Genomic DNA, 71155 nt, shown 5'->3' with positions numbered 1-71155 from the left:
TGCAGCTGAACCTGCCTTTGTGCTGTACTTTTATGACAACATGTACATCATAAAACATATACAAAATATAGACTGTGAAAAGGGTGATATTTTTAAACAAACTTTTTATTTTAGAAAACTTTAGATTTACAGAGAATTTGTAAAGATAGTTTAGAGAATTTGCACACCCAGTTTCCTCTATTATTAACATCTTAATTGACTATGGTGCATTTGTCACAATTAATGAACCAAATACCGATACATTATTATTAAAAAGCCTCTGGTCTATAGTGGTAGCTTTAAACAAGTAGAAGTTTACCACTTTCATCCTAATCCCGTGTGTCTCATGTACCCTCTGTGGGTGTGTACCTGGGGAGACCATTGCTTTAGACGGTTCCCTGCCAGTTCCCTTGCTAGTTGCATTGCCCACAAACAAGACACTGAGAAGGGAGAAGGCACTAGGAAGGGAGGCCAAGGAGGCTGAGTACTAAGAAATGGAAGTATCAGTATCACCAAGGATGAGTCCAGAAAGCTTGGAACTCAGACTTTGCCAGGAGAGAGAGGGACTGCTGGCATGAAGGGTCTGGCATCTCCAAGGTGAAGATGACCAAGTGCAGACCCCGAGAGTGGGCGGCAGAAAGGTGAGGTGAGAGCAGGCGGGGAAGTGAGGTGGGGTCTGGTCTGCATCAGGCATATGCCCTTGGAGGCAGCACAGAGCAAGGCTGAGTCAGGGCGGTGGCGGCAGATTCTTGCCCTAGGTCTTGGGTACTTTCCTTGTTGCAGAGCTTGTTTGAATTTTTTATTTTTTGTGTGTTCTGCTAGGATCTGTGTGTCCTGGCTCCTCACTGAAACAGTGGGATTTTCCTTGACCCTGGGGAGCCTATGTATCTGGAAGGCAGCCATGATCTTGGAGAAAATTCACAGCAAGACTCCCTCTTTCAGAACAGGCCAGGAGATAAGTGCTATCAGGAACATCAAGGCCTTTTCTGTCACATATATGGAATATACTGCACACCCCTTACTGACCCACTTTAATTCTGATTCCCTGCGAGGGGCAAGGACCAGGTTTTACATGGCTGGGCAGGAAAGACGCCTGTGGATTGAAGAAGTTCTGGAAGCAGGACGCCTGGGGTCACCTGCGTCTTTTCTTAGCTGGAGAGAAGTGAGTCCAGGGAGTTGTGCCCGATGCCCCAGCACCCTGGCAGTAACCTAGGTCTGGCTTACAGAAACAGAGGCTCGGAGGAAGGGGGTCCCAGACAGTCACGGGTGGAAAGAATGTAAGGACACTTACAACATGCTATGGAAGCAACCGGTGTATTTGTTTAAGCTGTGAGTATCCCAGAGGATGGGAGTGGGTTTCATTCCTTTTGAATTTCCATGTCTTGCTCAGTGCCTGGCCTGCAATATGTGCTCAGTGAATGTTTGTTGAATGAGATGTCCACCTAAACATACTTACCTCGTTTGTGACGGGACCAAATGGGCCCGGGATCCTGAGCCCTGGGGCCTACTGTTCTTTTCACTACACCACATCACCACCTGCTTCAGAGGAACCTGGGCCTGGCCCAGCAGAAGTCCAGGCTGCTGTTTGGTTCTGCCTGCCAGCTTACTCCTCCAGCCCAAGTATGTCCACTCCCGCTTCTCAGCTGAGCTAATTAGAACAGTAGGCTAAGGAAGACACTTGTAGTCTTCAGGTCATTGCTTACCCGGGCTGGTTAGCGTTGACCAGGCTGAGCACCTGGGTCCTGGCAGTCTGTTTGTGGTTGGGAAGGTGCAAACAAGTGCAGAGAGTTTCTTATTCGGGTAAACTGGGCCTCCACACTCGGGCCGGAACCCCCTGCAGCTCCAACAATGTCTTTCACACTCTTCCTCAAATCCCACCCTCATCACCCATTTCCCCCAAACGTGGATGGCTCATTCACATTTAATATTTACTGTTCCTTACATTTCTCGTTCCCAAGCCTTTGCTTAGATCTTCCTATGCCCAGTAGTGCCACCTCCTTCTCTCCCTACGCAAATCTCACTGCCCTCCAAGTTCTGAATTAAAATCCCACCTACACTAAGCGTCCTGTTCCCCTGGCCACCTGTCTGTTGGCAGGTGATGAAAATCTCACATCCTCTATATTCTCAGAGCCACATTTACTTCCCAGTACTATGGTTAGTTTTACATACTTCTGTGTCTGGCTGTGCAGAGCATGGAGACTGGCCCCTTGTTTCCTGCTATCTTACCCTCATCTCCAGCATTGATCCCAGGAAAGCGTCCCGGTATACCCCACACTGAGGGTGAGGGGGAGCGGTCAGTGGCATTTCTTCTGGTTGCAGGAACAGAGCTTTGTTATTTGTCCACACTCTGAAGCAGACCCTCCCGAATGGACCATCCTTCCTTAAGCTAAGTGAGGCCATTACTGTGTGAGGAGGTGATGTTAGATTTTGGGAACCATGAGATTAAGCAGGGATCGTGTGAATTAGCCTGTCCACTGGCAGGGGGAGGAGCTAGGCTGGGCCTAGTCCTTGGGAAAGGTCACCCAGATCCCCAAATGGGCAGGAGGACTGGGTTATGGATTCCCAGGAGGCTCAGTGGACCCGGAGAGTAGAGAGAGCAAGTGCAGTCATGGCCATGAACCCACGCAGCCCCTCTTCCTGCTCTCCCCTCCTCCCATATCGCATTGCTCTGCTTTCCCTGCCTCTAGGAAGAAGAGACAGGCAGGAGCAACGGCATATGGGAGAGATCATGTCACGAGGGTCTTCTCTTTTTGGAATCTTCTTCAATACCCTTGTCAAGAGGGGCTCCAAATTTACAACGTGAAGTTTTATTTTCAATCCAGAACAAAATATATAAAGTTAGTATTCTATGTAAACCAACCCCCATGCCTGCAACCCAGCACAAACAAATGGTTTGTTAAAATGAATGTTTAAAACTGTTTCCTCCATGGAAGGGTCTCCCATTGCAGGCCGTAGGGATGCCTGTTAGGTTGGCCGTCCTGCTGGGCAGCGTCCCTCCTCCAAAGGGCTCCAGAGAAACACCCAGTAGCCCCAGGAATTCACTAGCCCAGAGCTTCAGCAGAGTTCCCATCATCTTCCCCAATATCTTCCATGCACCCTTCCCCCTTCCCTGTGCCTTTTCCTTCCAAAGGCCACTGGGATCTTTGGATGGAAGGCACTTGGCAGCTCCAGGGGTTTCCCAGGCAGCTGCTGCCGCCCCTCAACTCCGAGTGCTGGTGACCTTCGCCCTGATGCAGCCATGACCCTTGGGCTCAGAATCAGAATCATTAAATTCACCTCCCTCGTACTTTCCAAAAAGTGTGGGGCTGGCTTCTGGGAAGCAACTGGACTCCCCACTCCCCTGAGCTCTGCTCAACTTCTGACTCCGAGAAAGAACAAGAAAACAGCCTGGGGTTCACACGTCCCCAGGACAGCTCCACGCGTCCTCGAGGAGGGCCAGCTCACCTGCTTGTGAACGCAACCAGCTTTTCCTCCAGGACCTGTCGGGTCTCCCACGTCCCCAGGTAAAGCTTGGGGTGTCCCCAGGTAAAGCATACTGTGGTGAGGGAGAACTGGCTGGGATGATACAAAATCAACCAATTCTGTTTGGCTTTGGAGAACTTTATGATTTTTTTCTTTTCCTACAGGTGACTTTTCTGACTCTATGTGGACAGGAATGGGGAAAGCTGGTTCCTGATGAGACCTGGCCACAGGTCTGTCTCAAAAGGGACAATCCACATGGAACTGCCTGAGAGGCTATTTTCCGAGAACTTCGGAAAAGGCACCGGAATCGAAAAGTGTCTGAGTGCTGTATATGTTCAGTATTTTCTCTGCTTTGAAAACAAAGTCCGAGTCACAAAGTATCGATGTGGGAAGGGGACTTTGAGACTACTGCATCTAACCTCCACTTTATGTAGGTGGGGAACTGGAGCCCACGTGGTAGCCAGGCTGCAGCTTCCTGCAGCGGCCGGTCTCCTGCTCTTCACCAGAACTCATATTCCCTTCTACCCAGAGCCAACCTACTTAACCAGCCCCTCTCAGCCCATAGCTCCTCCGCTCCAGAGATTTCTGTCCAATTGCTGGATGTGTCCTCTTTGTATGTGTCATTATGTGCATCTTAATGACTTATTTCACCTATTAACCTATAACATAGAAAGAAACTGAGTCCTTGGGATTCTTCTTCAGTGACTCACTACCGAGTGACAGCCAAGTGAGCGCCTCCTGGCAGCCATATCGGGGTACCTCCAGCACGTATCCAGGGCTCCCATCCCGACGCTGCTGCTGTCCACACATGTGATCCTGGGCAAAGGACTTCACTTCCCTCTAGAAGTGGCACCGAGGGAGGGCTTCAGTCCTCACAATTGCCATTTCCACCCCCAAACCACACAACGGGAAAGCACAATGCATAGCAAAGCCCAGCATTAGGACAGCTCTCTTGGTACCCTCATACCTGATTATAGCCCATAAACTAAGTTGATTAAGGTTCTGGAGCTTCCACTGCCCCCTCCCTCTCAATGTCCTAATATGGAAAAGGGGTGAAATGATATCCTACAGAGTTATGGGGAAAGTTAAATAAGTCATCTGTGTGAGTACCTGGCACTTTGGAAAACTACCCAGTGCATGTCAGACCCAGGCACTGTCACGGGGGCTAGGGCACCAGTGACAGATAAAACCTGGCCCCGGCCCTGAAATGCTCACAGGCCCATGGAGGAGACAGACAGGCCCTTCAGTTGGGACTCTACAGGACGGCTGATGGGATAACAGCAGGATGAAAAAGACGGTGTGCACCAGAGGAGGGAACAACTATCTCAAGCTATTTAGGGAGGGAGGTCTGGGAAGAGTTCACAAAGGAAAAAGTGCTTGAGTAATAATCTGGAGCATGAGTAGGAGTTTCCTGGGCAGGCATGTGAGTATAACACTAGCCAGAAGGAACACCCCATTAAAAAACAAAAAACAAAAAACCCAGAGGCTTTAAATATCATAGCACCTTCAAGGTTCGTAAGAAATTAAGAAAAGTGAGAAATAGTAGCCAACGAGATCAGAGAAAGAGAATGTGGAATGGAAGAAAGGGCATGAGCTTTGGAGTCAGCGAGACTTGGCCTCCAGATGCGGCTCCATCACTGACCAGCTGTATCAGCGAGTCCCTTTATCTCTCTGAGCCTCAGTTTTCTCATCTGCAAAAAGAGCAGGATCCCAGAACAGCTACAGCAGTCCCCCTTACCCCAGGGGGTCACGTGGATGTCTGAAACCATGGATCGTACTGAACCATATACAGTATATACTATGTTTTCCAATACATACCTATGATAAAATGCAATTTATACATTAGGCACAGTTAGAGACAAACAACAATAACTAATAAAAAGTAGAACAATTATAACAGGATACTGAATAATGTGAATGTGGTCTTTCTCTCAAAATCTCTTACTGTCCTGGATTCCCCCTTCCTCCGGTGATAACGTGAGATGATTCAGTGGCAGCAAGGCGATGAGACGTAGTGAGTGGGTGGCAGGGGCACTGTGACACGGCGCCAGACCACCGCTGACCATGTAACTCCACATGAGAAGGACAGTCCCCAAGACAGGACGATGGCACATCTTCTGCCCGTACATTTCATGCTCCTTCCACCTCACTAAGCCCTTACAGTGCACTGGGCTTGGGATTTCTGCATTTTGAGGTATAACAGTGGAACTGGCATGAATTTCTTTTTTCTTCTTCACAATTTCATGGATAGAAGATTCTTTCTTATTGTAGATCTTAGCAAACTCAGTACACATTTTTTTTCTCTTTCCTCACTGAGTTGAAAACTTTTACCTTTTCACTTAAAGGAAGGCTTTACCACCCTTCTTTCGCATACCCAAATTGCCAGCATCACTACTCTAGTGCTTTGGGGCCATTATTAAGTGAAAGAAGGGCCACTTGAACACAAGCACTGGGATACTGCAGTAGTCTGTCTGACGGGTGACGAACAGAGGGATTCTTCAGCGTGGGCATGCGGGACAAAGGGACAATTCACGTCCTGGGCGTGACGGAGCAGGACAGTGTGAGATTTCTTCATGCCACTCAGAATGGTACACAATTTAAAACTTGTAATTGTTAATGTCTGGAATTTCCCTTTTAGTATTTTTGGACCAAGGCCGACCACAGGTGACTGAAACCGAAGAAAGCCAAGCCACAGGTGGGGACTACCGGACTACCAGTACCGAGCAGCTGCCAGTCGGCGGGCGACTTCTCCCGGTGGCACTCCCAGGCGCCCCCAGCAGCCCGGGCTTTGTCTGGAAGGCTTTGGGGTTTCAGCCTGGGAGAGCATGTGTCTCAGAAAGAACCATTTGGGTGGAGGTCACCACAGTGGAGGAGGCATCTTTTGTCTGCTTCAGTATTCCAGAAAAACGCTGTGGAGGGGCTGAAGCACTCGTGGCCATGATGGGAATGCTCGTGGAAGGGGACGGTCAAGATTCTGTGGGCTCGGAGGCAAAATCGACAGTTTGGAGAAGCTTAAATGAGGTCAGTGATAGAGAAGAGAAATTGAGAGTAAAGCCCTCACCAACTAGAATGATATGGTTGCGTGTGTGTAGGAGGATTAAAGGGGAAAAAATAGAGGGTATAAAGTAAGTACACAATCAAAGTTAGCATAATTACTCCTCTTATTACTGAGTTTTCTTTCTGGGGGGAAATCTGGCCATACCCCTCCTTTCCAAGATGGAAAAGCTGAGGCCCAAAGAGGCAACGTCACTCTCCCAAGACCGTGGGGGAGGCTGGGGCTGGGGCTGGGGCTGGGGCTGGGGCTGGGGCTGGGGCTGGGTCTGGGCTGGGAGTGGGGCTGAGGCCGGGCTGGGAGTGGCCAGCAGTGGGACTGGAGTGGAAGGGGGCTGGAAAGAAGCAAAGGGGACTTCTTGGGCCAGGAAGCCAATGACATTGGTTCAATAGCCTCATGTAGAAATAACTGTACATTTTAGTGTTTAAAACCAGGTTATGTGCTATTTAAATTAATCTTAAAATGTTGTGCCCCGCAGTAGGGGACATAGACTCTTTTATGAGAGGCCAGTTGATGCCAGGGGCCAGACACCCAGTGTCTCACAGGATGCAAATGTGGCCTTGACAGCCCAGGGCATCGAGCGGCAGCAGTCACACCTCAGGCCAACTTTTCTGTCAACTCCATGTCACTGTTCCTGCACTGGGAGCCATCCTGCTCAGCTAGGTGGCCAGATGGGAGAACTGAGCAAGAGCAGGCAGGCACATGTGCAAACAGGAGCAAACTGGAAAGCCCTCTCCCTTTGGGTGCCCCCCCCACCACAGGCTGGGACTGTGTGTGTATGGGGGTGGGGGCTGTCTTTTTGGGAGCGAGAAGTCAGAGTGAGGGAAAGGGATGCGGGCGCTCTTTGCACACCAGGAGCAGCAGGTGAGTCCACGGTCTCTCACGTGATTCTAGCCAAGCAAGAAGCCTCCTTTACTGGAGGGAGAGCCAGCCAGGGACTGCCAGGCCGGACCCAATCCCCCTTCTCATCTCAATAGGCAGTGTGCACCTTATGTCCTGCCTGCTGGCCCCCTACCTCTCCAGCATCCCACACACAGGCTTCCCAAGCCTCACCCTGCCAGAGCCACCCACACTTGGCCTACGGTGACTGCAGGCGGCAGTCCCCAGGCCCAGCACAGGCTGGCAGGAAAAGGGCTCCAACTCCCTCCAGCTCAGTACCCGCCAGCTGTCGCTTCCCTCCAGGCCCACCATTTGGCAGCATGCGGCCCCACCCCCACCCAGTCTGGTCCAGCAGGCACAGCTTAAGTTTCCACAGAAACTCCAACTTTCCTGGGGTTTGGAGGGCCAGGCTGGGAGGGAGGCCGGGTGGTTTGGGCCGGCTACAGCCCCACTGCTGCTGGTTTCTGGAGCCCCTCTCCTTCCACAGCTTCTGGGAGGGAACGGTCACTGCCACCAGAGAGGCTTGGCAAATTCTAGAAGAAGAGGGTGGGGCATGCTAGAGTTGGTTCCTATTCCTCTGCTTTTTGAAATCCAGAATAATAACAATCATAGTTAAATGCCATTTTTAACCTCTCAAAGAACTTTCCAAATTTCACTTCATGACTCAACCCTTACGATTTCCCTATAAGGAAAAAAGGATAATTAGGATTAACCCCTCTTGGACGAAGGAGAAACAGCCCAGAGGCCGTGAAATGACTCGTCGGTCCCATGGATAGCTAGCTGCTATGACCCCGCGAACCTTCCTCACGCCATATTGTCACCACCACACCCTCTTCAGGTGGTACAACACACTCCCAGAGGTCACTGCAAAACTGTCCTTACCGCCCTGGCTGGGTGGCTAAGCTGGATGCAGAGCGCTGCCCTGTCCTGACAGGCCGGGCTTGTGGGTCGGACCCCGTCAGGGCACACGCGAGAAGCGACTGCTGAGCGCACGGACGAGTGGGGCAGCAAATCCACGTTTCTTTATCTCCCAGTTCCTCTCTCTCTCAAAAAAAAATAAAAAATAAAAAGTTAAGAAATTATCTTTACAATCTTCATAGCCCCCTTTGCACACTAGAACCTGCAGGTACCCCATTCAGGGATCGCGTGGGGCAGACCCCACTGCGTCTGGGCAGCAGAGCCGGCCCTCCCTTCTCCCCAAAGAAGGACGCCCCTCCCAGACTTGCTGGAAACATGTGCCTTGTGATCAACTGTGTCCTGAGAAAGCCTTTTTTCTTTATCAACACAAAAACTCCTGAAGGAAAAGTACTTTGTGCATTTCTAGAGGGGTAATGGGAAGCTTCAAAGGGTAAAGGAAATTAGAAAAGACTGGGAAGTATGAGGGCAGAAGAGGACAAGGTGTGCAACACGTGTGCGGCTGGAGGCAGGCGTTTCTGGAGCTTGCTCACGCTCGCCGACCTCTTGGCAGCTTCTCGTGTGGACACTGACTTGACCCCGGCCTGGCTTGAGAAGAGAATGTCTCCAAGGGTGGCCCATGACCCCTCATTCTAAACCTACAGGACCAAAGTCACTGGATCCATGCTTCTGCCTCTGTGCTGGTCCAGGGATGACTCTGAACCCTGGTCGTAAGCATTTCCAGACAAGGAGATGTCTTGATGATCTCTTCCTGGGCCTCTAGGCTCCAGTGATTTTGACGTGCTGACTTAAGTCTAGCCTCAATCATTCCTGCTGCATTTTTAAAAGACCTCTTTTTCTGTTCTCTGTGAAGGAGAGTGGGCATGGTGCCAACAGGCAGGAAATGAAATCACACTGCTGGTCATTTCCCCCTCTTCTTCCCTCTTCTCTCCTCCCTCCTCCTCCCATCACCCGCCTTGCACCCTCCCCCCCACTTTGAGGCTGCTTGTCAGATGTTTTCGCCTGTGTGTGCAGTGCCTTTATGTGTTGGAGATTTTTGCCGTAAGCCTTCAGGCTTCTCCTTGCAGCTCCGACAAGGGAAATCCCATAATGAAGGATTTCACGGAGCTCCACAGGCTGGGAGAGGCTTTTCTCTCCATCTGTCATTTCACTTCAAGCCTTGACCTTTCTGTTCCCATGTAAGGCAGGACAAGGAAGAAGCTTGAACTGGGGAGCAAGTGTCTGAGTAGGGACCATGGACTGGGCAGGGAATGAACTAAAGCCAGAGGTCTGAGTGCTTTTAAAACGGGGCATTAAGGACGATGGTGCACATCTCAGCGGGTGTGGGTGAAAGGCAGGGTGGGGGGTGAGGAGAAGAAAGGAGAGTCCCTGGGGCTAGCAGTAGGTCCTGCCTGCACGTGGGATGCAGAACAGCTTAGGAGCTCCTGAAGCGCCATCCCTCGCCAGACACGAAGGGATGCGATTTTTGCCCAGGAAAACAGAGACTCTGGATTCCCCAAAATATAGGTTTAAATACTGGCTCCACCTCCTTGCTCCATATGACCTTGGGCCAATCGCTTAACTGCCTTAAGCCTCAGTTTCCTCATTTGGAAGTTAGGGGTGGTGATGCAGACTGCACGGGATTACTCTGCAGATGGAATAGGATACTATCTGGTGCTCAGCATCACGCCTGCCAACAGAATCAAGGGTGGCTGCCAGCACTCTCAGATGAGGAGAGAACCTCAACACCACCTGGAAGATAACAGGAACCAGAAAGCCCTGCGTGGCCTCTCCTGCTGCAACCCTTGGAAAGGGCTTCACCCCAGGACAAACAGCCGGTGGGAATGCGAGCTCGGGGCTTTGATGCCAGCGAAGGGCCATCTTCTCACCAACTTTCCCATGTCAGGTCGATAGGGAGACTGAAAAAAACATCCCAGTCTCCAAGGCTCCACGACCAAATACCCGCCCCGCTCAGCTCTGAAAGGGCAAAGCCTCCAAGATGCACAAGGATTGTAATTGTTTGAAATGTTGGTAACATTTCATCTTCCCAGAGACCTTGTTCATTTATCAGGGTTCTTAAAACCCTTTTGTTCATAAGCTTGTGGTGAGCACAGAAAACATTCTATCTAATATCAGAGCACAGCTGTTCTGCGACAGAGAGACTTAGGGAGAAAGCCCCTAAAACAAGGAAGGGGGGAGCTTCACCAGGGATACAAACATGGGAAAGGGAACCGTGGGAGGGGGGCGGGGAGGCAGGGGCAGAAAGAGGGCCCCTGGAGCAACAGCTGCCTAACAAGAATATGCTGTTCGGAGAAGTGTGAGAAACAGCACTGCCACACTGACAGTGGGCCTCCGAGCTCTCGGTAAACACTGTGACCACGGCAAGCCCCAGAGCTGGGCTCCTCCTCTCTGTGGGGTTCCTGGCAATCACGCAGGAGGACCAACCAGGGCCCCTAAAAATGTTTGAAGTAGGTGTGGAGCCCTGAGTAATATCTTCTTAAGGGCCAGTGTGGCTGGAGGGGGAAAAAAGCCTAGTGGAAAACTCTGCCCATCCAAGGCCACAGAAGACCAGGAAATGTTTTCTAAAAGGGCTTTGATTGCTCCTGAAAGCACAAGACAGAGCGGGCAGGGCCAGGCCAAGGCGGGCACTGCGTGACGCTAGCCCCTGGCTGTGTGAGGTGGGGGCAGACAGGTCCGGTGTGGAGTGTTTATTGGCAGCTCTTAATGATTGTGTTGGGAGCTGTATAGAAGAGGAAGGAAAATCACGTCAACTTTAGGACATGTGTGGATAGAAGAAGACCATATCCACGTTTATGAAATGTCTGAAGAGTAGAAATTGTTTAAATGTAATCCTATTTCATATCTAAAACCAAATGCCAGAAGGGGAAAATAGGTAAGCTGATGGAGGTAAATTTGCAACCTCAAAAATTATCAGTGCCTTGTATATTCCAGAGGTTATGAGCCTGAGCTCTGGAATCAGAAAGACCTGGATTTAAATGCTGGTGCTGGTGACCCTGAGAAAATATTTCAATGCCCTCATATCTGGGTTTCCTAACCAGTGAAATGAGAATAAAGGCAGCTGCTTCACAGGGTTTCTCTGAAGGTTCTGTGAGTTACTGTATAAAAGTGTTTAGAAGACAGGGGACCTATTGAGCCCCCCTCAAAGTAAAAGCTATGATTGTAATGAGATGGGGGTTTACAACATTTTGTTGCAGTGATAAGAAGAAACCTAATTGGATCTTGTAACACCTCCAGGCCTCAACTTCCTCTGTCTGAGACATGTGATACCTGGGCGCCCTCTCTGACATGAATGTAGTGGGTTAAAGGAACATAGGAGCCCTGACTGGTGTGGCTCAGCGGTTTGGGCATAGTTTCATAGACCAAAAGGTTCCTGGTTCAGTTCCTGGTCAGGGCACATGCCTGGGTTGATGGCCAGGTCCAGGGTTAAGGGCGAGTGAGAGGCAGCCAATCCAGGTTTGCCTCCCTCCCTTGCTTTCTTTCTTTAAGTAAGTAAATAAGTAAATAAATAAATAAATAAATAAATAAAATCTTTAAAAAAGAAGCATTGGAAATGTAAAGGCATATACAAACATGATCTATGATTACTATAAAGAATTCTTATTATGCAATTTATTTCCCTGTGTTCAGCAAGCATTCTGATTAAGCAAGAACCATGAATAATCAGCTAATTATCCCACCTTACACCAGAGACCTGATCTCTAGCTTTGTTTGGATCCTGATTCTAACAAATCAATTGCAAAAGAGAGAGAGACAGACAGACACAATTGGGGAAATTTAATGATCTCAAGGAATTATTAGCTCTTGTTAGTTGTGATAATCATATTATATATATATATATATATATATATATATATATGAGAAGGTTCTTGCATAGTTACACATGGAGTATTTGTAGATGAAATTACATTATGTTTAGATTTGCTTTAAAATCATCTGCGGGGGCGGGGGTGTGCTAGGGGTAGGTGTGGATAAAAGAAGATGGCCATATGTTAATAATTGTAGAAGCTGAGTGAGGAGCACATGGGAGTTATTTAGATTATATTCTCTACCTTTATGTTTGAAAATTTTCCATAATAAAAGGAAAAAATAATACCAAAAATATCCAAAAGGAGACTGATAATTAATTCTCTGTGATGGCTGCTGAGGACCTGGTAGGGGGCCCTAGCGAGGGACAGGGACCACGCGGAGGGAGCGCAGGGAGGGAGACAGCGGGCCACTGGGCAGCTCCCCTCGGGCGGGCGGACGGACGAAGCCTCGGGTGTGGCCACGGCGCGTCACCTCTGCAGCTTCTGTCTCCTCGCTTCTAAAGCGAGCGGGTGCCACTCAAATGCCTCTTTCAATCTTAACACGTGATTTTTAAGGATTTCAAAATCAAATGTGCTTCAAGTATTTTCTGAATGGAACATACAAAGCTCACTTTGAAGTGAATGAAACCATTTAAAACACACCAGACATGCTCTCAGTTTGAAGAAGCGCTGTGGGAGAGCGTCTGGCTCTAGCAACTAATCTTTTGGTGAGGTCAATACTTTCTTCCCCAATTTTTTTTTTTTGTGGCTTCTGATTTGCTTGTCACAGTAAGAGGTCAATTGACCAAAACACAGAGTTTGCGGAAGCTTTTCCAAAGTCCATATTTATGAGCTGAATGATAACTTGAAAAAAAAAATAAACCTTTATGTTTCAGTTCTGTTACAATGAAAATCTCTCAGAAACAGGAGTCTACTTTCCTATCTTAGCAAGCAGAGAAACAGAGGCAACCTGCTGGGTGATCTGGGTTAGAGGCTTCTTCTGGCACCAAGTCTTACTGTCCCCAAGCCGGGGGATGGAGACAGGGACTTGGAGACTGAATCGAGCCCGTACCAATGCAGTGGCATCTTCTGCAAGGTACACTGTCAACATTAATCCTTGTAAGAATCAGTTTTATCTTATATTCTCCTACACGTGGAGTACAGAAGAAGGAAGAGCAGACAATGGAGTGCTTTTTTTATTGGCTGAGTCAATTAATCAAAGTTTTACTGAAATGGTTGTCTCTCCGAACCCCTCATTCCCAACTACTTCTTGTGCTTCCCTTTGCTTCTATGAATTCAATCTTCTCACAACACTTCTGACACCAGTTGTGTGGGCTGTTTCTCCACACCAACCAATTCTCCAGTCCTCTGGACACCAACTGGGTGTCCTGCAGTTCCATTAAATTCTGACACTAACTACCTGCAGTTAGCACAGAACCCACGGATTAAGGGCTCAGGCCCCGAGGCTGCACCCACTTAGGACACAGTCACAAGCTCACATTGCCGACCATAGTCCTGACTGACCCGACTATGAATTCAGGGGTTCCCACACATCCGCCTCAGATTTGATGGTTTGCGAGAGGGGCTCACAGAACTCAGCAGCAACAGTTTCCTGACTGTTACCAGTTAATTTTAAAAGATATTATTAAGGATGCAAGTAAACAAATGAAGTAGAACAAATGAAATGGGTGAGATCTGGAAGGATCCGGAGCATAGGAGCTTCTGTCCTTGTGGAGTTAGCATGCAGCGCGCTCCCGGGAATGACTGATTACCTCATTGGCCAGTGGTGATTAATTAAATCCATCTCCAGCCCCTCTCCTCTCCCAGAGGATGGGGTGGGGGGTGGGGGGAAGTGGGAACCTCAAAGTTCACACCCCCCACTCATGCCTGGCCTTTTTTGGTGACCAGCCCTTATCCTGAAGCTCCATAGAGACCCACCAAGAGTGGCCGCATTAGAACAAAAGACCCTCTTATCACTTCTATCACCTAGGAAATTCCAAGGGATTTAGGAGCTCTGGGTCAAAAATTGAGGACAAAAACCAAATATGTATTTCTTATTATATCACAGCTACCCTGAGGACTTCGGATAAATTAAACAAAAAAAAACACTGCCTGCAAATCTCACTTCTTCCAAAAAGTACATAATTTTGTCTAGCAAGGATTCAACACTAGTGTGTCTTCTCAAAAGCACCCTAACTCACTGGTCACTGAAAAAGCAGACCATAGATGTCTTTGGACAGTCAATAAGCCAGCACTTACTGAACAACTATTGTGCACAGGCACTTGCTAGGAGCTCTAGGAGATGCAGAGGAGGCAGATGGTCCTTGACTTCTTTATGTTGAGGATAAGTCAGAGACAAACCCCAGAATTTGATGCCTGGGTTTCAACATCATGTTCAAGTTCCAGCTTTCTCCTTCGCTGCTGAGGACTTCGGCCTCTTGCCTTCTATGTAATATGGTGATAATATTAACATTGACTCAGGACTGTTGGGAGAATAATATGAGATAATCCCGGAACAGCAGTTACAATAGTGCCTGGTATATGGTAAGTGCTCAATAAGTGTTATCTGAGCATCTGGGAAATGCATTCATGCAAGAAGCTGCTAACACCAGGAGGCATCACACCAGAGAGCAAGTGAACACTCAAGACCAAATGAACAGCAGAAAAGGGTGACTGGCGGGAAGGCAACCTGGAACAGACCAGGCTGGCTTCCAGAGTGCCTGAGGCTTCTACAAACTGAGCGACTGGACTGAGCCTCAGCCTACTGGGAGCTCCTGCCTTGAAAGAATGTGGGCTGGCGACCTCAGACAACCTAGGCTTTCTGTCCCCTAAATGGGACTGTGAGTTCTATGGGTGCGTGTGGAGTTGGGGGAGGGAAAGTAGGGCAGGAAGGGCTTCACGGAGGAGGTGGCATTGGAGACAAGGCTTCAAAGATAGATAGGGTTTCATAAGGTTAGGGACAGAGATAACAAACAGGTCAGCTTCAGGATGGCCCATCTCCTGTCTCTAGAAGCACAGCTCTGTAGCCACCTCTCCCCCGGGCTGAGCGTTGTACACTGTTGGGAATGTGTCCTTCCTTCTTCTTGAAGTGCCCCTGTTGCTGCTCAGATAGAAACCTACTTTTTCTTACCTGGCTGTTGGGACAGCTGCTACCTACACCCCCTATTCCACAGAACAGCTCTCCTCAGATCTGAAGGCTGAGCTCATGCCAGCCCTTCTCCCAGTTTTCTCCCCTCCCCAGGACCCAGTTCTGCTGGGCTCGTCGCTGTGCGCTGCCCAGCAGAGGGGGGCCAGTCCACAAGAGCGCTTTGAGGCCTCCACTGGCGAGACCTCAGGCTTGTGGCTGCTGTCTCATCACCCTGCCCCCCCTCCTTCTCCAAAGTTACAGGGACGTGGTCACTGGCAGTCCTTTCCCATTCAGCTCAGAGACTGTCTTCCCAGTACCCTGGCCTCACCCACTCCAGGCCAGCCCAGAAGATTCCAAGTAAAAAACAAGATGAAAACTGAGAAGTGTCTTCCTATTTTATTGCAACATATAAGCAGCAAAAGAAAACCCCAGCTGTGCCACTTACCAACTGGGCAAGCTTGAGCAAATTATGCCACCTTTTTGTGCCTCAGTTTCCCCATCTGTTAAACAGGGATGATGGTAGTCCCCATCGCAGTGTTGTTGTGAGGATTGAATGGGTCGCCGTAAAGGAGAATTTAGAACAGGGGCAGAGTGGGGTACTGCTTGTACCATGTTGTTTTTTTTCTGTGCCTAAGAGGGCACTGGATGAGCAGACACAATCAACCTCTCTGATCTTCAGTTTCGGCATCTTCTTAAAATGGACATAAAAATACCACCTCCCTCATTCAATTGTTGGAGAACCAAAGAGATGCTACACATTCATAGTGTTAATGGTTTACCACAAGACTCGACAAATTAAGTCAGAAAAGGTTTACACACACACAAAAAAAAACCTTGAAACAAATAAATAAGTAGATAGATAGATAAATGCATGCCCTGGCTAGAATAGTAAGGGGCAAACTCATTGGAGATCTCAGACCTGCACCCAGCTTCTCTGTGCTGGCGGCTGCAACCCTGCCAGTGGTCTGCAGCCCCTCCAGAGAGCTCCACCTCTGGGGCATCCTCGTCATCCTCCACTGTGCCTAGCCAGGGCTCTTGCACAGCACAATCACTGAGGTCAACAGCGTGTTTAAACATGCCTACCTGACCCCCAGAAAACCAGGAGAGTAAAAAGAATCCCTTTTAGAATTTTTCTGTACTTGATCAACTCACAGAGTTCCCCCAACCGGGAGGGTGGCTGCTGTGGGCAGCAAACTTTGCACGATCAGCCGCGTGTCTTTGAGTGCAGTAGTAAGGGACCCAGGCTTTAGCTTTTTTGAAAGACAGTGGTTCAAGTCCCAATTCTGCCAGTTGCTGGCTACGGGATTCAGGTAAATTTCTTGCTCCTTCTTAGCTTCAATTTCTTTTTTCATAAAACAGGAATTGTAAAAATCACCTCAGCACAGAGCTGTGAACATTAAATGGGTTACATGTAAGATGTCTGACATGGTGCCTGGCAGGTCTAAGTGCTTAATAAATTTCAGCCACAATTATCTATTCTGGATTTCTCAAACCTCCGAGGACAGCAGGGCATTCTGTTCAGGAAGGTGTTTTAGGGAAAATCTGGTATCTGATTCATTTTTCTGTTGGGGGTCAGGAGAAGAAGGGTGTGGCCACGGCTTGAGCCCCTGGAATGCTTCTGCCCCATGGCCCAGCATCCCCAACCTGGGTCCATCCTGCTCTGGGGGCAGCAGCCTCCTCTGACTGCAATTGTCACTCCCATCACCATTAACACCCCTGCTGCTGCAGAGACATGAACACTCTCACATTGTTTCTTCAGGCCAATGGCTTCTCTGGCCTGTGATTGGTACCCCCGAGATTCCATCGCAATCCAGGCATGCCAGCTATGTCAGCGTGACTCAAGTTGTGTGCGGCTGACATCCACATGGCCCCGTAGAAGGCAGGCTCCAGCAAAAGGTTATTTGGAATGCTGCTGAATGTTTGATATCTGTCAAGTTATCTTTTGGGGGTTAGGCCATTAACATTGCATCTAATGTTTTATGGAACAAACAAGATAAACTGCATGTTGAATTTCATGGAGCACGGAAAGAATTTTGATGGATGTAGGCTGGGGTTTTTTCCCCCTAAAACGCCATAGTGTTTCTTCTACATGGCTATTTCACTTGAATTCAAAGTGGAAACAGTCCCTAAAAGTGAAGCATACAGACTGCCATAGTGACAGGTAAAACCTGGGGCTACTAGGTCACCTACAAAGAGTGTGGATCCATCTCTCTGGCTCATATCACCACAATCAGAGAGCTGTCTGCTCTGACCTTAAGTTTTCTGCCCAACCTTGATCACACCCTGAAGAAAAATTTTTTTCCAGTCAAATCTGAATCCTCCTGGGTACTTTTTCAGTCCATGTCCCCGACATCTCTCCCCCTACCCTCCTCCTCCCTCCTGTTCCCCTGAGGTGACCAATGCTCCCGATACTCCAGCCAATACCAGCCAGTTCCTGGACCTCTGAGCATACTGTGCACTTTCCAGTTTTTCTCCTCAGCTTTGGTCTCCATTGCCCAGAGCATCTTTCCTTTCCATCTCTACTACTATTCACCCACTCAAATGGTCCAACAGAGTCGAACCAACTCATAGGCATGTTGCCAGGCAATGATAGAATGATGAGCAGACAAAGCAACAGAGGCACCTCGGACTCAAGTAGCACCTCCTCCATGCAGCCTTTTCAATCATTCACTCAGCTGAATCCCTGTTGCCAACTTCCTGCACTCCCATAACATTGAGACGACCCTATCTCCCCTCTCTTATATTAAAAGCGAAAGCTGTGTGTGTGTGTCTGTTCCCCTATACACTGTAAGGGTGTTGAAGACATTCATTTTTCATCTTAGTCCACTTAATTTATAGAATCAGGACCTCAATATTTTCTTCCTCCTATGGAACCCAGAACGCACAAAGAAGCAAAATACATTGATGTGTGCTTGATGGGCCACATTTATAAAAGAAAAAAACTGGTGAGAGAGGGCATCCAAATGCCTATTAAATATAAGAAGTGGTTAAATTATGATACCTTCTTACTACTGAAAAACACTCTACACTTATAATGAATGAAATAGACCTATAGGTACTGGCATAGAAAAACTCTGGGAAATCATTGTTAACTGAAAAAAAAAAATCAAGCGACAGAACAGTATATTTGGCATTATCCTGTTCAAGTTGTTAAACTCATTTTTAAAAAATGTAAAGATCTTTCTGATGTGATTAGGAAGGTGATAAGTTATCTGAAAATGTTGGGAAAGTGAGAAATCATTTTAAAAATTCATATACCTTAAACATTTCTTTGAAGTTAACATACACTTATTTACCAATTTATGATGTTAGTCCAAATCTTATTTTTTAGCACAGGCCTGATGATTAGAGTTCTACACCACCTTTTATGTGTAAGCCACACCCATAATGCACTGTTTAAGCATTCTAGTTTTATTTTCTGTGAAGTGGAATGAGAACTTAAGGGAGGACAGGGGTACAGTCATTGGAGTTCAGGGTTTAATTAACGATATGTAGAAGCCATGTGACCTGTGCAACTGAAATAACCTCGCTGAGCATGAGTCTCTCATATTATGCTGTAACACACAGCATAATAACAGCAGCCACAGATAACTTAGAGGAAAAAAGATGATTTTGTGTCTAAAATGAAAAGTGCTTAGTGCTCGGTAAGGCTTAGCTAATCTAGGAAGTATTTTATTCTCCATCATTATACCACAGTAAGAAGCAGCAGCAGAGGACTGCCCCACATGGCCCTCTGGCCAACTTCTCTTGCTGTCTCCAAGAGGCTCAAAGTCAATGCATGGCAGGGGAAGGAAGTATAGTGGCCTGAAGTTCAGGTGAATGAGAGCCTGCTGTGTGACAGAACTAGATCAGGTTGCACAGCAGCATAGAGACCATTAAGTCAGTTTTTGTTCTGAAGGGCATTACGATTTAATGACAAAAGGTTGAATATATATGGGAAGGTAATAATAATATGATAGGTATGATATTTTTCAGTTGCAAATGAAAAAAAGCAGCTTAAATACTAAAGTTTTTAATCGACTCAAGCTGTGGAAAATTCCAGAGGTTGGAGGGACTTCAGGAAGATACTGCATCAGCCCTCTTGTTCTAGTTCTCTTTGATTTCTCAGCTCCACCTTACTGCATGTTCTCAGGCTTTGTGCTCAGGCTGACTTCCTGCTACTAAAAAAAAAAGGTGACTTTTTTTTTTTTTAGTACCTCCAGGCTTCATGTCTGAGACCACATCATCAAACTATGGTCCTGAAAGTAACTCTGGATTAGTCAAGTTCACATACCTATTTCTAACTCAATAGTTCTGGCATGACGAATGGAATTATATTGACCAGATTGGGCCAGAAGGGGCTCACCGCTAGATCTGGTGATGGAGTCAATTTATCAAATGCTTCTTTCATGTGCCGGGAGCTGTGCTACTTGGCTTTACACATGTATCTTCACAGCAACCCTATGAGGTAAGAGCTACTAACATCTCTAATTTGAAGTTGAGGAAACTGAGACCCAGAGAGGTTAGTAATTTTCCCAAGGTTGCACAGCTGATAAGTATTGCAGCCAGATTCATACTTTGGCCCTCTGACTCCTGACCCCACATTCATAATCACTAAGCCACAGAATCCGCCAAGGCATCTGTCCCAAGGGCAAGCTGGATGTGTATTGAAGATGATACTTGCTGAATAAATTGAAAGAGAAGAGAACTTGGCCAGGCTGAGGTGATGAGAAGGCAGGGCTTGTGATAGGTCTTAAGCAAGTATGGGAAAATTAGATCAAGTGAACCTTCAGACACAGGAATCACATTATAATACAAGTAACAAATGCAGTGGGTTCAGACAGCTGCTAAGTCTGCCACTTGCATATAAGTCGACTGATTTTTCCCAATTATTTGACTTCTCTGAGCCCAAAGGTGAAATAAGAAGCCATCAGAGTGAATCAGAGGTCCATGGGAAGACTCTAACGAGAGAAGAGGGCAGAGAATACAATCTTGGAAACCCTGAAAAGGAACAGTAAGAGTCAGCCAAATCTTATGAAAATGGAAAGGCCTTTGGGAGGATGTAAAGTAGGAAGCCACAACACATGGCCTCACTATAGTGACAAATCTAGAGTAATTCTACATCAACCTCATGGAAATAAGAAAGAGTGGGGGAAACATGAATCCTTGGGAACTATAAAAATATTTTGACTTCTGGACAAGATGGAGGCATAGGTAGACTGTGCCTCCTTGCACAACCAAGATAGGAACAACAACAATTTAGAAACAGAGTAATAACCAGAACTGACAGAAAATTGAACTGTATGGAAGTTGGACAACCAAGGAGTTAAAACAGACATGCTCATCCAGATCGGTAGGAGGGGCAGAGTCAAGCAGCAGGGCGCGGGTCGCAGCTTGGAGAACAGAGAGCATTGGGACCGAGATTGTAAGGCATCTGGGGCACACTAGACCACAGCAGGTGGACCCTGGTCACGCAAGTGGCAGCTGGCAGGCCCTGGCCTAAGGGGGGCAACCAACAGGCACAGTGAGGTGGCGATTGTGAAGCAGGGCACTGTGCGAAACACAGGATCCCAGTGCTGGGAAATAGAGCCTTGGGGCACAAAGTGAAAACACCTGAGGGGGTTGAGGCACAGGGAGAGACTCCCAGCCCCACAGGAGAGGTCCTTGGAAAGTCCCACGGGGTGCACAAGCCCACCCACATGGGAATTGGCACCAGAGGGGCCCAGTTTGCTGGAGGGAAGCAGCAGAAGGGACTGAAGTCCAATGGAGAGCAGAGCAAGCGCCATTGTTCCCTCTCAGACCCCGCCCCCACATACAGCCTTCACAACCCAGCAACTGGGGTGCCCCGCCCTGATGAACACCTAAGGCTCCGCCCCTCATACATAACAGGCGCAACCAGACCAAAGAAAAGAAAAGATGGCTCAAACAGAAGAACAAATGAAATCCGCAGAACCAGCACTTTTTTTTTTAAATAAAAGGTTAGGAATAATTTTTTTTAAAGATTTATTTATTTATTTATTTTTAGGGAGGGAAGGGGGGGGAGAGAGAGAGAGAGAGAGAGAGAGAGAGAGAGAAACATCAATGTGTGGTTGCTGAGGGTTATGGCCTGCAACCCAGGAATGCACCCTAGCTGGGAGTCGAACCTGGGACACTTTGGTTCCCAGCCTGCGCTCAATCCACTGAGCTACACCAGCCAGGGTGAACCAGCACTTTTAAGCTACTGAGAGATAGCCAACCTATCAGATGCACAGTTCAAAGCACTGGTAATCAGGATGCTCACAGAATTGGTTGAATTTGGTCACAAATTAGATGAAAAAATGAAGGCTACAATAAGTGAAATGAAGGAAAATGCACAGGGAACCAATAGTGATGGGAAGAAAGCTGGGTCTCACATCAATGGAGTGGACCAGAAGGAAGAAAAAACATACAATCAGAAAAGAATGAAGAAATAAGAATTCAAAAAAATGAGGAGAGGCTTAGGAACCTTCAGCACACCTTTTAACGTTCCAACATCCTAATTATAGGGGTACCAGAAGGAGAAGAGGATGAGCAACAAGTGGAAAACTTTTTTGAACAAATAATAAAGGAGAACTTCCCCATTCTGGCAAAGGAAATAGACTTCCAGGAAGTCCAGGAAGCCCAGAGAGTCCCAAAGAAGTTGGACCCAAGAAGGAACACACCAAGGCACACCATAATTACATTAGCCAAAGTAAAAAAGAAGGAGAGAATCCTAGAAGCAGCAAGAGATAAGGAGACAGTCACCTACAAAGGAGTTCCCATCAGACTGTCAGCTGATTTCTCAAAAGGGACCTTGCAGGCAAGAAGGGGCTGGAAAGAAGTATTCAAATTCATGAAAGGCAAGGATCTACATCCAAGATTGCTCTGTCTAGCAAAGCTTTTATTTAGAATGGAAGGGCAGATAAAGTGCTTCTCAGATAAGGTCAAGTTAAAGGAGTTCATCATCACCAAGCCCTTATTATATGAAATGTTAAAGGGACTTATCTAAGAAAAAGAAGATAAAAAACATGTATAGTAAAATGACAGCAAACTCACAATTACTAACAACCACACCTAAAACAAAAATAAAAAGAAACTAAGCAAAAAACTAGAACAGGAACAGAACCACAGAAATGGAGATCACATGGAGGGTTAGCAACAGGGGAGCGGGAGGAGGAGAGAGGGAGAAAAAGTACAGAGAATAAGTAGCATAGATGGTAGGTAGAAAATAGACAGGGGGAGGGCAAGAATAGTATTGGAAATGTAGAAGCTAAAGAACTTATGACACATGGACATGAACTAAAAAGGGGATATGTAGGTGGGAGTGGGTATGCAGGGTGGAGGGGAATGAAGGGGGTTAATGGGACAACTGTAATAGTATAACCAATTAAATATATTTAAAAAGAATATTGTAATAAAAATCACTCCTTACAGTCACCCAACTCTAGAGCTGGATGGGGCAATGGACAACATGTAGTACAACCAGTTTATTTTATAGATAAGAAAGGACACATTTGATAGGAAGACACATTGACATATTATACATAGAGGCTTGTAGGTAAAGTGCCTAGTGCAGTGCCTGGCAATCAGTAGGCACTCAATAGACAGTAACTTTTATGATTTTTTGAGGTAACTTATCCAGAAGTTGATTAGTCACCAAACAAGATGAGTGTCCATGACTTTTAATGCCCAGTGTAGTTTTTTTCCTTTTAGTTTTTTCTTCTATGACACATTTGAGATAAAGAATGCCAGAAACCACTGAAAGAAGGAGGAGGAAAGAAGAGTTACTTAGTTTCTCTCTCACTCAAAGCCAGCAACCGTCCTTAGGACCCAAAGTACAGGAAACTACAATAGAAGAAAAATGTTGGAATAAGCACTGCACAAGGCATTTGGAAACCAAGATTTTTGGGTGCTGGTCTGCCATGAATCCACTGAATTATCTGACAAGCGTGGGTGCTGGCTTACTCATCTACACAATTAGAAATGTGAAAAAAGAAGTAATCTCAGTTTCTTTCCAATTCTGAAATTCTGTGAAAGTAGTTTCTGCTCTTAACACCACAGTGGCTTTCTTTACAAGAGAATAATTGAATTCTATGAAAAATTTTATAGGGCAAAAGTCACATAAAAGCTGAGAGCAAGGAAAGACATGAGAGTTGGCTTCAGACACGTGAAAAACTCGTGGTCACGGAGCCATCAGACTTGCTCTGCATGTGGCTCTAGAGGATAGAAGTGAGACCACGGAGCAAAGTGACACAGGCAGCTTTCTGTCAATACAAAACAGGTTCATTTTCACGTGCTTTGGGGGCTCTTTTTTTTGTATGCATATCTGATTATAACTGTTAGGTCTTCCAAATAAATTGACTTTTTATCATTATAAGTTGTTTTTTTTCACCCTAGTAACATTTTTTGTCTTACAGTCTATTTTATCTGGTATTAGTACAGCTACTTCAGCTCTCTTTGGGTTAGTGTCTGCATGGTATATACTAATTCATCTTTCTACTTTAAACTTATTTGTATCTTTGAATTGAAAGTTTGTCTCTTGTAGACAGATAAAGTTGAATCATGATTTGTAAAAATCTATTCTGCCAATCACTTCCCTTTGACTGGAGTGTTTAGTCCATACATATTTAATGTAATTACTGAAAAGGTAGGATTTATGTCTGCCATTTTGCTATTTGCTTTTTATACATATTATGTCTTTTTCATTTTCTCCATTAATATCTGCTTTTGTGTTAAATAGTATCATATAATTGTCATTTTTAATTATTATTATTTTTAATCCTCACCAAAGGATATGTTTACTGCTTTGAGAGAGAGAGAGAGAAACACTGATGTGAGAGACAAACAATACCCCAACACACCCCAACTGGGGATCAAACCCACAAACTAGGTATGTGCCCCGAATGGGGATCAAACCTGCAACCTTTTTGGTATATGGGATAATCCTCCAACCAACTGAGCTACTGGCAGGGCTAGTGTGTCATTTAAATTTTCTTGTTTCAATTCTTTTTTTAAAAAGTTATTTTCTTAGTGAGTGTCATGAGGATTACAAATAACATCTTAAAACAATGTAGTTTGAGTATCAACTTAATTTTAATAATATGCAAAAAAATTTACTCCAATACAGCACTGTTCTCTTTTCTTTTGTGCTATTATTGTCATTCAAATTACATTTTATACATTATAAGCCTATCAAAACAGTTTTGTAATTATTGATTTATGTAATTGGCTTTTAAATTAGATAGAAGAAGGTTGTTACCAAAAAAAAGGATTAAAAACCCCTACATCTACAATGTCTTTTATATTTACCTATGTAGTTACATTTATCAGTGTCTTTTATTTATTTGTGTGGATTTGAGTTGCTCTCTAGTCCTTCACTTAAACCACAAGAATTTCTTTTAGTATTCCTTACAGAGAAGTTTTGCTAGCAACAAACTCACTTTTTGTTTATTTGAAAATGTCCTAATTGCACCTTCATTTTTTAAAAATCCTCAATTGAAGATATGTTTTTATTGACTTTTAGAGAGAGGAAGGGAGAGAGAGAGAAAAAAAAACACCAACGTGAAAGAGAAACATCAATCAGTTGCCTCCCATATGCACTCCAACTAGGGATTGAACCCACAAGCCAGGTATGTGCCCTGACTGGGAATCGAACCAGCAAACTTTTGGTGTACCAGATAATCCTCTAAACTACTGAGCCACCCTGCCAGGGCATGCCTTCATCTTTGAAGGATAATCTAACAGATTATCCAAGGAGAATTCTTGGTTGACAGTCTTTTTCTTTCATCACTATAAAGATGTCATCCCACTGCCTTCTGGCCTCCACGGTTTCTAACAAGTCAGCTACTAAATTAATTGAGGTCCACTTGTATATGATGAGTTGCTTTTTTCCTTGCTGTTTTTAAAATTCTCTCTTTTGAAAGTTTGACTATGATATGTATATTAGTGATGTCCTTGAGTTTATTCTACTTAGAGTTTATTGAGCTTTTTGAGTAGATTAATGTGTAGATTAATGTTCTAAGATAAATTTGGGGAGCTTTCAGCCATTATTTCTTCAAATATTCTTTCTGTCTTTTGCTCTCGTCTCCTTCTGTGACCCCCATTACGTGTATGTTGGTATGCTTGATGGTGCCCATGGGTCTCTGAAACCACTCATCTTTCTTCATTCTCTTTTGTTGTTCCTCAAACTGAATAATCTTAATTGATTTATCTTCAAGTTAGCAGATTCTTTCTCCTGTTAGTCCAAATCTTCTAACTCCCTAATGAATTTTTCCTTTTACTTATATTATACTTTTCTACTCCAGAATTTATATTTGGTTCTTTTTAATAATTTGTCTCTTGGTTGATATTTTCTATTTCTTATACTGTAATTCTTTAGAGATGGTTTCCTTTAGTGTTTTGAACATCTTTATATTTGAAATAACTAATTAGAAGTTTTTATTTAGGAAGGGCAATATCTGGGCTGCCTCAGGGACAGTTTCTATTGATTGCTTTCTTCCTATGGACAGGACATTCTTTCCTATTTCTCTGCGTGTCTTACAATGCTTCACTGAAAACTAGACATCTTAAATTATATAAGGTACTAACTCTGCAAATCATGTTCTCCATGCATTTCTGGGTTTGTTGTTCCTGTCGTTGTTGTTGATGCTGCAGTTTGTTTACTTAGTGACTTTACTGAACTGATTCCATAAAGTCTGTATCCTTGGTCAGGCACAAACACTGAAGTCTCTGTGAAGTTTGTTTTATAGTCAGCTAATGATTAAACAAAGATTTCCTTAAATGCTTCAACCAATAAATCTCCTAGCCTTTGCCAAGGGACTCTGTGTGTGTGTGTGTGTGTGTGTGTGTGTGTGTGTGTGTGTGTGTGAGTGCCTTCAGCAATCTGACAGGCAGTTTACCTTCTGCTTGCACTGAGACTCAAGGTCAGATGCTGGTGAGTACTTAGAGCTTTCTCGGGTCTTTCCTGGACACTTGCATATGCATGTGGCCCTCTGTACTTCCCTAGAACATATCAGAGCTTTTCAAAGCCCTATGGATAGCACATTTCCCGGAGTTTCACTTGAATTTTTTCAGACAGCCTCTTGTTAACTGCAGTGGGTATCACCATCTCAGGTAGTTGAGATATTGAACAACTGCCACTGATTTGGATAACCCTGCTGGAGATAGGCTATTTTCAGAAAGCAAGCTCTGAATCACATCAAATAATGGCAAGCACTGAGAAGGGAGCTTTTCAGAAAACTGCTAGAATCAAATAAGGATATTTCTCTGCCTTTAAAAGGGCATCAAAGTTTGAAAAGGTGATGGAACTGAGGGAAAATTACTTGGAGGGGCAAGTCACAGGCAGTGGTAGCCTGCTAAAAAAGGCAACAAGTTCAAAAATCCAAAGTGGGAAAATCATTAAAACAGAAATGCACAGTAAGAAGTATCTAAGGCTCAGCCAAGATGGAGGTATAGGTAGATACACTTTGCCTCCTCACACAACCAAAAGAAAAACAATGACAAATTTAAAAAACCAACCAGAACTGCCAAAAAAACTGAACTGTATGGAAGTCTAACAACCAAGGAACTAAAGAAGAAACATTCATTCAGACTGATAGGAAAGGTGGAGACGGCAGCCGGGGTGGAGAGGACTCCTAGCAAGATGGAGGCTGTTGGACAGGGCGAGGCAGTGGCTGGTGGACCAGGTAGTCCCACATTTGTGTGCGGATAAACTAGGAGGAACAACTGGGGAGCAAGACAGACCACACACCCAGGTTCCAGTGCAGGAAAATAAAGCCTCAAAACCTCTAACTGTAAAAATCCTTGGGCATTGTGGCAGTGGGAGAAACTCCCAGCCTCACAGGAGTTCCTCGGAGAGACCCACAGGGTCCTAGAATGTACACAAACCACCCACCTGGGAATCAGCACCAGAAGGGCCCAGTTTGCTTGTGGGTACTGGGAGAAATGACTGAAAGCCATCTGAGAGCCAAACAAGTGGCATTGTTCCCACTCAGATCCCTCCCCCACATACAGCATCACAAGGAAGTGGGTTTCCCCACCAAGATGAATACCTAAGGCTCCACCCATTGCAACATAACAGGTGTGCCCAAAGAAATATGGCCCAAATGAAAGAACAGATCAAAGCTCCAAAAATACAACTAAGCAATGAAGAGATAGCCAACTGATCAGATGCAGAGTTCAAAACACTGGTAATCAGGATACTCATAAAAATGGTTGAGTATGGTCACAAAATAGAGGAAAAAGTGAAGGCTATGTAAAGTGAAATAAAGAAAAATATACAGGGAACCAATAGTGAAGACAAGAAAACCGGGACTCAAACCAACGATTTGGAGCAGAAGGACGAAGTAAACATTCAACCAGAAAAGAATGGAGAAATAAGAATTCAAAAAAATGAGGAGAAGCTTAGGAACCTCTGGGACAACCTTAAAAATTCCAATATTTGAATCATAGGGGTGCCAGAAGGAAAAGAAGAAGAGCAAGAAATTGAAAACTTATTTGAAAACATAATGAAGGAAAACTTCCCCAATCTGGAAAAGGAAGTCCAGGAAGCTCAGAGTCCCAAAGAAGTTAGACCCGAGGAAGTATACAACAAGGCACATCATAATTACATTACCCAAGATCAAAGATAAGGACAGAATCTTAAAAGCAGCAAAAGAAGACAGTTACCTACAAAAGAGTGCCCATAAGACTGTCAGCTGATTTCTCAAAAGAAACCTTGCAAGCAAGAAGGGGTTGGAAAGAAGTATTCAAAGTCATGAAAGGGAAGGGTCCACATCCAAGATTACTCTACCCAGCAAAGCTTTCATTTAGAATGGAAGGGCAGATAAAGTGCTTCTCAGATAAGGTCAAGTTAAAGGAGTTCATCATCACTAAACCCTTATTATATGAAATGTTAAAGGGACTTATCTAAGAAAAGAAAAAGAAGATGATCAAAACTATGAACAGTGAAATGACAACAAACACATCTATCAACAACTGGACCTAAAAAAAACCAAAAGAACAAAAATAAACCAAGCAAACAACTAGAACAGGAACAGAATCACAGAAATGGAGATCACATGGAGGGATATCAGTGGGGAGGGGGTGCAGGGAGAAGGGAAAAAAGTGAGGAGAATAAGAAGCATAAATGGTAAGTACGAAGTAGACAGGGGGCGACTAAGAACAGTACAGGAAATGGAGAAGTCAAAGAACTTATATGTATAACTGATGGGCATGAACTAAGGTGGGGGGGGGGAATACTGGTGGGAGGGGGGTGCAGGGTGGAGGGGAGAAAGGGGAGAAAAAATGGGACAACTGTAATAACATAATCAATAAAATATACTTTAAAAAAAGAAAAATTTTAAGTCATTATACAGAATAAATATGTACATCTGTTTGTATGTTAACCATACCTCAATAAAGTGGTCTAATGCTACTACTACTAATAATAAGTATCTAAGGATATTCAGAAAACAGGATGCATTTGTGAAATAGAATATTGCCATGAGAAACAGGAAGAATAGAAAAATTGTAATGATACAGAGTAAATGAAAAGAATCCCTGCCAAGACTTAGTTTCTTTAGTTTTAGGACTGAAGGGCACGACTTTCATTCTCACACTACCACTGCCAGGCTTGTGATTTGGGAGTAAGTGCTATCTCCTAGTTTTCTAGGGAAGAATTGGAGTTTATTTTACAAATTTTAATATTTACATATTTCCTTCCTGATTTTTAGAAACTATGTCTATCTAGCACTTCAACTTAATTTTTTTTAAAATTGATGCCTTTTTGAAACTTAAAGACCATTATAATATTTGTGAAATTATAAGTTTGATATGTTGCACTTTTTTCTAATACTCTTTAAAATAAACCTCAAACTATTAAAATACAAAATAGGCCTCCATGTGCCAACTGCCCCACTTTGGTAAACAAGGATTCAATGTGTAAGGTTTCTTCTACTTCTGGAATTGTGTGAACGGGTTCTCCCCTGTCCCTTCTACTCAGATTACCTCCTATTACATGTCTCTCTGGGACAAGGTAATCTGCAGGTTAGAGTGGACTGGTATGAGATTAAACCATGTTGGCAGTAGCCGCTGAGTGATAGACCCATGGTTGTGGAGACATCCCAGAGCTGAGATCTGGTACAGAAATGCTGACACTTTCATTGAGTATTTGAAATGCATTAATAATTTCATGAAGTCCTAGAGCTGAGAGAACACAGCACATAGAGTTTAATGAAAACAATAAGCCCCACTTATCTGTCTTTAAGGGCCTACTGTATGCCAGGACACTGTGCTAAGCACACTATAAACCTTTACTCCTTACAACCACTCTGCTAGGTAGATAGATGAGGAAACCAAAGGTCAAAGAAAAACACTGACTTATCAATCCCCTCTCAACATCCCTAGTGAGTTTCCTGGTGCTTTATTTGATCACTGAAGGTACCTCTTGCCACGTTGGGATAGTTTGCAGAGAAAGCTCATGACATGAGCTGAAATATGCCTCCTTCTAATGTTTTATCAGAGACACTAGTTTTGTTCCTCAGGGCCACAGAACACAGATAAGGAAGGGTCATCCACAGTTTAATTCACTCAGTGCATAGATGAGAAACTGGGGTGCAATTTGGGGTTTTATTAATAAAAGCAGCCTCCAAAAGATGGGATAAACATTTTATATTTCCTGTCTAGACAGGTAAGTCCTCCATGGTACTGGGGGATGCTTATTCTAGGAATGTGGGGTGAGGGAAGGTCCATGGGCCTAGTGTGTCTTGCTGTAACCACCTTGATTGTCTGAAGGTTTCTTAAGTTGCTCCAAGTTGTTTTCCCATTAGCCTCACATTAAGAAGGGCCACACTTTAAGGTGGGTATCAGTGAACTCTTCAGGATCCAGAGAAGGGTGGCCTGCTAATGAAAGGCTAGTGTCCGACTGAATGGCTGATGAGAAAGGGTAGTCTAGCCTGGGGGAGAATGGATGAGGGGATGGCATCCTCAAATATTAGACCAACTGTCAGCATCAGTGAGGGAGATGGCTACTTCTGCCTTGTTTCAGCAGCCAGAGACAACGTTTCTGGGCGGAAATTGCCAAGAAGCAAGAAGTTTGAGGCCCTTAACTAGCCGAGTGACCTTTAGTAAGTTATTTAACTTTCCTGTCTCCAGGATCCTAATGGCACACTAGTTCTTGGGAAGATCTTCTAAGGCAAAAGAACTAGCTCAAGGCCCACCAAAGGTAAGTAGACACCAGTATTGCTAAATTTAGAAGCAGATAAAGCATCCTGTTCAATCTAAAACAGCAACACACAAGCTTAGAATTGATAGACAATGAGGTTACCTCGTAAGACACAAGTTCTTCATCAGTAGAAATATTTGAGCAAAGACATCTCCTTTAGGGATGTTCTAAAGGGGTTCCTCTGTGATAGACAGGGCTATGGACTGGGAGACCCATGGGATTCCTTTACAAGCTTAAAATGTTGTACTCTCACACAGATCTTGCCCCCAGCTCATGGCATAGCAGGAACTAGAACCTACTTCCCCGATCCTAAGTCCAGTGTTCTCTCTACAACACCATACTCCATACTTTTCAAAACGTTATATAGGACACTATCTAGAATCTATCCCAAATGTAATTGTTTAATTACTACAATTTTCTCTTTTTCAGTACTCACACTTTAAGAAGGAAACATGTCTATAAACACAAATTTGTAAAGGAAATAATTTATATCTAAGTGGATTTTATTGGCATACAAAGGACCCCAATGCATGAAGTTCCTCACACATTCAAAGTAATGAAAGTGGGGAGGAAAAGTGGGCACAGCACAAAGCTGTACTGTCCCTCCCTAGTGCCTAGAACATGCCAGAAAGCAAGCAGGGACATCTCGTCTAAAGTTGCAACTCCAGGAAATTTGCTTAACTTCTTTTTCACCAAAAGATCTACCTGACGCTCCATGACTTCCGTGTAGCTCTGGACAAGCTCATTAAATGAGTCCCACAATGCTCTGAGCTGTCACTTAGTCACCTAATGAAGGATCTGCAAATTAGGGGCCATTCAAAACTGAATGTCAATGTGTGCTGTAATGGGGGCTGTGTTTGAGGTGTAGGAACAGGCATTTGGTTAGTTTAACTTCTGTGCTGGGATTAACTTAAGCAACCCAGAACAGTGATATATTCCACATCTTTGTACATTCCATATAATTTTGAAAACTGCCATCCTATTGTATTGACTTAGGATAAGGGAAACAGCATTCTCCATCTGACAGCATTGTGTCTACCTACAGAAGAGACTCAATTTAAAAGGTTGCAACCTGTGATGAATTAATATCTCCCAGATACCTAGGGAGTGAGAATATACCTAAATCCGCAATTTAAGAATTGTTATGTAAAACATAAAATATATAAGATGCTGTAAGATATTTCTATTTTTATGATGATATTGATAAAGCTATTTGGAATGTTAGAAATCTAGAGCTGAAATGGAAGTTAATGTCTTTTAGTACAGCTAGCTAAATTTTGTAGACAAGGAACTTCAGAAATAAAAACATCTGAGCGCCTCCCTGGTTGCAGTGCTGGCTGGTGGTTGGGTAGGAACTGGAATGCAAGTATTCTGACTTCTAGACTATGACCATTTACTTCACCAAGGTGGTGCCAATGACCAGGGCAGTATTTTCTGCATCAGTTTTAAGAGACATCCAGACTAATAATCAGTGGTCTATGTTCTGCTCTGCCAATGTCTGGGTGACCCAGGACAAGTAAATGAGCTACTTGGACATCAACTTCCCTGACCAAAGGAGTGAAACACTAATCAATACCCTGTCAGACTCAGGGTGGGCTCGTTCAGACAAGAAACAGATGCTCTGGGAAATACAGCTACTCAAAGAAAGGAATGCTCTCAGAATGGTGACCTAGGAAAGCTGCTCTATCTTTGGCTACTTTAAAAGGACTAATAACAAACTCCAAACATGTGATACAGACATTTCAGCCAACTGGTAGTTCCAATAGATTATAAACAAATTAAGGACATAATTTAAGAACATAATAAAAATACCATGTAAACCAGGTAATAATTACTTGATCAGACTAGTTTTATAAAGCAGGTAAACTTTCATGTTCCTGGTGTAAGGTGGGCTGTGTAACATGGATAGAACATGCCATTTCATTCTATGCCCTTTGTTCTCTGGTTTTTGGGTTTTTTTAAGCATTTGCTTAAGTTATGGGATATTAATTCTTTCCCATATTTAATCACTAAACAATGTGCTTCTTAGGGACTGGGACTGTAGTCTTCAACTCTTTTCCTTCCTGCCTGCTTTTTAAAACACTCACTGAGCATCTAACTATGTGCCCTCTACACACCCATGCCTCGCACACTGCTTGGCACATGTTGAACACTCCATTTTTATCAAACACTTTAATGAGTAAATCACAAAAGCCAAAAGCATTTCTGAAGCACAGAAATCTCAGTGTACTGTATTTGACTCCTCCATTAAAACTATCTAGATTCTGCCTCACAGATCTGAAGCACGCCCCCGGCATGCTCCGAAGGGTCTGTGTGCAGACCTGTGATGCTATCAGTTGAACACATATGTGATTGCTCAGCATGAACAACCTCAATGAATACTGTATAGAATTTCAACCTCAGACTCCCAGGCACAGAAGGCATATTCTATGACTGGCCAAAATGTCATGAGGTTCTACAGTCTATTCTCCTGTTTCCAAACATGACTGTATCTAATCTATGGTAGAGAATAAGGCTTTCCTAAATCTAACAGATTTCCACTCAGCAGGACTTACAAGTAGCCTAGGTAAAGTCTTACTTGTCTAAATGAAAAGTCAGACTTTGATTTCTTAAGGTAAGTATGGTTTTCATCCCAAGTGGAGCAAATTTCACTAGAGTGCCATTACCGACTGACTTAAATCATTTGCTAGATGACATAAAATTGCTGGTAATTACACTATAAAGAGTAATTTTATGAACTTTTCTTGTACAAAGGCAAGTAAATTTAAGCCTTGTTCAGCATTCTGTTAGGGAAATTTTACATTAGATATGCCCTTTTATTTAAAAAGGGAAACGTTAGAAGAATATATCTTCAGAAGTAGGGGGTAGAAAAACTTGCTATTTACCAGTTAATTGGAATCATACCAAAGAGATCTCTCGTGCTGCTCCTTGAAACAACTAAATTTCCTGAGTTTAAATGATTTCAGGGAGACCCTCACACAAAATGGCCTGCACACATCTAACCTCTGATCGAGACTGCTCTCTCAAAATATTTTTTTAAAAATAATGTTTCACGATCCTGCAAAAACTGGTGTCCATGGGATGCCAGATGTAAGACATTTCACCTGAAACCTTATGTAAACTAACCCAAACCATTTGCTTCAGACATTTTCCTTGACACCAGGAGAGAGTCTGGGTCCTGGGTTTGCATTTGCTTGATGAACTAGCTGCTCTCAAAAACGGAAACATATGTGGGCACGATGAAGGAAAGAATTTAGAAGTTAGGCAAAGAAAGTCTTTTGTTCTTTTTTAATCCTGTGTGTTTTTTTCTCCACCTAAGCAATAGGTTATGTGAAATTTTGGTGACTTTTTATTTTCAAAAGCACAAAAATTGAGTGATTTTGGTGTTATTTTCCAGGACAAAAACCTGACTTTAGAATCCATAATTTCTTAACAATTTGCTGATAATTTTTTAAGAAAAATAAAGTGAAGGCTCACATACACACTCACTGGAAAAAAGAAGAGAAAGGGGAATTATCATCATCATCAACATCATCATCATTAAATAGGACTTGAAGGAACTTACCTCTATACATCACAAGGAAAGAATTATTTGGTTTATACCAAATAATGGGACCACTCATGGGACCACAATGAGAGTGTGATATGAGATCGTTGACAGCAGAAATAAATTAGAATTTTTTGCTCTAATTTTATGTTCCACAAAAACCCCTCAGCTCTGGATATGTGCTTCTTAAAGTTATTTACATAATGCATAGGCACACACTTTACTTCAAGTTCATGTAAGAGCAGATGCCCTTACTTTAGGCTGAGCAAAGAGGAAATGCCTTCTTCCTGAGAGTCTAAATCCAACTTAGTTTGGATTGTCTAGCATACTTACACAAACCGCCTGCTTTCAGGTTAATCCTGAAATAGGAAGAAATATCTCTCCAGAGGTGCACATTTTAAAGATTATAAAACTTTAAAAACAACCTGTTTCACATTTCAAAACTCATTCATTTTAATGCAACAAAAGACCACCAAGAAAATTACTTTGGAAAAATTTTCAATCTGCCTCCTGATAATTGTCTAAACAAGGGGGAAAAAAGCCTAAACGAGAAAACTATTTCTCCAGTTTTTGTTAATTAGTTTTTAAATATTTGGAGAATATGAATTTAGCATGTTGTGGAATTATGTTACACACTGTACTCACAGATGCTGGCAATCCTTGTGTTTAGAGATAGAAAAACACAATATGAAATAAGGAATATTTACTAGGAATATTTTGGATAGCTTCGATTTGGTTGTAACTGCTATAGAGCTGTATGAAACCATGAAATTGAAAGAATACTCATTCATACTAAGTGGACATTTTAAAGGGAAATGAGGGTTTGAGCTTTGACAAAATTAAAGTGTTTTAAAAAAACAAACAAAAAATGACTATTGCTCAAAAAAAATTCTGATGGGGGTAGTCTTGAAATTTTACTAAGAGTTCAGATCTACAAAGTCCTAACTTGACCTCCCACAACTTAATGGTCTGATATTGGGCAGGAGCAAAATTGAAAGGACACTTGTCTTTTTGGTTTTTTAAATACTTCTTTTGGTTCCAGCTCTTTTCTTCTTCAACAATTTATATTTTTTCCCTATCTTTGCACACATGAACCAAGGGTCCATCAAATCAGGCACCATAAAGCAAGCCCTCAAATTCACGTCCTTCACACTGAGCACCCACAGCAAGTATTGACATTTTTATTAATTTTAACTTTCTTTTTCAGAAGAGACACAACAAAGTCACTTGGGTTAGATCAGCAACCATTAAACGAAAAACAAATAAATAATAGGTTAAAAATAGAGTGACTGTGTTAAAATGAAGGAAGAAAGGACTGCTCATAACCAAACTCTGTCATTGTAAAAAAGAAATGTTTCCACACTTGAAATCTGAATCTAACAGAAAGCTTCTTCTTAACATTTGAAAGAAATAATTCCAGCTCAAAGCCATTTTCAAAGAAGCCTCTAGCTTTCTGCCTCCGATTCTTGCCACAATTTCTTTATCTCATAAAAGCCAGTTCACAGTTACTGTGTTTCTCGCAAACATTCCCACTGAAGCCCCTTGTAAATTTCAGCATAATCTTAGAATTGCTACTGTGGGTTTAAAAATGGCATTTCAGATATTACGCTTTAGATGGAAAGATTAAAAAACTTTGCCCAAGTTTAAGGGAAACGAAGGTGCGTGGGCTCCTCTGCAGACGCAGCTCTCAGCCCTCGCGGTCCCGAAGGTCCCCCGTGAGCACGGGGGCCAGCCGCACGGCTCTCCGGCGAGCGGGAGGGGAGCCCCCCCGCACCCTGGCCCGCCTGTTCGTGGGACGCTTTGGACGAGCATTTCGTGGACGAGTTTGCTCCTAACACAGCAAAATTGGCGTGACGGGGCTCACACCCATCCTCGGAAGACAGACCTTTCACGTCACTATCACCGCGTCAACCGACTCAGCTGGTCTTTAAACAGTGACTGGGGCGGGGAGCGGGGAGGAACTGGCCTCGCGTGACGCGCTCCGGGCGCAGGAGTCAGTGCGGAGCGCACGGCCCGGGGCTCGCTGAGGCGCGTTCGCGGCCCCGCGCGGGGGAGGAGGTAGGGGCCGAGTGGCGGGGCGTCGCGACCAGCAGTCGCGACACTCAGGCTGCTGTCGCTCCCGAGCGGAACTGGACCCCAAACCCAAGAAATACGCCTCTTTCGGAGTCCAGGGCTGCCGGCGACTTCAAAGTAAATCACATAAACAAACAAACAAACTCTGTAGGGGTGGGGATGGCCGCGGCGGGGGTCTGGGGCCGGGCGGCCGCTGCGGCGCGCGCGCCGGGCCAGCCACCCCGCCGCGCCCGCGAGTCCCCGGCGCCCCCCGCCGCGGCCGCAGCGGTGCGGGGCCCGCGGCCGGTGCGCCCCCCGCCGCCCCCCGCCCGCCGCGGCCGCCGCCCTGCGCCGCTCCCCGCCCGCCCGCCCGCCCGCCGGCCCCCTCCCCCCGCCGCTTCCTCTGGCTCTCCCAGCCCCTTCCCCCACGTGTGGGTGACGTCAAAATTCCGCGAAAAAGCCGCGTGGTGGCTCCCGGAGCGGAGGCGCGATTCCGCCGCCCGGAGGCCCCCTCCCGGGGCGCCCGGGGGAGGGCGAGGGGCCGCGAAGGCCGGTTCCTGTCCCTCCCGGGAGGCAGGGCCCCGCCGGCGCCGCGGCCCGGGCGCCCCCCGCCCCTCATCGTGCTGGGAAATTAACTTTTATAAAGCTAATGCATTTCCAGAGCTATTTTCAGCCGCGTGAGGCGTGTCGTACATCTGAATCAGACAGGAAGAGGGGGAAGTTCGGGTCTTTTTACTTTTTTATTTTTTTATTTTTGCAAGGGAGGGGGAAAGATGCTCGGTGGGCGAACAGACGGCAGGCGCAGTCGCTCCCCACCCACGCCTGTCGCATCTGCCGCCCCAGGCGGGCAGCCCCGGCCCGAGCCGCAGCGCGCGCCCGAGCCCCCCGCGGCCCGAGCGCCCCGCGGACGTGGCGGGCGGGGGCGCGGGCGGGGGCGGCGGCGGCGGCGACGGGGCCGCCGGAAGCCTGTGCCCACCTACAGCCGCGTTGTCCAGTCTTGGGCAAGACTCCCGCCCGCTCGTTCCTGCCCACCCACCTTCCCCTGAGCGGACTGCCGGCCTTTCCCTCCTTTTCTCTGGCACATTTTCCTAGTTTGCTCGTGCTTCCTCCCTATTGTGCACCTCTCGCCCCCCAGCCCTCGTTCTGTACTCCCTCCTGCTCCTCCCCGGGGCTCCGGGACCCCGAAGCCGGGACTGACGTACATCGCCGTGTACTTTTTCTGTAACCGTCGGGTTTTCGGTTTGGGTTGTCTGAGCATCCATGCCTCAGAGGAGAAACACATGCACAGTTCTTCTCTTCGGGGGAGGTACGGGAAGGCAAGGGCCCCCATTCCTGAGCCTGAACTCCCTCCCCTCCCCCACCTTGGCCTGAGAGGCCGGGCACGGAGGCGGCGGGGCTCGAACTCCCGTGACTCTGAAGCGTGGAGGCGATGGCGGGATCACCTGGCTGGGCGGCATCTGCCAGGTGAGGTTGGGAGTATGTGCGCATAACGTTGCAAGTTCCTGCAGAAATGTGCCTATAAACACCCAACACCCGGCTGCACCCTGCACCTACAGGGTTTTGTACACTTTCCAACTGAAACTACAAAATGCAAAGAGTAAGGAGTGGGGAGTCGGCAAGGGAGGGAATAAAAATCCAATAAAAATTGCGTTCACTCAAGTTTATCATTGATCCTACAAAGGGCAGGATATTTTTTTTCCCGTGAGGGATAAAAAAGGGATAAGGAAGGACCAACATTCTTTTTTTCTTTCTTTCTTTCTTTTTCCTCCTATCCCTCCCCCCTCCAGTACCCAGTTTTTACTTCAAAGCCACAGCACAGGCGCTTGGTTTTTCTCTAAACGCAAGTGTACACTCAAAGAAAATGCGCACTTTTGCCGGGGAGGCAACGTGCATTCCCCCTGCCTGCATGCAAGGTAGAGTGCTTTTTTACGCAGAAAAAATAGTATTTCAACACATGGTCGGAGTTGCGACCAAAAGGGAATACTCGGTTTCCAGTCCAAGCCTCCCAGAGACATTCCTGCCAACCTCCGCACCCTGTCGCGCCCCACCCCACGCGATGGAGACTGACGCGGGACTGGGGGACTGCTCCCTTGCGAAGTTGGTGTTCGGGAGCGGTCTGTAATAGGAAGGGGAAGTGAGTGGGGGAACTTGCAAAGGCGAGCCCGCCACGCGGGAAGCATCGGAACTCGTGGGTCTCGGTGAATTGGGAAGGGGGGGGCCACCCGCGCCCCTCCCCTTCACAGCCACCTCTGCCCCGGCCCCGCTCCCCAACGGAATTTTCTCTACAAAGCCAGACTGGGGTAGGGGTAGGGGTAGGGGTAGGGGCGGAGGGAAGGGGCGAGAGGGCCAGAGAGTGGAGGGTTCGCCACCCAGGCTTTCTCCCCAGAGCCGGCGAGGCCCAGAGGAAGACCACCCGCCTCTTCCCCGCCCCCCTCCACGAGACCCTTGGCTGGGGATGCTGTCCCTGCAGGGAGGTGGAGAGGGGACCACGCTGGGCAGTTATCAAGAGGCTGGAAACTTCTGCCCTCGCCTGTTGGGGGTAGATTTATACTTTAAAAATGCCTCTCTCGCGCCTCCACCCACCAGCAGCTTTCTTTGATCCGTTCAAAGGTGGCTGAGGTTAAGTTTGAGTATTTCCTTTATGGGGGTCTTAAAATGTAAGTTAATGTATTTACCCAGAGTGACTCAAAAGCTTGAGTCGGGAAGTCCAAGCTGAGTGAAGTCAGTAGGTGATTGTTAGGGACCGACTCTATTCCGAGGAACACTGGACTCAACCCGCGTGTCATCACTTTGCGTTTGTCATCGCCGAGTGTTTCATTTTGAGTTTGCGATTTGGGTTTTTCATTGAGCTTTTTTCCTTCCGGAAAGCTAATGGCTTCCACAGCAATTAGACATTTTCCTCACCAGCCTCTTCCCTCCCCTTTCTTTTCTGTACAGTAGATTGGACGCTAATTCCCGCGGCTATTGATAAGGTCGGAGGCGCCCGGCCTCTCCCCAGCCTCGCCCGCCCGTCCCGCACTCCCTCCGCCCTGCCTTGGCTTCCTTTTGATGTAGCGGGGAACTCGTCCTACTTAAAAAAAAAAAAAAGAAAGAAAGAAAGAAAAAGAAAGAAAGAAAAAAAAAGTAAAAAAAAAGAAAAAGAAAAAAAGAAAAGAAAAAAAAGTAATCTGCCCGGTAACAATCAGCGCGCAGTAGCAGGAGCCCCAGAGCCATTGGCTATGCAAATAGAGGGAGGGGAGACGGCGCCCCAAACTCTTACTCACCCATTTAAAGCAATATCCCCACCCCCCCCACCCCTTCCGCCCCACCCTCTTTTAGGGGCTGGCCCCCGGGCCTGAGTTAATCGGAGCACCTCTGGTTTATTCACTCCCCGCCTTCTCTATTCCACCACCCCCTCCTCTCGGAACCGAGCGAGCAGCTCACCCGACAGCCCGCCCCCCCCCACTTGCTGTCCACACCCCGGTTCGGGCCCCAGTTCTTGGTGAAGGAGGCGCTCCGCGAACCTCGCTGTGTCCAAAGCCCCGAACCACGTCATGGCCGCACGTGCCAGCGGGGCCAGCGCACTGGGGTGCTGGGCTTACTCCCCTTCCTCCCGAAGGGAAACGACACCGAAAGGCAGGGTGTCGGGTGGCTAGAGGAAGGAGGTGAGGAAACGCCACCATATCCCTTGTGAAAGCAGCCTTGACCCGAGGATGCGTGTGAGCACGTGTCACAGCCGACCCGGCGGCCAGCGTCCCCACCACCGGTCGGGCTCCCGGGGAGAAAGCCTAGTTGGCAAGCGAAGCGTGAACCCGAGGGGTCGGCAAGGATGCAAACGCAGGACCTGGGGTGGAAGTCAGGGGCCTCGGAGAAAAGGAACGGGTGGCGTTCGCGCAGGGAGAGAGAGGGGGAGCCAAACCTAATCCCTCCCTCGCCACCCCTCCCCTCCCCCTCCCGGGCTATTTCCTAGAAAGCTGTATCAGTGTGGCCACGCTGGGCCCAGACACCTCGGGCGGCTTGTCAGCAGACGCAGGGGCAAGGAAGCGGGCTTTTCCTGCGTGGCCGCCGGCCGGCAGGAACTGCTGACAGCCCTGCCCCCGGCCTGCGGCAGCTCCGCGCGCCCCGCCAGGTCTCCCTGCGGCGCCCCCCGAGACCTGGGCGGTTTCAGCCCGCCCAGGGACACATTCTACCACGTCGGAGAAGCCGCCTCCTCCCTCCTATCACCCTCCCCTTCCTCTCCTGCCTCCTCGCACACTCCGTGCGTGGGGGGGGGGCGTGGGTGCTGGGAGGACGTTTTCTAGTCCCTTTAACTGGGCTTTGAGACTTCGAAATGGTCAGGAACATAAATTTCAGGACGCAACTTTTATCTCTGGGTATGCAAGGTGGCAATTTTCTAAAATCGCACTCCTTATTTCTCGCTTAAGGGTTCTATTTCTAAGTGGAGACCGCCCCCATCTCCAAGTAAAATGCCCGTCAGCCCCGGACCTTCAGTGCACGAGCGGGAGTAACAGGATGAGTTTTGCAGAAGCCCATGTTGGAGGGTCGGTATTTTGCTATGAAGCATCCACACAGTGTGCGAAATTAAAGGGAATAAATAGGAATTGGCGCTTTTTGTGGGTTCCCCTATCCGGGGCCCCTGGCATGCAGGGCTGGATGGAGGGAGAGGGCCTCGGAGAGCAAGGAGAGGGATGGGGGTGGGGAGCGGGACCGCGTTTGAAGTTAGGTCGGGCCAGCTGCTGTTCTCCTTAATAACAAGAGGGGAAAGAGGGAGGGAGGGAGGGAGGGAGGGAGGGAGGGAGGGAGAGACTGAAAGGAGGAGGGGAGGGACGTGAGAGGAGGGAAGGGGAGGAGGAACCAGAGAGGGGAGCGCGGCTGGAGGGAGGAGAGTTTGCGTCACTGCCTCGCAGAGCAGAAGAGGAGAGCGAGCTGGGGAGAGCTGGGCTGTTTGGAGGGGAGGGCAGGCAGAGTCAGCGGATCCCGCGGCTCTCCTCTCCCACCGCCCATCTCTTTCCTCACTGCTTCCCTTCTCTGCCCTTCACTTTGCCCCGAAAGCCCCAATTAGCCAAAGGAAGGAGGTAAGGGGAACCCTTTCCCCTCCCCCCTCCAAAAAACTTTTCCAGTTCGACGAAAGCAGGGGACTGAGTGGGCACCCGCTGGCCATGGAGCTGCTGTGCTGCGAGATGGACCGTGTCCGCAGGGCCGTGCCCGACGGCAACCTGCTCCACGATGACCGCGTTTTGCAGAACTTGCTCACCATCGAGGAGCGCTACCTTCCCCAGTGCTCCTACTTCAAATGCGTGCAGAAGGACATCCAGCCCTACATGCGCAGGATGGTGGCCACCTGGATGCTGGAGGTAGGTCCTCAGACGGACGCTCTGTCTGTTCCCACCCGCTTTCTCGCCCCCGCCTGCGGCGTAGGGACCCTAAAGCTGGGAGAGGGACAGCCACCGCGAGCGCCTCCCTTTTCCTGTGTTCGAGGTTACCTCCGCGCCCTTTGGCGAGACGCGTGGCTTTATTTCTGTTCCTTGGAGGACCCAAGATTAACTGGGGGGAGGGGGAGGGGAGGAAGGAGGAAAATCTGGGAGAAACGAGGCTGTCCTGGGGCGGGGGTGGGGGAGCATCCCGCGCGCGCGTGCTTGCATGTGGCTGCTTCTTCCTACCCCCATTCGGACCTGTCCTTTGCGGAGCCGTGGCTGCTTTCCACGATGTGAAGAAGAGAGTAAGACCATGCAATCGGGACCCAGAAAAAATTAAAAAGCAGCCCCCCTAAAGGCCAGAGCAACGTTCGTCCTAGCCCCAGGTCCCCGCATGTGGTCGCGACTCCGCGTTGGCACTTAAGGGGGGAGGGGGAGGGAGTGGGGCGAAGGAGAGGAATGGGGAATTTAGGAGCCCCGGAAGTCTCACTGAAGAAAACGTGTGTTTTAGGGGAACCCAAAAGAAGCAATTCTTTACTCTTGCTCCAAATCTTTGCCGAGAGTAAGCCGTGTGCCCACGTATGCACAGCTCTGGACCTGCCGTGTTTTCGCCATGTTGCTTTGCAAAACTCTGGTTGGAAAGGCGAGAGCGCATCGCCGCTGCCCTCGCACCCCGTTATCGCCGCCACGCCACCTCTCCTCGCGCCCTCTCCCCCGGCCGGCCCCCATCCCACCGCGGTTACTTACAGTTTGGCTCGCCAGTTTCCTCCGTGCGGAGATTTGGGTGGGGTAGGAAGGGGAGGAGGAGGAGGAGGAGGTGTGTGTTGGGGGATATCGGGGCACCCCCAAAGGAGAGATCAGGGTCCCCCTGCCCCTCTGCGGCGGCTCCCAGGTCCTCGTCTTCCCCCCAGCTCGTCACCGGGCCCCCCTAGTTTCTGCCCTTGTGGGCCGCAGCCGGACACTCCCGCCGCGGCTCTCGCCCCTTCAAGTTTCCCCTCGGGATCTAAAGCCCCAGGGGTCGAGGAGCAGACCTTTCTGGCGCCCGAAACCTCCGTTTCGGGAAGCCGGGGGCCTCTTGGGGGTTTTCACGCCAAAAGGGCTTTTCTAGGATATTTCCTCGATTTTTAATTATTTTTTGAAGCCGTCCCCCCCTGCTCCGACTCCAGCCGCCGCAGCTGCGGCGCTCTTCCTCCTCCCCGCCCTCCCCCTCCCGTCCCCGCCGCTCCCCACCCAGCCCCCGGATAGCGGCGCCTGGGCTGCGGGGACCCCCCGCGACATTTTTTCCAATTGTCGGGAATGATAGAGGAGGGTCTGGGGGTCCGGCCGGGACCAAGAAGAAGACCCCCGGAGCCTCCAGAATATTTTTATTGATTTTTTGAAAAGATGACGAAATCCAAAAAAGAGAGTGAGTGAGTTAGAGTGAGCGGAGAAGTGAGGAGCCAACGGGAGCGGAGGCGCGGGGCTGCGCGTGTCTCTGCCTCCCCGTTTCGAATCTTTAATTCACCGTTTTCTCTCTCTCTTTTTTTAGGCTTCTGGGGATACCCCAGCACGGATAGGCTATTTAGATTCACCCCAATTTCCTTATCTTTATTATTCTTATCACATAGTCTACTCCCCTCCCCCATCCACAAAAAATTAAATATTTTTTGTAATTCCCATACGTTATGCTTTTTCATGTTTTCTCTTCCTGATGTTGTTTTCAACCCCCTCCCTACCACTCTTTCCCACATCGCAGGTCTGTGAGGAGCAAAAGTGTGAGGAGGAGGTCTTCCCTTTGGCCATGAATTACCTGGACCGCTTCTTGGCTGGGGTCCCGACTCCTAAGACCCACCTTCAGCTCCTGGGTGCTGTCTGCATGTTCCTGGCCTCCAAGCTGAAAGAGACCATCCCTCTGACGGCAGAGAAGTTGTGCATTTACACCGACAACTCCATCAAGCCTCAGGAGCTCCTGGTAACCACTGTCCCCTTTCTCTTCCTTCCAGCTCTCTCCTTGCCTCTTATGCTTCTACCCACAGTTCTCCAAACAAATTCTTAGGAGGAAGAATAATTACCCATCACCGGAATGTTCACACTTATGGGAGATATTTCTCTTCATAAGAGATTTGTGTGTGTGTGTGTGTGTGTGTGTTCCTCTGTGGGTGGGACACTGAAATCCTGAGGCGACGTGCACGAAGAAGATCCTAGGGTGACGTGTCCTGCTGAGATTCATCTGCAGTGGTGTGTGTGTGTGTGTGTGTGTGTGTGCGCGCGCGCGTGCACACACACATACGGGGAGGCATGGAACACCATGGTAATACTTTAATAAAATTCCAAGTTTTTAACCATTGTTTTTTCGATCCGAGAAAATAGCTCAACTTCCCATGGGAGGCAGTGTGTTCACGCGATGGCGATGTGTTGTGTGTGTCCCCTGAGAGCCTGGAGTTCAGAGGCCGTGCCTCATCGAAGTACCCATAAAGTCTCAAGATACTTGCACATAGTAGCTGTTTACTGAATATCAACTCACCGACTTTTGAGCAGTCAAAACGTGGCCCTCATCAGAGGAATCGGAGGCATGGGTTCCTCCCTCCACTGGGGCTGTGACCCCTACGACCACAGGGCTCCTGTCTTGACTGGTTTTCTGCCAGCCAACCTATTCCCCACCCAATCTAACTCTTTTTCCCTGCAGCTGCACACTTAAGACATACATGTGGCGACAGTGGACTGGTAAAGCGGCCCTCCTTCAGTGGTCTGCACACCTTTCTCAACACTGTTTAGAAAAAGGGCCCCCTCATAACCCCTTCCCCCTCCTCGCTGGCAAGGCCTGCACAAAGTCCACAGAGCGGACTGGCTGCTAGCACTGAGGTCTTTGTGAGATGCCTTTCTTTCTGGGGCTGTGCTGCCATCTAGTGGCAGACATGTGCAAGGGTGGGGGAGGAATTGCCGAGAATGTAGAGGGGCCTGAATGACTTCACCTTTGAACCGCTGCCAGATTTCAGCTGCTTCTGGTTTGGTCGGAGAGGCCCAGAAAGGTGCTTTCTTCTGGGAGATCTGCTTCCTTTAATAATGGTACAAGATGAGTGGTTTTCACTCACACTCTCCAGTGAGACAGGGAGGGCTGAAATTTCAAGACATCTCAGAAGACACGGGTTGTTTAGTAGCCTACCAGGTATTTTGTTTTACCCCAACACTGCACAAAGCCAAGGCAGACTTTAAAGTGGGTAAAGAAAAAATTGTTAAAATTGGCAACCAGTCTGTTTTCTCACGGGAGACTGGGAACACTAATCTTCCATGTGGCTGATTTGTTTCCACGTGATGGTGGACTGAGTTGTTCTTCAGGACACCCCAGTTTTCCCAGGGTCAACCAGGTGCGTTTATACTGCTCCAAACAAATATGCCTTTTCGTTCCATTTCTTTATCCCAGAAGTTGGGGTGTGGAGGAGTCCTTGCATTGTACAGCTGAGAGAGCTGAGCCAGAGGAAGCGAACTAGCCCAGGCCCACAGCCAGTGGGTGCTGGGGAGCAGCCTGGGGCTCTGGGCCCTGGCCCAGCACAGGCGAGGGAGTTCATGAGCTGAGGGGGTGGGGGGCAGAGTGCATAGCAAGCTGGGTTCTCTGCCTGTCGTGCTCCTGAAGATGACCAGGCGATAGGCCTATTTTCCCTCAAGTTACACATTTTCAAGGTGTTCTTTTTGGCTTGTTTCTATTTGGACACAATTCCCCAGAAGTATCTCCATAAGGGAGAACAGTAAGGCATTTTACTGTTGACGAAAGGCCCCAGGAAGGCAAGTTTTGTTTTTTCCCCCTCAGCATTTGCACTGAGAGATTCTGCAACCCTGGACAAGCACCTTTAGGTGCACAGTAGGGTTGCTCCTGGCTGTCCCGGTCCTTCAGTCACGGCAGCAAAGGCCTTTGGAACACGGAGGTAAAAGGGTGCTCTGTGGCTGAGGATCGCAGCCCCAACGTTTGCACATGTACGTGTTGAGGGGAAAGTTTTAGCAGCAGAGGAAAATGGCACTTTTTTGGCACCAACTACAAGCAAGCTAATTGGTTGCCAAGGATTTGGGCCAAGGAGCCTTATTTTGAGCTTTATCTGTGTGCATCATTTTTCCATGAGGATTAAAAAGACTTAATCCAGTGATGGAGACATATACAATAAATTACTCCCCAAGGGCCACAGTGACCTTGGCAGCATCATAATGTAGGTTCAACTTTCTGGGCCCGGGGGCAAAAGCATCGCAAGGGAGTCAGAGTTGGGTGGGGGCAGGGCAGCCAGAGGGAAAGAAACAGAAGAAAGTAGAGTCTTGGCAGCTGCTACCTGGGCTCTCATTATTTTCAGCGGAGCCTGACATTTGAAGCACGAGAAGAGCCGTCAGCAACTTCAAAGCTTCAGGGGCGCTTTGACAAATGGGCAGTCTTACAATCTAGCAGCGTCCTAACGAGCATCATTAAAACTCTGGATCCCAACTTGCCAGTCGCCCCAACACCAGGTCAGCCCGTGAGTTTTATGCTCCTCTCTCCTCTCTTCCCCACCAGGAGTGGGAGCTGGTTGTGCTGGGGAAGTTGAAGTGGAACCTGGCGGCGGTCACTCCTCATGACTTCATCGAGCCCATCCTGCGCAGGCTGCCCCAGCCCAGTGAGAAGCTGCCCCTGATCCGCAAGCATGCACAGACCTTCATTGCTCTGTGTGCCACGGGTAGGCGCAGGTTGGGGAAGGGGTGGTTTGAAGAGCCCTGTTAGCCCTTTGGGGGGGGTGTGGTCAAGGGGAGGCCCACCAGGCTTGGGGACTAGTTGGAGGGGTGGTCCTGAGTAGCCTAGGGTCCAAGGTTTCATTCTTGGGCTGTTCTCTTCTTCATGTGAGCTGGCATACTTTCATTCTCTACTAAACTCATAAATGCTTTATGAGGACAGGTGTGGTAAGGGGAAAAAAACTGCCTGTTAAAATATTCTTTATGGTGTCTAAAGTGCTCTTTGAAGATTATATATACTGTTCTCGGGTTGCGTTTAAATCTTTAATCTTTTGAGGAAAAGAGTGGCTTGGAGATAAGCCCAAGAGGAAATTTGGGGGTGGGGGCAAATACAGGTAGGTGAAAGGAACACTGTCAAGATAAATACATTGCCTGCCCTGAGAAGTGGTAAGGGAGGCCAAAGGAATTCTCTCGACTCTAGGGCATTTGTGGCCTCCTGGCTGTTGCCTCTGCTGGGTAGGGGAGTGAACCTGGTTGGCTTTCAGCAAGGACTCACTTTCTGAGCGCTGAGTTCTGATGACCTCCCCCGTGTGCTGCTGTTTTGACTTCGGTTGCAGCTTTAATACAGCAGTGGCTTTTTCATGTGAAAACCTTTCCACCCACCATGTTGATTCCACAATTGATACATAGTGCTTACTGACCCATTTGCTCTGCATTTTCCTAATAAACTAAAGGCAGCGTGGTTTGATACTGTCTCAAAATGAACCCTGGCCAGTGTCTAACATTTTCCTTTCGTTAGTGGCCATGGGGGAGAACCTGGGACTTGAATCATTCAGGGGAAGGACGTCAGGAACTAATATTTTCACAGTCAGAAATAGTAGGGAAAGATCTGATAGATGTTTTGCCCGGAGGGGAGTTCGGCTCAAGTTTGCCAAGAGCAGTAGGAATTGTATGGGTGGGGACTCTGTGGGGTTAACTTCCTCAGTACAATATTACCTATTGCTCCTGAGTGTGCACCGATGTTTGTGCAAATGCAGTGGTGTATATGCTGGGTATTCACAGTCAAAAGGTCAGGCTTTGCTACTTATTGGGCAACCTTGGACAGGCTACTTAACCTCTCTGAACCTTGATTTCTTCATGCTGGTAGATTCATGATTCCATACCTTTTTAGAGTGGTTAAGAACATGGAAATCAGAGGCAGATATGCAGGAGGTACTTTGTAAACCGAGGACCGTGTGGGTCAGTGTGCTGGGGCACTAACGGTGAGAACGCCAGCCTGTCTGATTTTCACTGTCCCAGCTGAGAGGGATGTGATTCTTTTCCCAGCTGCCCTCCTCCAGTTCCAGTGGGAACCCTGCGCTCTGTCTTCACTGGCCTGAACGGAGGGTTCCGTGCCACCCACATTTGATTCCAGGGCTCAGGGTTCCTTTTATTGGCCTTCTTTGGGCTTCCCAGGTCCAGACCAGGCCTCGTGGGGGTGTGCACCCTGTGCCCTGTTGTGAGACAGCCAGCTGCCCTCCTGCAGCCCAGGGGCCATTCTTCAGGCCCCATGGACCCTTCCTGCTTTCAGACAGTGGCCGTTCTCCTGCTTCCTCCCTTCTCCTGTGTGTCCTGGCCCCTGGAGGTCAGGTCTCCTTGACCTGTCACTTTGACCCACAGGCCCGGCTGTGCCTTTCCTCCCCTGTGCCATAATTCACTGGGCAGGGGGCAGGGATCAACCAGTCCTTTTCCCACTGGCCCTGGGACAGCTGGTCCCGACCCTCAGTTCCTCCATTGCCCAGCTGTTGATAGCCAGAGCTCTGCTTTGACCTTGTCTCCTGAATGACAGATCTTTCGGGTTCTGTCCACCCATTTTCCTCTCTCTTCTCTGATCTCTGATTGGTGTAGGGTTGGTGGGTGGAATAACCCAGGCGTGGGCAGCTGCCCAGGTTCTGTAAAGGCCCGTTCTCCAAAATTGGGGATCCCATCCCCCACTTCTGGCCGCCTTACCCAGATCTTTGGGGTGGCTGCCAACTTTGGGGCCAGAGAAGGGAGCCTGGGATTCAGGGACTGAGGACAGAAGTCTGAGGGGAGGCAGAGGAAGTCATGAAGATTGCCTTTCAGGAGCCTTGAGCTGGCTTTGGGTGGGGGATGGGGATGGACAGGAGAAAGAACACCTCTCACCAAATGGAAAACCACGTGCCAAGCATCAAGCCCCAGGTTTGGGACCTTGGGACCGGTCAGCGTGGAGGGAGTTTCTCAGAAGTGTCCTGAGTCTGGAAAGGATGTTCCTGTCCCTTTCCCTGGTCTGCTCTCAGTTGGTATGAATGGGTGGGTCATACAGAATCCCCACTGTGTGGAGGTTTACACGGTAGATGGACAGTACAGAAGCCAAGGGCTGCTTTCCTTGGAGGCAGCCCCCTCTAGTCCGATGAGACTCCACATTCTGGGTCAGAGTGTGGTGGATGGGGCGTGCCTAGGACCGGCTGGTAAGTAGCTAAGTAGCAGGCAGACTCACTGAGAACCACAGGTGGGTGGCACTGAGCTCCTCCGGCCTGCTGCTTATATGTCACATCTCTCCCCCGATCCTGGGCCTTCTGCCACGGAGCTGAAGAAGCACCTGCTTCTTCTGAGGCCCGCCGGGGTCTGGAGGAGGGGGCAACCTCACTCAGGCTGCATGGCTTGTTTAAGGCAGAAGCTGGTTGTGAAAGAGCTGGCAGTGGCTGTGCAGTCTGCGGAGAGCGTGTGTGTGTGAAAGGGGAACAGAGAACCGAGCTGGGGAGCACCGAGAGGCCTCGGGAAGGGTGGCGGAAAGTCAGCCTTCCTTCTTGGGGCTGGAGGGCAAGATGGTGGCAAGACAGAGAGGTGCCCTCCTTCCCTTCCCTGCTCAGCCCGAAGTGGCTTCTGGAGGACAGATTGCCTCTCCCTGCCTGGCAGTTCCCTCTTAGCTGTCCTGTGCAGTGGAGGCAGTGGAGTGAGGCCGAGGCCTTCACAGCTACTAGCTTCCAACATTCCCTTTCCCACAGTGTTGATTCTGGGCAAGCAGGACTGAGCCTCAGCATCCTCCTGCTTGCAGCTCTCATGGTGGAGCCCCCGGGTCTGCGAGCAGGAAAGGTTTGCACTCCTGCATTGGGAGGTTTCTCTCTCTCTTTTTAAGAAAACCCTCACTGAAGGACATGCTTATTGGTTTTTAGAGAGAGGAGAATTGGTTTTTAGAGAGACAGGGAGAGAAATGTCGGTGTGAGAGAATAACATCCATCCGCTGCCTCCCGTACGCGCCCCGATGAGGATCGGGCTGCAACCTTTCGGCCTACGGGACGATGTTCCAACCAGCTGAGGCCACCCGGCCAGGGTGGGAGATTTCTTGAGGCATGAAATCATGCTCAGCGATGATTCCAGTTAAGTCTAGAAGAGCCAGTGGCATTGAGTTTGATGTTGGTGGGGGGGTGGGGAGGTAGATGCTTAACCTCCCTACCCAGGCCACCCCACACCTCCTCAAGATGAGCCGCCAAGCTATTTGTGCCAACACAGAGAGCCCCTCCCCAGGCTCCCTCTTCAGGGCCTGAGACCCCGTGACAGTGGTGACTGTGTGCTCTCCCAGACCTCCTGGATTTACCCAAAGGAGTGTCGTGACTTTGCACCACCAGGTACAATTATAGCGTGACAGTGGAGGCCCAGACAGGGTCAGTGACTTGGCCTCTGATCCAGAAAGGGAGGCTTGCCTTCCTGGTTGCCAGGAAGGAAGAATTGAAACTGCTTTTCCAGCTGTGAGCCTGTAGCAGCCTCCACAGCTGAAAGGTCATGGGGCTGAGGGGAAGTGGCCAGTTGAACTGGGAAGAACCCAGAGTCTTGGTTCTGTAAGTGACCCCTGTGTGGACAGGCAGTGTAATGTGGGCTATCTCACTTCCCATTTGGCTGTCAGATGAATGAGAGCAGGCTGCTTGCCATTCTCCAGCCTCTCCCTCCCCTCTTCCTCACACGGAGGACTTTGGAGGCCTTGGGAGTTAAATCAGCATTCGTTAGTCATGGCATCCCTGCCCCACAAGGACAGGGTGTGCTATTCTGCGGGTGGCAGGTGAGGTGTGTTCTGCCAGCATCATTGGTTGGCTGGGGAGCAACCTGGGTTCTCTGGCCTTTCAAACTTCCACCCGACTGCAGGTTGGAGGAGCAGGTGGAGACAGATAAATGCCTGAATGGGTCAATTCTCTTTTCTTGGGCCCTTCAGCCTCTCGCCCTCTAGTGGTGAACAAAAGCAAAGCAGTCATTCTTGTACTTCAAGGACTTGGCCACCAGGGTCAAAACCATCTGTGCTAAATTTACCCGCAAGACCATGGAATCTATGGTTTTAAACCTGTTTAGCTCATAACTCTTTCTTCAGTGAAACCTTAGCAAGAAATCCAAATGCCAAGCCGACAAACATGTGCACGTCTCACTGCCTTGCCCCGATGAAGAGTCCCAGTGGACCCGAGGACGTCCTGTGTACCCTTGGCTGGTGAGACCACTTGTGCGGGTCGCACAGCTTGCTGGTGCTGTGGCTGGGACTAGTGCCCACCCCTTTCACCCTGGAGCCAGGGCTCGCTCTTCTGGGCTTTTCTTCCACCCCTGATAGGAAAGAGGACCCTGTGTTCCCCAGTGGGATGTGGGAGGTGACCATGAGGAGCATTTGCCTTCTGGTAAGTTATAAAGAGCACTGGGTCCAGAGTCCAAAAGTCCTGGCCTTAACCCCAGGCCCAGCATTAGGCATTAGACAAGTCAGTTAACCTCTCAAGATTTCATTGGTTCACTGGTATCAATGAAGGAAATGTCTCACAGTAGAGTTTTACATTGTTATTAACATTTCACTATCCCTGCCATGCGAATGAGCAAGCAGACGGTGTCACAGCTGCCTGTGTTGCCGTGGAGCTGGGCTCCCCTCAGGTGCGCCCCCTGCCCCCCCCCCCTCACTAGCACAGGGGAGGTTGTGCCAGAGGCAGAGGCCTCTCATGTGTGGGTGTCATTCCTCGGCTTTGGGTGCAGCATACCTGAATGAGCATGGGCTGTACTGGGAGAGAGTTGCCACCTTTTGTCTTTCATTTATTGTATGCCTGCGACCTCTTTCTGTTCCCCTGTGGGGCCTCAGCTGTTCCTGCTGCTGACAAACCAGCACGGGTCGCTGGGGACTCGATGAGGTCACTTCTGGGCTCCATCCACCAGTGGGCACCATAGATTCTCCAGGCAGCGCAGAGCCTGCGTCTTCCCGGCCTGGGTGTGCGTGGCCTGCGCTCATCGGCACCGGCCCACAGTCCAGGATAATGGTGCCCTCCTCCTTGCTCCTGCTGAACAGACTCATCAGCAGTCAGAGCTGCCCATCACAACCCCACCGGGGGTCCCAGGGGTAAGGACAGTGGTGGTGAGGACGATGATGTCGTGGCATCGGCTGACAGTTTGCTTACCATGAGCCAGGCTCTGTGCTTTTTTTTTACATGGATTATTTTAGTTAGTCTCCGGACCAACCCTGTGAGGTGGGTATAATTATTATCCTTATTTGCAGGTGAGAAATTGGAGGCTCAGAGAGATCAGCTAATGTGCCCATCTTCACACAGCTTTAGGATATTAGCCTCCATGCATCCCCCCTTCTGGGTCTTGGAGCTCCTTGGCTCTGCTGCCCAAATCCTACCCATCTCCTTGGAGAATCCTCCTAAGTGTGTCCAGTGCTTTTATCCACTTCAGTACCTCCTTTCTTTGAGAAGTTTCTGTAGAAGTTACGCATGTGTACACCTAGTCATTTGGAATGCACCATGTCGTGACATATTACTGTGTTTTAACATGCTGGGGGAACCATCCACGTTGCCTGCAACAGGGAGGAACATGTTGTAATAACTCAATCAGAATGGGTCACTGGCCAGTCCATTGCTTCTCACTCTACTTCAGGAGAAGGAGGGATCTCGGGGGTCACAGATACCTCACCTTTCCAGGTAGGCAGCTGAGGGTGAAGACAGAGTCTCACTCTGAGCATGTTTTCTGTGCTAAGATACAGCTTCTTAGAATTTTTGACCAAGAGACTTACAGATTTTTACTTGTTAAAAAGTAAAATGACACTAAAAGAAAATTGACATTTTATTTCCCCAACCTAATGGTAGCAACTTCATATACGTTTTCTGTGTATACTCCTAGCTCAGCTCTATGCATGTGTATATATGCATTTATATATTTATGAAAGTTTGTGATATTAGCACCCATGCATGTTTTTTTGCAGCCCCCCCCCCCCACCTTAAGTGGATATCATGAGTATTTCTCAGTCCAGTTACATAGCCAAAGTTTTAAGGTTTCCAGGAATGGCTGAACGGATTAGGTAGAACCTTGAATGGTTGAGTGTGGGGGTTGGCTATCTAGAGCTATTGCAAGGACACGACCCTTCAGATGTTACAATCTTGTGTTTTTCTTTGCTGTACCCCTACCAGCGGAGGGGCGTGTCCATGAGGTGGTCCTGGGGGCAGCCCCTGAGGCCATGCCAAATGAGCTGGCTGGTGGAAGCCATGCTGTCGTCCATTGCCCCTTCCCTGCTTTTCTCCTTGGGAGCTGTTCTTATTCCAGATACTTGAATTAAAAAAGCAAATGAGAGCTGGAAGGTGCCTGGGAGGTTAGCTAGCCTAAGGTCTTTAAACTTTTTGACCTAAATAATAAAGGGACGAAGACATTTTATAACACAACTCAGGAGACACATAAATATATCAGACTGTTACAAAGTTTCTCAAAATGGTATTTACTGTTACTACATGCACTACTTCCTGATACTTTCTATCCTATTCTGATCCATTAAACAATAACCAAAAATGCTGGCATCCCTCACTAATGAATTTCAAGACCTGCTAATGAGTTGCAACTGGAGGTTAGAAGAAAGGCTGATTTTAACCTAACCCTGAATTAGACAGGTGGGATTCCAGGGGCTGAGTGAGCAAGTGACTGGTTCAAGGTCCCACGGTCTGCAGCTGGCTTCTTAGTGCCCACATCGCCTCCTGTCTGATGAAGCAGGCCAGCTGGGCAGCTGCTCCAGGCTCCAGAGGACACTGGTCTGCAGCCATAAAGAGTGGCAGTGGAGCAGTGGCCAGCCTGGCATCTCGCAGCTCCTCACGCCCAGGGAGGACTCTACCCAGTCTGTGCTACCCTGAGCTGTCAGCAGGCAGCCATCTTCATGCTCATAGTGCTTCCTGATTCTGGGGATAGAGGACAGTACCACTAGGATGCTACCTCCGTGTTTTCCTAGCAAAACAAGAAGCCACTATAGTCCTGAGCAACTCCAATGCCTACTACACCCCAGGACCACCTATATATACCTCCTGGCTTCCAGATGTTAATTTGCCATAAATAGGAGTTAGTTTTGCATGCAGAAGAATGAGAACGATAGGTACACGTGAGGTGTACATCTCAGTCTGAGGCCTGAGTGAAGGAGGGGAGGGAGGGGAAGAAAGGCCAGGGATACCCTCCTGCCCTTCCCAGCCAGATGCTCCCACCCAGGCCTCTGTGGGCCCAGGGCCATGGGCTGGCTTCCTCCTCTGTATTATGAATGTCACAGGGGGAAGCTAATGAGGTTACTGGGCAGAGAAACACTCCTGTGACCCCATGTGGAAGAGACCTACAGCAGAGCGGAAGGCAGGGGGCTTGGCTTTGTCAGCATCCGTGGGGATGGAGGCGCACTGGAGGAGCTGGTGGGCAGCAGGCTTCAGGCAGAACATCATAGTGTATGTCCCTCAAGAGGTGGAAATGGTGAGTGGGCTAAGGAAAGAAGGCCAAGGAGAAAGACAGACTGTCAGGCAGCCAAGCCTGCTGCGTTCATGGGACTCGGCAGGGTCAGGAGGGAGGCGTGTGTGGGTCAGCAATTGTCATGTCCCTGAGAACACCACTGACTTGTGCTGGACAGTGTGGTCACTGGAAAAAGTGCTTCTGTGGACTGTGTTGCAATCTGGCATTGTATGGGAAGAAGAGGAAATGCTAGTTTGAACTGTTTGAGAAGGATCAACCTAATGTTTATGCTATAAGTTGAAGTGCAACCCATGTCTTACCTCTACACACCCCCACCCCACTTCCACCTGTAGCAAATTCACTGGAGTGGAGCTCACACTAGAGGTAGCCCATTGGGCAAGATTCGCTCCACTCCAGAACTGTTACTAGAAGGAGTGAGCAGACTAATCTCTTTAACACATCAACACGAGGCAGGCAGACGGGTCGTTTTGGATGGTCAGAAGTGTCGGGTTTCTCCTCCACAACATTAGTGTGATAATTGTGTGCACCTGTGTGGCTGCTGTGTGGACTGTGTCCCCTCAATGGACAGAGCAGGGGCGACCTTGGTCACCAGCTCCTTTTGAGGAGTACTCAGAGGAAACAGCCGTGTAGGCTCCCCAGCTGAGCCTTCTGCACGAGAGCATCCTCTGTGTTTGCTTTTGTAGAAATGGGAGTAGAGGGGGTTGGGGCTCCACAGATTTACCCTTATTTTGCACTTCTTTAGCAGATTACTTTTTTCCCCCAGCAAGAAAATGGGATCTTCGCACCATAAAATCTAAACCAACTTAGCCATCTGATGAGGGTGCAGCGGTTGATCCCAAGTGATATTCCTGTGTACTCTCCTCGGGTGCCGAGGGTTGGAGAATGAAGGAAGGGTGACCTGTGCAGGGAAGTCTCAGGGGAGGTAGGGTCTGTAGCATTGGGGTCACTTGTGCAGCTGACCCACCCATTCTGTTTCGGAGCATCTTCAGGCTGGGGAGCTCCTGGATCCCAGCCCTTCCTGTGCATGTCTTGACCTTCTGCCTCTTGTTCGCAGATTTCAAGTTCGCCATGTACCCGCCGTCGATGATTGCGACTGGAAGCGTGGGGGCTGCCATCTGTGGGCTGCAGCAGGATGAGGAAGTGAGCTCGCTCACCGGCGATGCCCTGGTGGAGCTGCTGGCCAAGATCACCAACACCGACGTGGTAGGTGGTGGCCACCTTCTCGGTGGTGGCCATGTCTCCTTTCTCGGCTCAGGGAAGGAGACGGTTTGTTTGATGATGTGTCAGGTATTTTTGTTGTTGCTGGTTTCTGTTATCTAAGATTCACGTCCAAGGAAGTAGAAACTCCAGCAGGTGAGGTCTCCTCTGAAGGTTTTGAAAACCTGTGTGCCATTCATGGAGCAAAGAACTTAGCAGACGGATGCAAGGGGGAGGGCAGGCCAGTTACTCACTTTCCTTCATAACGCCCATAGCATGGGCTTCCTAGTAGATCTGCATTGTCGCTTCCTTTCCATGTGTGTGTGTGTGCGCGCGCGCGCGCGTGGGGCTGCCTGTGCTCCACAGTGTGGAGCTCTTGTGTCTGCTCGCACGAGGGCCAGAAGACACAGGGAGCAGAAGGGGCAACCGGAGCAGAGATCTGCTGTCCTGGAGGGGGTGGACATGCAAGAGCCCCCCCTCCCCCCCCACATGAGCATGGTGTCAACCTTGACTGACCCCTCAACCCCACCTGCCTCTCACTTCCCTTTTTTTTCCACGTGGTAATGGATTGGAAAGCACTGCGAAAAGAATACAGTGCCGTGCAAATGGAAGGAACCATTATTAGATGTAGCTTTTTCCATGCTGAGTGCCCTGTGGGAGTCCCAGAAGCTGTACTCTGGTTGTCAGAGTTGGAAACTCCTTACCAGAAGAAAGGTTCTGAGATAGATCAGGGTCAAGTGAAGCTCTTCTTCAGCCTCAGAAGACTGCAGTCCTCAGAAGGCCCAAGCCAGGGTGGTTCTGGGGGGTCGGGAGGTGAGAGTGCAGAGGTGGCCAGCCCGGGAGGAGGCAGGGCCGGGGTGCCGGGGGCAGTGGCAGAGCTGGGACTAGAACCTGGAAGCTCTGATGGGGGTCTGGGAACTTTGCACTCACCCTTGCTGCAGCTCTGGGATCTTTTTGTTTGAAAAAGCCCTTTGGTTTAAAGGCACCTTGAGAGTGAAGTATCAGCTCCGAGGCCCTTGTGAGTCACCATGGCGAGGCTCAGGAATGCAGGGGAGCTTTGTGATGGCCTCTCTGGGTGTTCCAGGGGGATTCTGAATGTCATGCCGTGGGAATATATCGAGTTAGGGATAATGTGGTTGACAGGCCTGTGGCCCGTGCCTCCACCAGGGACACTGAGCAGAAGGTTAAACCTCCGAGAGCCTAAGGCTGCTGCTTTCTCACCCACCCACCTTGGCATTTCTGACCGCCTCCAGGGGGCGACGCAGGGAGGTGTTGACGGTGTGCTAGAGCAAACCCGGGCCCTCCTCTGAGGTGGTTCTCTGATAGGCTTTTAAAATGTCGGCTCCAAAACATAGGCTTCAGACCGTGGTTTCTCAAATACAGATGGAAATGACTCCTCCTGTGCAGCTTCAGGTGAAGAAGGCTTTTTGAATCCTCTGGAGACAAACAAACCTTGGACAGAACTTAATGGTTGTAGAAATGGTGCTCTTCCTCGCTCTTCTGAACATGTCCCATTACAGCTGCCTTGCAACGAGGACTCCCAACCAGCTTAGGACAAGCCCTCCCTCGACCCCGCAGAGACAAAAACGTCAGGGACAAGAGTTTGACCCCCAGGCACTGTCACCTTGTCCAGATACTTCCACACCTGCCGCCCCACCCGGTGGGTGTCCAGCCTTCTCCCATCCCTCTCTTTGCCACCCCTTACTGGTTTCAGATGGACAGAGGTCACTGTTGGGGTGCCACCGAGGCTTTCAAGCTACACCTCGCATTTCAGGACTGCAGACCAGGCTCTCATGTCCTTTCCGGCACGAGGTAGCCAGTCCACTCGAGTTGGCTGCAGACTGGGTGAAATGCACACCACTCCTCAGAGTTCCATAAATCCCAGCTGTTAACCGGGGGTGTGTGGGCATGCCTCCTCCTCAGGGTGGGCCTGGGGTCGAACACTTTAATATTAAAAAACAAGCATGCACCTAGTAGAATCTAAAATTTATGCCATTTTTTCCAGAGAACAATTTGAGCCCTCAAGAAGCTCCAAGCTTACCTCTGCTCACTCTCTTGCTGGGAAAGTTCTTAGTGGAAAGGCGTGAGCAGCCTTGGGCCAGGCAGTCAGTGTGTGTCTCACTTCCAGGGCCGAGTCCCCTCCCACCCATCAGCCTGTGTTCTCTGAAGCTGAAGCACGGCGGCTCAGAGTGAAGGAGTGTGTAGGGGCCAGAAGTTAGAATGCCTTAGCTTTTGGTGGGAGGTGAGTTTTCCTTCCTGAGCTCTGTTACCATTTTGTGAGTTAAGAAGTGGTGGGTTTCATTCACGCACTTACTCCCCACTCACTTCCGGAAGGGTTTGTGGAAGGCCCGCTTGCTGCAGGCTGCTGCGTGGTGAGCAGGGCACGGGCCCAAGGTCCCATGGTGGAAGTTGGAGCATGTAGGGTGGCTGGTGCATGGAAAATAAAAGATGAGGTTCCTGCCTTCAAGGAACTTAGCAACAACAGTATGGAGAATCAGGAGTGAAGTATGTAAAACCCTCCCAAATGCGCATCACAAATGAGTAGATGGCAAATAATGTGTTAGGAACCACACATACAGTAGGAAATCAACTCAGGAAGGTGCTCACCGGGCCGAATGTGAAACACAGGCTTCCCAGCTGCCTAAGCCGGACAGAAAATGCCCTTGGAGTGGAGAAACAGCCTGTGGCAGGAAAGTACGGCAGCATCACTCAGCCTTAAAAAGAAGTGAAGTTCTGACACAAGCTACAGCGTGGATGAATCTTGAAAACATGCTGAGTGAAATAAGGCAGACACAGACCATTATTTTATAATTCCGCTTAATATGAGCTTTCCAGAGTAGTCAAATTCATACGGACAGAAGGCAGACTACAGGTGACCAGGGCCTTGGGGTAGGAGTGGGGGTGGTGCGGGGAGGTGCTGGTGACGGGTGTGGGGGTTCAGTTCGGGCTGACCACAGAGTGCGCAGGGTCGGGGGTGGGGGGCCCCCGCACTGGTGCTGGCTCGGCAGACTGAATGGCCTTGGTGCCAGTGCTCACTGAAAAGTGATTAAGGTGGTAAATTCTTACGTTACTCATATTTTGTCACACAAAACACAGATGTACAAGTACACATGCACACAGTGTCCTTGGGCCCCGCTGTGAAAGGCCCACAGGTCTACACGGAGCTCTCCCACTGGGAAGTCGGGCACTCGGGACTGCACTTCGCCCCCTGGCTCTGGGCACTGAATGGGAGTCGGGGGCGCGGGGGGGAGCCAGCATCGTTCCCTGGAATCCCACCGCCCTCTGCCTGCCTCAGGCACCTTGTCATTTGTGCTCTCTTCAAGCTCACAGTCTTCACTATGCAGGGATTGCCAGGGATCAAACTGTTGAAAAGGGGGTCCCCTTGATTGGTTTGAGACAGCCAGATGAGCTTCTATGGCTCCCCGGCCCACTGCGGAAAGCTTTGATAGGAGGGACCCATGCAGCTCTGAGAAAGTTGGTCTTTGTTGCTCCCTCTGGTTGCCAAAATAAACCGGAACGCTTCATTCCAAACAGAAAGCTGAGTGAGAAGCCTGACAGTTTTACAGGGAATAAAAGTCTCAGAGGGTGGTATATTTTAAGTACTTTTTCCTTCCACTCATAAGTGTTGCTAAAAACAGGCACCAGCCAGAGACACGGTTCTGGCTTTTGGGGGAACCTCTACTGGACTTCCGTTGCCAAGGGTAAGTGTGGGAGGAGGGATCAGCTGTCCCGGTCCCCTTGAACCTTTCCGTGCTTCCCCAGGCAGAGTCAGGGTTCCTCTTCCGTCCCCCGGGCACTCCACTCACGCCCTGTGCCAGCGTTTATCTCACTCTCCACTTGTCTGTGGAACCTCTTGAACGAGACCCAGCGTTCACTCGGCTCTTTCTCCAGCCCAGCGCCCCTGACGTTGGCAGAGACGTTGGGGAGCTGGGGAGCACGGCTGAAGACCCGGAGGGAAGGAGGGGAGGAGGGAGGGAGCAGAACAGAGGGTGGGCACGGGGGTGCAAGTGTGTTTCTCATCCTTTGGTCTCTCCAGGTATTTTCGAAAGCTATGTTATTCCTTAACGTTGATTATAGGTCAGGGTCCTTGGAAACATTTATCTGACTTTATCTTAAAGCAGGTCATTTCATTTTCACATGACATGATTTTACTGACTCACTAATGAAAAAGCAGAATTGAGACTGACAGGCTGTGATGATGTCGTGAAATTATTGGAAGATATTTAACAGAGAGACACAGACTTTCGTCACCTGGGCATTATATCTGTCCTCTTCCACCTAGGTTACATCAAAGCTCTCTGTGTCCCATTCTGAATGTTGCCCAGAGAAGGTCCTGAGTGATCCCTTCCTCGGGGTCATCCTGGCAAGTTACAATCCTGGTTGTCAGCGAGCTGTTGCAACAGCTCGCAGTGAAGTGGAAGAAGTGTCTCTTTTGGTTGCATTGTTCCTAGGGCCCCTAGCATTGTATGTTGGCCCCCCCTTACCTAGAAGCCCCAACAGCTCACAGCACAGCTTATCCTAAAGGCCAGTCTTACTGAGACTGTCCCCTGTGGACCGTACAGGGCCTGTGGTCAAGAACCCTGTGAAGAGTTACTGGAAGGGAAGCTGTGGGGGTTGTGGGGGGAGTGGATAGAACTGGATGCTGATGCTTTCCTCGCTTGCCTTATTTTTTCTGTGGGCCTCATTTGGTATGCAAGGAAATAAGCCAAACAGCCTGTGAAGAAAGGAAGAATGAGATAGTTTCCTAAGTTGTCTCTGCCTGAGTTGGCTGCGGGTCTGGGGCTCATTCAGCTCTTTGTCCCCCTGTTGAGTGCAGTGCGTGTGTGGTGACAATGGAGTGATGCAGTTACACTGAGGACTAATGGTAGGAGTTCCGTCGGCCCATTCATGGAGGCAGGGGAGGGTGCAGGGCACGGAGCTGGAGCCAGCAAGCAGAGGAAGTCAGGGGCCCGTGTAACGAGCTGGAGATCACAAACACGGCTGTCAGGGCTCCGGGGCTGGGGGCTCGGGCAAGGAGGGGCCTATCATCATCGAGGTTGGAGGCTTGCCCGACCTCCAGCACTGTGGAGTGCCACCTGTCCAGGCTGACAGACGAGCATTATGGCTCTCCTTTTAATCAGCTTAATTTGGGGCATCGTAACACAATGGCTGGTGCTTTCGGAGGCTGATGGAAAGCAGAGGTCTCAGAGCCACTACACTTTACATGCATGTAGCATCTCTTCATTGGGAATGCTGTAAGTTTTTTCCAGCCACTTGGACTAGGTCTCCTCCTTTCTTGGAGATTCTCAGGCCCACGTGTCTTGGAGCTGAGAAGAAAAAGAGGTACATAGGGAAAAGAGTGCTGAAACCAGGAGACTTGCCTCTCTAAGGCCAGCCTTAGCTTTTAACTAGTAACCGGGGGGCAAGCCAGGCTTCAGTTTGTAGCTTAATAGGGATATTTTGCTGTCACATCTCCAAAAGCCCCTTGGACTCCCAAAGTCTCAGATTCTGTAATCATCTGTGTATGTTGTCTTATAATTCCGTCTTTTGGAAATACTTTATCCCACTCTTGTCAGCTTTGCCTCCTTTCCCCTTCAGGCTCTTCACCTGGCCCCCTCTTCTATTGCCTCCTCTCACCTTGACTTCCTAGCATAAGCAGCTCTGGCGGATGGGAGGTGGGGCTCCTCTGTCCTCCAGGTCACTGCCTGCCCCACCCCAGTCCCAGGCACTGCAGTTGGGAAACTGGGGAGCTCCTCAGGCAGGAAGGGGATGCTGAGTGCAGTTGGCAGACTGGTTGCAGGCAACAGCACCACCATTTCTCCTTCCGCCTGCTCCTTGCAAGTTCAGGGAGGGAGTGAGCACTGTCTGCAGGGAGGGGATGCTGCTGATGCTGGTATCTCTCTCCACCATCTGAGAGCAGGACGTGGGACACCATTCACACAAGACAGGCTTTTGCCCTTAAGCTCCCCATCTAGCTTAAAGCAAGAGATTTGTACAGCTGAAACTTGAGCTGATAATGGCCAAGCCATTGTGAAGAGTTGGAACCTACAGAGGCAGAGACCCCAGAGAGCTGAGCTCCCTGCTCAGTCATGGATGAGTCTAGAAGAGACCAGGGAATGGCATTCAGGGTCCCCCATTTCAGGGGTAACTGTGCTAGTCATTACTTTTCCCTGCAAGTAAGAGGGTCAAGGATCAAGAGCTGGACAAAGTCAGTAAGGATTTAGATTGAGAATAAAAAGGGAGCGAAGAAAGCAGAGAGTGTATGTTTTGTATGAAATCTTTTTTCATTGTATTCAGAAACTTCTGTGCCCGTGTTCGTGGCAGGAGCTTACATAGATATGACACTGGATGCAAGTGTTGTACTGAGCTCCCGTGGCTCTGAAAGTCCCATGGAAGTGACTGACTGCTAAATATCCCAGCCCTCCCTAGAGGGTTCTCTCCGGCATTTTCCTTTAAAGTCTCAGTCTGCTGGAAGAGAAGGCTGATACCAGGAAAAGTAGGAACGCTGGTGACTCAAAAAGGAAGACTCTACAAGGCCCCAAGTCAAGTTTTTTAGCTCTCCGGAGCCCTGTCTTCCCCATTTGGAAGACCGTTGACCTTAGGGATACTGGTTCGGCCAACACCGTGGTCATGTTATTGGTGTAAGGGGTATGTGGACCAGATTACCTCTCCACATGGCCAGGATGGAGCCTTTGAGGCAGGAAAAGCAGGCAGGATTGGCTGGGAGGCACAAGGTGTCTTGTGGGGAGGCAGGTCTTCCACAGCAACTGCACAGCAGGAAGTCTTCACCAAGTGGCTGTGCCGATCGAAGCCCTCCAGAGAGATTTCATTGCTGACACCTAACGGACGTTCCTTTTTTAGTTTAATGGTTCAGAGCTGTTGTCTGTCCGTACACATGGCATTCATACATGTGCGTGCATATGCACACGGTCCCTCAGTCAGCTAGAATCCTGCCATCCTTTTAGATAACAAAAACTGTTTCATGTTGGATGCTTCAGATGGGATTTGTCTTCCATGGAAGCCACAATTACTGTCTCTGGTTTGGGAGGGTTCTGATTCATTCCCTCTGCCTCCTGAAAACAAAATCTTAAACAAAATCTCAGTGTCTCCTGAGGTACCTCTACAGTAGAAGGGGCATCATGTAGTAACTGCCTGGATTCAATTCATTATTCTCTGCAAGAAAAAAAAAAAAAGAGGGTGGGGCAGAGCAATGCTGTTAGCTTCAGTTCTGCGGCCCAGTGTTGCTCAGTGAGGCACGCAGGGGAGTGAGGGAGGGCACCGCTGCCGAGTCTGTGCCTCTTGCTTCTCCTGGGGGAGCATCTTCCCACACCGAGAGGATTCTAGCGTTTGAAGACGGATGTTATGCCCACCACATGGCCCCTAAGAACACGTCGGCTCCTTCAGACGGCGTTCAAAGGGAGCACGAGCGTCCATCCCAGCTTAAGAAGGAAAACCAACAGCCGGACCCACTTCCGTCTCTGCAGGTCCTTCCGAAGGGACAGTCAAGATTAGTTTTGACTCATCATGTCCTGTTTTGCCTTATATGTTAACGCCTACATTAACTTTCACTTTTAGGTTACTTTTTAAAAAAAATTGGAAGGCTTTAAGGTTTTCAAATGTCTCTTACTCAAATGCCAGTGCCATTAGAAACATGACATCTTTAGCCTTCACCACCTAGACCTCTCAACAGGGGGTGAGTGGCTTAGCAGCCCCAGCGCTGCTGTGTGGCCTTGGGGGGAGCACGGGAAAGGCCCGAGCCACCGGTGAGAGGCCCACCAGCTTCCTCATTACTTGTGAGAGGGTTATGCAAGGTGGGGGATGTGACCAGAAGCCACAGGAAAGTGGCAGAGGTCAGTAGGTCTCTTGGTTGCCAGTTCCTCAGCCTGTGCAGGGTGGCACAGGGGCCTCTGTGGCTGGGTCATGTCTGTCTGCTTTGACATTCAGTCTGCAGTGCCTTCACCAATCTTGAGCAAATGCTAATGCATACCTCATTTTAAAGAAATCTGAAGAGTTCTTTCAAATCTAAAGAATTCTTTCTGGACTGATTATGCATTGTTACTCATTATTAAGAATGATCATTTATTGAATTGCCAGGTAGCACTTCGTACATAATGTTTCAGTCAGCCTTTACGATGTGAGCGTTTCATTCCCCTTGTTCTACAAGTGTGGAAACTTGGAGAAATTAGGTAACTTAGCCGCTGCCCACAGGTGTGGTGGGAGGACAGCGAATCACCAGCCTCTGTCTTTTCATTCTTCTTACTTTCTGGGTGATATTTCATCTTTGCCCTTAGCACTTATTTGCTGCTGTTCCTGATCTTCACTTTTACAAAAACCTGTAATTTGAAATGGAAAATGGGCAAGAGATAGGAAAGGAAAATTTGGGCAAATGAAACCTTTGTTCCTGAGGAATTAACTCCAACTTTATTTCACATCTTTGGAATATAAAGATAATCCTTTTGTGCTTGGCAAAGGGTCACCTCTGTCAGTGAAACCTGTCCTGGGACCTGGACAGATGGGAAGCATAGATGAGCCTGGGGAAAGGGCCGGGCAGAGTCCGTTGAATATACTTCCCATATGTATATGCTGCTGGCAAGAGGGCAGAAAAGCAGCCCTGCAGGGGACAGAGGTCAGACATAACCACTGGCAAGTCCTTCAGCTGACCCAGTGCTTGCTGGTTGGAGCCCTGGTCTCTGCCTCGTGACACCCATGACTGGCCATTGCATTCCACATCAGGCAGCTAACAGAAGCCTCTGCCTGGGGCAGACACACTCGGAATTTTCCCTACCAAATATAGACTAATATCAGAGCAATATCTTGCTTATACCCAAACTGGACAGTGCAAGTGTCCAGAATTTTGTAAACATTCTGCATTGTATTTTCGTGAGAGTTAAGGGGGTGGTAAATAAGCAGAAAAACAGAATTTTTGTTTTTAAGCAGTTGCACAGTGTATGTGAGGGTCAGCACAGCTCAGCCCATTCTCTTCTTACCCTCAGGTGCTGTTTGTCTACTACTAGAGCACTACTGCTGGCCTGCCCCTTCCCTCTGTCCTCTCCCCATTTCCCCAAGCAGAAAGCATCTTGTGGCCCTTAGATCACTGAGCACTGCATGCCCATCTGTGGCTCATCATCCAAGCCAGTGCTTCTCAGGTTGTCCCATGCATACGAATCACCTAAAATTCTGTGTTTCTCACAAACTCCCAGGTGACGCCGAAGCATGAGCTTGGAGTAGTGAGGTTCTATTGGCACCTCAAGAGCACATCTCCTTTACTTCACATTCATTTCTACTGGGAAACTAGCATGGTATTATAGGAAGCTTGAGTGTGTGTGTGTATGTTCATCAAATGCTCTGTGCCCTATGTGTGTTGCTAACAAGCTCTTTGGTCTGGACCATTTTCCTTGCAGGATTGCCTCAAAGCCTGCCAGGAGCAGATTGAGGTGGTGCTGCTCAGCAACCTGCAGCAGTTTCGTCAGGAGCAGGGGGATGGATCCAAGTCGGAGGATGAACTGGACCAAGCCAGCACCCCTACAGACGTGCGGGATATTGACCTGTGAGGATGTCAGTCGGGCCTCATGGGAGAGACGTGTTCCAATCTGTTCTCTCCTTCTCTCTCGTTGTTTTGTTCTTTATGTTTTAGGATGAAACTTAAAAAAAAAATTCTGCCCCCACCTAGATCATGTTGAAAGGTTTTTTAGAAGTGAGAGAAAAAGGTCCTATACAAATGGAATAATTAAAAGCATTTGGTACCTATTTGAAGTACAACAGAAAGGAATCCCTTGTGTATGCGAACAGTTATTGTTTGATTATGTTAAAAGTAATAGTAAAATGCTTACAAGAAAACTGCAGAGTAGTTAGAGAAAATGTATGCCTGCAATATGGGAACTAATTAGAGGAGACTTTTTCTTCATGTTGTAAACTAGCACATATACACCCCTTTTAGGATAACTTCAAGGAACTGCGTATGCCATTGATGGCATGATTAGATTGCAAAGCCATGGACTCGAGAAGGAATTAGAAATGAGGAGGGATACGGTGGGGAGGGAGGACAAAGCAGTCTCTCAGCGTGACTGAACCATTTTGGATGGAGAAGCATCTGTGGTCTCGGCCACCTATTGCTAAGTCAGGAGCATTGCTGGATCTCTAGTTAGGAACTCTTGCTGTCTACAGTAGCTGCTACCTAAAAAAGATGTGTATTTTCCAGTTGGACACAGGTGATTGGATCCTGGGTTTTATGTTTTTTGACATCCTGCTTCTTCTTCCAAACATGGTTCATTGCACACACCACCATTTTTTATCTAAAGGGGTCAATGTAGCTCTGGGCCATTCCCAAAACTCCTATGAAACCAAGGCAGATGGAGGCCAAGGGTGGGATCTGGGATGGACTCTTTTAACGAATTAAAGAATAATGTGACCTTGGCATCCCTTATTAGGAGAAAACTAATTTTTGGTGCTAATTGGCATGTTTGGTCCACAGTTTAGCATTGTTATAAACCATTCCATTCGAAAAGCACTTTGAAAAATTGTTCCGGAGGGATAGTTAGATGGGATGGTTTATGCAAATCATGCTGAATAGACTCCTCCCTTCTCTGGTGCCCCGCCCCCTCACCCCCAGTCCTGGTACTATTCACGTCTGGTATCTGACATTCTCTGGTACATGTTTCTGGTCTCCCTGCTAGGACTGAAGAGACAACCTTTTCTGCTGACATTCCCATCACAACATTCCTCAGAAAAGCCTAAAAACAAAGATCTGTTATTCTGATGGCATGTAAGGATATTAATTCCCACCTAGATACTTCTCCTTTGGACATGGAAAGAAAAGTTGTTGCTGGTGCAAAGACAGAAAGCTGAACATCAGTGTGGCATTTTGTTCCCTTTTCCGTTTTTTGTTAATTTCTTTGCAAAGGTGTATTCAGTGTACTTGAATTTTTTTCCTCTCCACTTCTTAAACGCATTCAGTTAGCAAAGAGGTTGGAGCAACAACTTTTTTTTTTTTTTTTGCACAATTATAATTGACAGGTGATGAAGCTATTTGTTAAAATATTTGCCTTTTTTAACTAAACAAGGAAAATCAGAACAGGGCTATTTGAACAATTATTTTATACACAGATTCTGCCTTGTTTCATAGCATGAGGGTTGAAGATGGCGAAAAATCTAAGGGTCTCTTATTTTTCATTTTATTGTGTTCGGTTTTTTTATTACTTTTTTTTTGCGCTGCTAAGAAGCTAAAATCATTCATCCTTATTCACATTAACAGTACTTAGCTGTAATGTTTTTCACAAAGTGTGCTGCTATTTTATAAACATTTTTATAATATATTATTTTACTGCTTAAATTCAAAGTCCTGAAGTAGATGGTTGAGATATGAATTCTTCGTACTGGAAAAGCCCTTCCATACGTATATCTTCTGGTAGCGTATTCACAGTTGTTGGCTTTTTTTTTTTACCTTTTGGGTTTTTGGTTTTGTTTTTTTCTTCTCTGATCACATTCTTCAAAGACAGAGTGTTCTTTACCTCAGGTTTACTGGACAAAATCAATAGCTACAAAAGAAAATGATTCACATTTTTGTTTTCATAATACCTCACAAACATACAGTTTCTGCTCGGGAGCCCATGAGTATGGGGAAAGAAGGAGGCAGGAGGAGGCTGCACGCCCTCTCAGGCAGGAGGCAGGTGGGTTTGGCCCAGGGTCTCACACCCTGGAACCTTTTCAGTAGTGAAAGTCACCAGGCTTCCATTTCGACTCTGGTATCCTCATCGATGGAAAAAATACAGCTGAACTAAGGGATTTCCCCTCCCACCACCGCAGACATTGAGCACAAATGTTCATGCAGTGGACGAGGAAGTCATTCATAATTTGCACTTAGATGTCAGGAGACAGGCCACTTGGAGACCCTCATCTTACAGCTCTTTCTGAAGCAGGGCTTTCCTCGCCACGGCCCTCTCAGCTTGCAAGGACCATTCCCTCTCTTCCCCTTTCCATGATGCGGGCATCCCCAGGTTACGGTAATCACAGGCTTTTCCGGGTCTGAATCTGTAGCATGCGATGTGGGGGAATTCCTTCTCCCATCTGTCTCCACCAGGGACAGTCAGTGCTGTGCAAGGCCAGGTCCTCTGCTAAGCGGCACTGAATGTTTTCTAGGTTGAAATCACATTGAATTGGCATGATTGGCAAAACAGGCCAGATGATTACTGGATGGTAGTTGAAGAGAGGTGGTAAGGCTGCTTCTTTACAGAGGTGAATGAGACTCTTGTGGGATGTTTAGAAGGGTTCAGGGCTTGGTGGGTTAGCATAACCCTAAATTCTAGGGAGTTGCTGGTGGGGTAGTGAGTGGTGAATTCTGAAGTTTTGGAGAGGAAAGATGAGTGTGGTGGGGGCAGTCTTTTATCAAGAGCCTGGTTTGCACAGGACACTCTTCTGGTCCCTGAAGAGTTCCACAGAATGGTCCAAGACATGGTCCCTAGAGTTCTTGGGTGTCTTGGAGCCTGAAGACAAACTGAGGTACAAGCTTACTCCATAGTGACCAGTCCTTAAGCTCAAACAGAAGTAGCAAATGAGAGAATCTGATAAGGAAGGAAACAGGCCAACAGACTGTCCTGCAGTCTGCAACTTTCCACTTTTCCTGAAGCCCCTGATGTCACTAGGGCCTTCTAGCCTTTTCTACTTCCTGTCCTCGGCCTAGTGTGATAGAAGGCGTGGGGTTGTTGGGGGAGGGGGAGAAGGTGCTAGGTTGTCTGGCTTTTCCTGCCTGTTCCCCGCTTTAAACAAAAGAATGAACTCTGGTGTGTAAGTGGTTGGCACCCTCTCCTTGGATCTTGGTTTCCTTGGTAGGAGATTTTGTCCCAGAGGAGCTCAGTTCTCGTGATTTTTATTTTTCTCTTTCACCTCCTGCTAAAGGGGTTCCAGACCTGTTCAGGTCTTTTTCTATCTAAAAAAAAAAATCTCTACTTCCTCCTTGCTGTGTTTTTGTTTTTTTCCATCAGTGGGGGCTAAGTTGTTCCCCTAGCCTGCCAAAATTTGTTCCTTCCCCTATCTTGGCCAAATCCTAGGGGGAAATCCTAGTATGCCAAAAATATATGCTAAGCATAATTTAATTCCATGCGGGTTCATAACAGCCAAGAAGCCTGTAGGTAGAAACGGGACAGATCCCACAGCAGAATGTGTCCCATGTGCCGAGAGGACGGCTCCTCAGAGACGGGCTGCTCTTGGAGAAGTCTTTGTGCTGGAACTGCTGCAGGACCCCGCTGAAGAGCTTACCGAGTCTCACAGCCAGGTCTGCCTCAGTCTGCATGCTTTGTTCAAGAGGTTCTGTTCTGCCTCTTACCATCCTGGTCGGGGCTCACATAGCTCAGAGGCCACAGGGACTTAAGTGACAAGGCTGGAAGAGGAAGCAACCGTGACTGCATAATGCTGTACACCCTCGTTAGTGGCATGGGCTTCCCCCAGAGGGAGCTGTAGCTTCCCTGCAGTCTGATCCGTTTACGGCCCCTCCACACTGCCCTGGGAGCTCAGACTGACAGGTTAAGAACATTAGGTAGGATGGGATGGCTTTTCTCAAAGAGGGCAGGGGAATTTTCTCTCCATGGGCCAAAGGGAGCAGGGCTGGGAGAAGAAATAGACTTGCACCTTATATCATGTAAATAATGATTTTCTAGTTCAAGAAGATGATATTGGTAGTGTGGGAATGGGAGGTAGGGATGGGGAGGAAGTCTGAGTAAGCCAGTTGGCTTCTAAGCCAAAAGGATTCCTCCTTGTTTATCTTTGAGACAGTCCAACCCTGAGAATAGCTTTAAAAGGGAAATTAATGCTGAGACAGTAAAGTCCTCTTAAGCCAACAAACTAGCTATAGAATGAATGCGGGCTTCTACCTGTGTGGGCTTGGAGCAGTTTTCAAGAACTGCTCCTGCCCTTGTCCATTTGTTCAAAATAGGGCAGGAAGACTCAAGAGGATGTTTGTGACTTCCTCATGCCGTGTGGCTTTTCATGATTCTAGATTCTAACGCCGAACACCATTCAGCTACATTTCTCAGAACTCTTCTCCTACATTTGTGTGTCTCTGCCTTAGACTTGGCTGGGCTATCAGACCCAATTCTTGGCTCAGGTTTCAAGAAGCCATTGGCAAATGTACCCATGCATGCTGTGGCTGCATCATTTATTCCTTTGCCTGCAGCCTACTTTGGGGGAAAAAGTGCCTTACTGACTGTAGTAGCCATTACAGTATCCAATGTATTTTGACAGGTGCCTGTCCTTAAAAAAAAAGTTTGTTTGTTTTTTAATGGGTTTCAGTTATTATTGCTGGCCAGCTCGTAAGTCCCCAGCAAATCTCCAGGCCATGGGATTTTTTTTCCATTATGTTCATTACCCTTGTGCCATGTACCTCAGATCTCTCTCTCTCTCTCTCTCTCTCTCTCTCTCTCTCTCTCAGTTACAGTTTCTTGCCTTGGACTTCTTTTATTATTATTATAATTTTTTTTTGCTTTAAACGAGTGTGATGCCATATCGAGTCAATGTAATTCTCTCACAATGTACTCTATAAGAGGTGTGGGTGTTTGTTTGGTCGGGATGCTAGCAAGTGCTAAAGTAGTGTGAGCAGTATAAACAAAAGGTGTTTAGGAAGTTTGGAAAAATGTTTTATTGGCTATGATGGCGACATGATATAGTCAGCTGCCTTTTAAGAAGACCTATCTGTTCAGTGTTAAGTGATTTTAAGAAATGATAACGTGTTATTCTGACTAGCTTAAAAGATGGATTTGAAAGTGGTTTTGGATGCAATTAGGTAATGCTATTTGGACAATAAACTCACCTTGATTTAAATTCTCTGGCTGTTTTGACTTATTTATAGACCAGAAGTCCCCAGAATGGAACTCATCTTTCTCATGTCAGAACTCTGTTGTCAACAATTGATAAATGGTGTAAAATACAAATTCTAACCTGGGAGGTGACCTACATGTGCAAGTAACTGATGGCATTTTTTTTCCCCTTTTGGGTCACCCATGCTACCATCTTACAAACTAGAAGCTTCAGCCCACTTTTACAAGGTGGGTAAGTCATTGCTATCGTGGCAAGGACTCAGATGCTGGCCCCAATTATTGCCAGCTATTCCCTCTTGGCTGTGAGTGAGCATCTCCTGGCTTGGGAGGTGCCCGTGGGCCTCGGTGCCATCTCCACATTCTGGGGGGTCTCTGAGAGCCCTGCCCCTGCAGCATTCCTGGCTCCATCTGACTCTCGGCCTTCTGTGTGTCCTTGCCGTGAGGGCTGGGCCGAAAATGCACTGGTGGAGAGGTGATGAGGCAGAGCCTGGAAAAGGGGTGGGAGGGTCAACACGGGAGAGGATTGCCAGGCTGGGGTCCCAGCAGCTCCCGGACCTCACCTCAGACCAGCCTCCTTTTCAGAAGCAATGAGTAGTGTGAAAGGCAGCGGCTTAATAGCCATTTTGATGTTACTGTAAAAACTTTTCTCTGTAGTCCTGTTTTCCAATTTAATTACGACGAGTAGTTGGCAGTAAGATTAATTCTGCTCATTGGGAACACCAAGGTTAAGACAGTCCCTGTTTGTCTCAAGTAGCAACTACCTAACAGGATTTTTAATCCTGCCAGGACTCTAGAAATCCCCCTCTGTCTCCATCATCTGTTCTGGTGGACAAGCAAGCAGGGGTAACTTTTTTCTTGGGTTTCTGCCTAATGGAGTCTGCTGGGCCTTCGGGGAGTTTCCCAGGTTGTCATTCTCCCCCATGTCACAGTTCCGTATGCAAGATCCGCCCCCGCCCCCGCACCCCCCATCCGCTGGCCCTGCAGTATTGGGTCTGTGTTTGTAAATACCACCATGACTCCACTCCTTCCCAGTGTCATCCCACAACACCAGGGGTGCCTCCCACCCACGGCTGTGGGTATTTGAGGGCAGGAAGAGCAGACAGAGCAGGCGCCCCACTCCCCACAGCCAGCTAGTGACACATTGGATGGCCCCTTTTTGCGCTCTGCCATGTTACAATTGGAAAACCTCAAATTTGAGTCAAAAGTGCCCTTTCTGAAAGCAGAAATCAGTGATGGAGTGAAGACCTAGACACCCAAGGTCTATTGTTTGTGCTCTAGTGAGTGTGTTTGTATTTCTAATGATTTTCTGGAGATCTGGAACTTGCGTCCAGTACACAGAGGTGACACCAAAATAAAATGTTTCACTTGGCTTAGTAATAGTCCGAACATACTCTCAGGAAGCAAGTCCTCAAAGCTGAATGTCGC

At 48.0% G+C, this 71155-nt stretch overlaps 1 protein-coding gene across 1 annotated transcript; it reads left to right on the top strand.

The window, feature by feature from the left end:
* The first annotated feature begins 40837 nt into the window (after positions 1-40837).
* CCND2 (cyclin D2) lies at positions 40838-69734 on the top strand. Its single transcript, XM_045830414.1, has 5 exons — positions 40838-41309; positions 43105-43320; positions 45880-46039; positions 54805-54953; positions 64328-69734. Exons 1-5 carry the CDS (start codon positions 41115-41117, stop codon positions 64475-64477), a joined length of 870 nt encoding a protein of 289 aa, XP_045686370.1. The 5' UTR covers positions 40838-41114; the 3' UTR covers positions 64478-69734.
* The last annotated feature ends 1421 nt before the right edge of the window (positions 69735-71155 follow it).

The sequence above is a fragment of the Phyllostomus hastatus genome, unplaced genomic scaffold (genome assembly GCF_019186645.2).
Source record: "Phyllostomus hastatus isolate PE091 unplaced genomic scaffold, TTU_PhHast_1.1 phas_contig_152, whole genome shotgun sequence".
Classification (NCBI taxonomy): Eukaryota; Metazoa; Chordata; class Mammalia; order Chiroptera; family Phyllostomidae; genus Phyllostomus; species Phyllostomus hastatus.
Note: the sequence above shows the minus strand (reverse complement) of the source record. Positions and strands in the feature narration are given on the sequence as shown.

Excerpts from the sequence above, each read along its gene's own strand:
- CCND2 (XM_045830414.1), top strand. The coding sequence starts at position 41,115 with ATGGAGCTGCTGTGCTGCGAGATGGACCGTGTCCGCAGGGCCGTGCCC. Across the intron at positions 41,310-43,104 it reads TGGCCACCTGGATGCTGGAG|GTCTGTGAGGAGCAAAAGTG; the intron begins GTAGGTCCTCAG and ends CCCACATCGCAG. Across the intron at positions 46,040-54,804 it reads CATTGCTCTGTGTGCCACGG|ATTTCAAGTTCGCCATGTAC; the intron begins GTAGGCGCAGGT and ends TCTTGTTCGCAG.